General features: G+C 41.1%; 1 protein-coding gene across 3 annotated transcripts; it reads right to left on the bottom strand.

Annotated features, from left to right (window-relative positions):
- Positions 1 to 5,038: 5,038 nt before the first annotated feature.
- NRBF2 (nuclear receptor binding factor 2) lies at positions 5,039 to 39,164 on the bottom strand. 3 transcript variants are annotated; one of them, XM_021699557.2, is made up of 5 exons: positions 38,953 to 39,013; positions 32,509 to 32,668; positions 21,978 to 22,062; positions 18,087 to 18,127; positions 5,039 to 6,541 (listed from the first exon to the last, which is right to left on the bottom strand). In XM_021699557.2, exons 4-5 carry the CDS (start codon positions 18,108 to 18,110, stop codon positions 5,831 to 5,833), a joined length of 735 nt encoding a protein of 244 aa, XP_021555232.1. In that variant the 5' UTR covers positions 18,111 to 18,127; positions 21,978 to 22,062; positions 32,509 to 32,668; positions 38,953 to 39,013; the 3' UTR covers positions 5,039 to 5,830. The 3 variants fall into 3 exon arrangements, with proteins under 3 accessions (XP_021555232.1, XP_021555231.1, XP_021555233.1); XM_021699556.1 differs by lacking the exon at positions 32,509 to 32,668 and having other exon boundaries at positions 38,953 to 39,164; XM_021699558.1 differs by lacking the exons at positions 21,978 to 22,062; positions 32,509 to 32,668 and having other exon boundaries at positions 38,953 to 39,153.
- Positions 39,165 to 65,376: the final 26,212 nt, after the last annotated feature.

The following is a 65,376-nucleotide window of genomic DNA, read 5'->3' as shown; positions in this document are numbered from 1 at the left end:
AAAAAAAAAAAAAAAAAAAAAAAAAAAAAAAAAAAAAAAAAAAAAAGAAAAGAATGTGTATTCTGCTGTTTTAGGATGTTCTGAATATATCTGTTGGATCCATCTGGTCCAATGTGTCATTCAAAGCCACTCTTCCCTTCTTGATTTTGTTTGAATGATCTGTTCCTTGATGTAAGTGGGGTGTTAAAGTTCCCTACTATTATTGTATTACTGTCGATTACTTCCTTTATGTTTATTATTAGCTGCTTTGTGTATTTGGCTGCCCCCCCCCATATTGGGTGCATAAATATTTATAATTGTTATATCATCTTGTTGGGTTGTTACATTTATGATTGCTATAGTCTTTGTTTTAAAGTCTATTTTGTAAATATATTTTTTTAAGATTGTATTTATTTCAGAGAGAGAGTGCAAGCAGGGGGCAAGGGGCAGAGGGAGAGGGACAAGCACGCTCCCCGCTGAGCAGGGAGCCCGATGCGGGGCTCTATCCCAGGACCCCGGGATCACGACCCGAGCCGAAGGCAGATACTTAACCAACTGAGCCACCCAGGTGCCCCTAAAGTCTATTTTATCTGATAGTATTGAGTTGAGTCAGACCAGGCATTTGCCAGAGATGCAGTAGCACCAAACTGTGGGCTGCTTTTCCTGTGTTGTCCCCTGGAAAACTTTCATTGGTGGGCGGGGCCTGCAGTCAGACCAGTGGTTTGTCCCCAGCCCGACTAGTGTGTGTGGTTATCTTACCCTCTGCCCAGGGCAGGAGTCACTTTGGAGGGTCCCAGTCCCTGTTGGGACTGCTTGCCCCATGCCAGGCTTGTGGCTCCTCTATGAATAGGCTCCGGCCGAGGGCATATTGGAGGGGTAGGGTCCGCAGGAGAATTCAGGGGCCGGGTGAACGGTGTTAGCCAGCTTTGCACAGGTGTGCTTTGGGAGGGGACCTGGAGTGGAGGCCTGGCTGGAGGGGGCGTGTCCCAAGGGGCATATGGGGGCGGGGCGTACTGTTAGCAATTAGGTAGTGAGTGTTGACACAGCGCTGGTTCCTGCAGGTGTCTGGGCTGGAGGCGAGGGGGGTGGGGGGAGGGGATGGCGCCCACCAGCTCCTTGGTTTCCAGAGGAATCTCAATGATCCCTGCGCCTCCATCATGCACTCTCAGATTAGTGAACAAATCTGCCTCCCATGTGCCCCAGAGGTTTTCAAATTGCTGCTTCTGTGCTGTGTCTCTGCAGGATTGTTTGTAGTGCTCTCTAAGGGTGGGGACTCTGTTTCCTCTCCCCTCCTGGCTCTCCCAGAGCTGAGCCCACTGATTGTCAAAGTTACGGGTTTAAGCCCTGCAGATTGTAAGAACTCAGGAAATTATGCCCCTCTGGTTTTCAAAGCCAAACATTTTGGGGATTTGTCTTCCCCGTGTGGGTTCCAGTGCCTGGGGTGCTTGTTGTGAGGGTCTGTTTCTCTCCTCTTTGGCACCCACAGTTCCCTCCCTCCCATGGACAGTCCCACAGGTCCCTTTAGCTCTCGACCACATCGCCACCCTTCCTACCCTCTTCTCTGCCTTTAGCTGTTAAGTCTGTTCTGCTAGACTTTGGATCATTTTCTGGGTTATTTACAGTGCTGTGTTACCTAGCTGTACCTGCCAGACAAGGTGTGCTTAGGGTCCTCCTACCCCACCATCTTCCCCAGAAATCTCAATCAACTTTAAAGTATGGAACAAAGGTCTTTCTAAAACTTAACATTACCCAAAGTGTTAGGTATTTAGGGGTGCCTCGGTGGCTCAGTCGTTAAGCATCCGCCTTCGGCTCAGGTCATGATCCAAGATCCTGGGATTGAGCTCCCCATCGGGCTCCCTGCTCAGCGGGAAGCCTGCTTCTCCCTCTCCCACTCCCCCTGCTTGTGTTCCCTCTCTCTCTGACAAAATAAAATCTTAAAAAACAAAACGAAACAAAAACCAAAGTGTTGGGTATTTAAATAAATGAAAACTACCTAAAAATGAAAAGGGGTCTATGACCCATATCCCACTCAATTTCTTGCTGCCTCCGTAGTTTAGTTTTAACCCTAAAACTAAAGGGTTTGGGGGCACTCCTCAAGACCAGGACCTGATCCTGACCCCCTCACTTTTAGGAAATGACAATCCACATGAGCCTCCACCAAATTTCCTCATGTGTCTTGCCATGATAGGATTCTGACCAAACTTAAGTTCCTCTTTCCCATTTCTGACTCCATACTTTTGTTCATGCTGTTCTCTACCAAGAAAGCCATTTCCCCATCCTCTGATCGCCCTTACTTCTCCCGTGAAGGCTACACTAGCTACTTTATAGTTTTAGGGGCAGAAGAAAAGATGGCCTGTGTTAAATATCTGGTGCCTGTGTTCAGATTACACAAATTTGAGGATTTTTTTTCTTTCTGTCTATACATATCTACAAATGACTCGAATATGAGAATATTTACTAAATACTAGAGGAGTATTTAAATATGAGGCATTTACTCGTGACCAACTGAGGATTTTTTACCTCTGCTGCCCACACTCCCTTTGACCAACATGAACCAGAAGTTTCTCACCGCCCACTAGATGGCACTGCTTACTTGTTCAGTGGTGACGCTTAAAGGCTACTGTTCCAACTGGGACAAAGTAGACAAATCTTGAAGACACTCTCCTTTTGTAAACCATGCCACTTGCCCCTGCAGAGGTCTCCAATTAGGCCACACTGGGACTATGACGAAATATAACAGTGATCACTTTTAGTCTTCACATCTATAGCCTATTGGTCTAAAATGACCCAATAATAGCTGCTATTATTAGAGTTTGTAAGCCCTTGGCTCTTCAAGTATTATAACATCCTAAGGCTGACTGCCCCAAGCTAGTATTCACCTTCATCTTCTAAAACAACAAAACTTTAATCACGACTCCCCACAAATGAAAAGGGACACCACCGAAAATGGAGATGAGGCTTTCTACAATTGAGGGTAGAGACAACTTTCGGCTTCAAACAACCCTCGGGAAGCAGAGTAGCTGAGGCCCAGGGATACCGTGTGTGCCTGCAGAGAAATGTGAATGACCAGGTCACTGAGCCCAAGTAGGGAAACTGGCCAACTCGGCCTCGCATGGCCCTGGAAAGACAGCAGGGGACTGCTGGGCCGCTTCCCTCTTGGCTCTGCTCCGACGCTGGGAGAAAACTTCACCTAAGTCAGAACCTTCTGAGCCTCAATTTGTTTCAATATCAAGTCGGCTTTAAAAATTATGGCACACAAAATATATTAAAAGAAGCAGTACCTACAAAGTGTTAAAAGCAGAACATAATGGATTTAATATTTTGAATTGATTTAGAGACAAAGTATTTTTATTATCTCAATAACCTTGATAAAACATGAGGGACAGACAATGGCTCTGAAGGAACGATCTTGAAAATATCTTGTTTCCTCCTAATAATGGTTTCCAGGCAGGAGGGGCGACCTGCGGTCACCATGCCAGGATAGCTGAGACTTCCTACATACCACTTAGTTTCTGAACGAAATGTCTGTTGTCCTTCTGTGAAAAGCTGACAGTGAGAAACTTCCTGGCCTTTCTAACATGCAGCTGGTTATCTGTGGTCGACAGCGAGAGGCCACCACCAAGTTAAGTTAGGACAAGAGCCCGCTAAGCATCCCGTACAAGCAGAACGCGTTGTCATTCCGTGGAAACAGGCTATTCCTAAATCCCACTCCGCACCTCAAGCTAAACGAAGACCCAGGAACACGGGGAAACCCGGCTGGCAGCGGGGCCATGTGCCGAGAGGCCGGGTCTTTCAATTAAATAAAACAAGGGTTTTTTATTTCATTATCTACTCCTGGGAAGACACCGCGAGACTGCTGCAAAGCTGCTAGTTATGCTGGTCAAGAGGCACATATGTTCTATAACAGATTCAAGCACAAAACTCAACCAGATAAACCAGATACGAACTAGTGCGAGAGCTTCAGAACAACAGTAGAGCCGAAGTCCGTGAAACGCGCACTTGCTCTGGAGACGCTCAGAACGGGGTCCTGCCGAACAGGTCCAAGTGCCGACAGTGAGCGGAGGGCGAGGGGCCAGGGCACGCTGGCCGGGGGAGAGGGGATTGACTTAGAAAAGGTTCAGGTCAAAATACAGCAAAGCTCAGATCCGGGAGATAAATGGTGAGCTGCGTGAGTTTCTTTGGGGCACAAACTTTTATACTTTTTTTTAAGCAGGCTCCAGGCCCAGCCTGGAACCCGACGTGGGGCTTGAACTCACGACCCTGAGATCATGACCTGAGCTGAGATCAAGGGTCAGAGGCTTAACCGACTGCGCCACCCAGGCGCCCCAGGGGCACAAACTTTTAAAATCGGAAGTTTTGTGAGGAAGGTTAGGCAAGCAAAATATTCTGAATCTGGGATATTACAACACTGAGACGGACAAACTGACATAACTTTAACAGAATTGGAAGAAGTCTTTTAAGAAGCTAGTTTATTTTTGGTTTCACCCGCAGCAAGACGAGACATGAAAAAACGTGGCCTCCGCAAGCTCACTTCCATCTCATCCTCCTTCTGCCAGTTTCGTCGCCAAACATGTGAGCGCAGTCCTACCCCTCGGCCCCACTGTCCCTGAGGTCAGTCTCGGAGGCAGTGTGGGGTCCGTCCGTCCGTCTGGCCCTCCCACAGTTCCACACAGTGAACAAAGTCTAGGCTTTAAACACACCCAGTGGCTTGTAGCCACGCGTTGCGCTCACGTTGTCCTCTTCCTCCCTCCCTTCCGGCTCTGGGATGGCACATCCGGGGACTCGGCGGAGGAGGGGGGGCGGGGACGGGGGCGCGGGGGCGGCCCGGGGTACAGCCGCCGCTTGCCTGCGCACTGTCCGTGCGGCTGGACAACAGGGGGCACACTGAAACCTCAGGGGCTCCCTCATTGTCCTTCACCCCCCCCGTCGCAGGGGAAACGGACACAGGTCTTGAACAAACGCAAGGAATCACCTGGCTGAATCTCTTCAAGGGCATATTCAGGATTGACAACAGAGGAGCCACCCAAAACCTGCTTGTCAATTGCCAACCACATTCAACAAAGGTATAAAACACAATTACTTTATTGACTTCTTACAATCAAACACTGCCAACTACCATCACTTCCACTCATGCATCAGTAAAGAAAAGGATATTTCCTTAGTACTTTCAAATGATACATTTAAACAATAAAACAGAACTTAAAATGCACCCTGATTAATTATGTAAACTGGTAATTTAAAAAAAAATAACAATTTGGTTCCTTTCTTCATAAAATGGAAATTTAAATATTTCTCCTGATAGTCTTGAGGTTCTCATTATGTCATGAGTAGTGCAAAGTGTGGCGCACAGAGTTTCAGCTAGAAAGGTGTGTCTTACACACCTTACTCAACAAACGAAATGTGCATAACAAAATGCATAGAGTCAATGCATGATAGAAAGCATGTTTCAAATACAAGGTGGCCCCTCAGGCCGCCATATTATTTAGGTTTTGCATTATCATTTATGGCATTATAGATTAATTATACATAACAGACTTTTATACATTTTAACCCTGAAGATAAGAAAAATAACTGTTGCTTGAAAAAGTTATTCCAGGTAGCCATTTGGTTTGTATCAGGAGAGAGGGAGCCCCCGGGAGCCTGGTGTCTGGCCCGTCTGGAGTCCTCAGCACCCGGGCTCCGCCGCACACGGGACGCGTCACAGTGAGCGTTTCCCGGCCCCGCGGGCCCCCCCCCTCCCCGGCCCGTCTCTGCTATCGCCCCCCGTGTGGTTTTCCCTTTTTTTTTCTGGATGAACTGTATTACTCTATTATTTTGTCTTGTCTCCTCAGCTCTTGTATGGCCTTCCGTTTCAATTATTCATAAACCCTTTCAGAAGATCCTCCGAGAGCTCCATAAGGGGAAGCTCCGGGGACGGGAAATCCAGGGGCGGGAGACTGGGTATGGGGATGTCCTTGGCTCTCCCCGCGCTCGCGGCCAGGCTCTGCCAGCCGGACGAGGCCTCGGCGGTCTCGGGAGGCGGCGGCAAGCTCCACAGCTCCGACTTTTCTACGAAGTCAGCATCCACACCCAGCTCCTTCTCTACTGCGCCCTTTAGAAGTCTGGCCTTCTCGGCCTTCAGCTGTTTATTTTCCTTCCTTAATCTTTCATTCTCAGCCACGAGGAACTCCACGTGCCTCTTCAAATCGGCGATCTTGGTCGCCTGCTCCTCTATGACTGTCTTATCATCTTTGGGGGCTCTGCTTCCGACGCGCGGCTCTGCCGGCTCACGCTTCTGCTCAAGTAAAAACAGGAGTGTGTCTGGGTCCCTGTCAAAGACCCCCTGAATTTCAGGCAGACGCTTCTCCGCGGAAGGGCCGTATTTCTCAGAGAGAAGGGGACTCTGGCCCTCGGCGTCCTCAGAAGAGGGCCTGGGAGATGCCTGCAGCTGGGCGGCCGCCTCCCTGTCTGTGCTCTGCTGGGCTTTCAGTCTCTCCTCCCGCTTGGCCCTTTTCCACCTCTCCTGGATGAGGAGCAGCTGTTTCATGTGGCTATCCCTTTGCAATTCCAGTGACAGATGAGCCTATTACAAGAAGGAAAGGGATCATTTAATATTTAAGTCTCTTTAGTAATATCCAATGAATATAATCCCAAGATCCTATCCTCCTTTCTGAACAACTTTGTAACACTTAAAATTTACATACTATGTTTGCTATTCAACAGAGCCTCAAATTTTTTTAAACAAGTATTAGGTCTCAGCTGGGCCAGAGGCCACTCCCACCCACAGCAGTCACGGCCCGGCCACAAAGAGGGTCCCTGCAGGCCACAAAGGGGATTACGGAGGACTGCACCTCTGAGCCCCACAGGACATCTCCTACATAAGGTCACTCCGTCAAGACCAGGAGACGAAGGTGAACTCCCTAACAGACAAATAAAGACAGTCAAAATAAGGAGACAGAAGAACACATTCTAAATGAAAGAACAAGACAGATCCTCAGAAAAACAATTAAATAAAACAAAGATGAGCAATCTACCCCATAAACAGTTCAAAGTAATGGTCATAAAGATGCTCACCAAACTTGGGAGAAGAATGGATGAACGTAAGTCTTCAACAAAGAGACAAAAATCTCTCTACAATAAGAAAGTACCAAGCAGAGCAGAATACAACAAACAAAAAATACACTATAGGGAATAAACAGATTAGATGATACAGAAGAAGAGATCAGCCATCTGAAAGGGTAGAAATCACCCAAAATCAACATCAAAAGAAAAAAATTTTTTGGATGAGGACAGTTATTATTTGTTGCCCCTCTGGGGCAACAAAGCATAATAAGAAAACTTGTATGAAGAAATAATTACAACGACTGCAATAGCCAAACTATGGAAAGGGCCCAGATATCCACTGACAGATGAATGGATAAAGAAGATGTGGTATATATATATATATACAGCGAAATACTACTCAGCCATCAAAAGAATTAAATCTTGCCATCTGCAATGGTATGGATGGAACTAGAGGGTATTATGCTAAGCGAAGTCAGTCAGAGAAAGACAAATACCGTATGACTTCACTCATATGTGGAATTTAAGAAACAAAACAGATGAACATAGGGGAAAGGAAAAATAAAATACGACGAGAACAGGGAGACAAACCATAAGAGACACCAAACTCTAGGAAACAAACAGGGTTGCTGGAGGGGAGGTGGGTGAGGGGGATGGGGTAATTGGGTGACGGGCATTAAGGAGGGCACTTGTGATGAGCACTGGGTGTTATATGCACCTGATGAATCACTAAATTTTACCCCTGAAATTAAAAAAAAAAAAAACAAGGAATAGAGCTTTTTAAAAATAATTTTTATTTTAAAACAAAACAAAAAAGAAATAGCTGAGAACTTCCTTAACACGGGGAAGAAAACAGACATCAGGTCCAGGAATCAAAAAAAGCCCCAAACAAATTTAACCCAAAGATCCATACCAAGACATATTATAGTTAAACTGTCAAAAATTAAAGATAAAGTGAATCTTAAAAGCAGCAAGAGAAAAACAACTAGTTACATATAAGGGAATCCCCACAGGATTATCAGCTGGGTTTTTGTGGGGGTTTTTTGGTAAATCTCTTTCCTCACCTTTGTAACAACATCTAATTTTTAAGGTGGTTTTATTTTATATCATTTCTGTACAGATCTTTGCACTCTGGTTTAGATGAAAACTATATAACCTCAACTATAAAATAACATTGGGATGTTATTAATTATATAAATCAATTTTATTTTATTTTATTTTATTTTAAGATTTTGTCAGAGAGCGAGAGCGCACAAGCAGGGGGAGCGGGAGAGGGAGAAGCAGGCTCCCTGCCGAGCAGAGAGTCAGACGTGAGGCTCGATCCCAGGACCCCAGGATCATGACCTGAGCCGAAGGTGTCTACGCCTAACCGACTGAGCCACCCAGGCGCCCCTAAATCAATTTTATTTTCACCATCAAAATGACCACATTCTATCAACAGCAGTGTAAAGTCCGCCATCACCGAACTGCAGCAGCAACTGGGAGGAGCAACATGGGAAACAGTTTGGCAATTACAGAAATGAAAACACTTTTCCAACGTACATGAGTTCCATAGAAAGACCAATGTGAAATATTCAAATACTAGAATAAAACAGAACAAGCATCCCATACTGTTCAATAACTGAACACAGCTACTCTTTCTTCAGCGACTGGACCAAGTGCAGGATGCAGTAGGACAGTGATCATGGACAAGTTTTCATAATTTCAGCACATTTCATTCTCAGTTTCTGGAGTAGAAACACAGACTGGAGAAGTGTCACTAAGGAGGAGGGGGACCAAAAAAACCTTAGGAGAGTTGACCATAGACCACGTGGTACAAATTTTAGAAAAGTGCAAAACTCCTGCCTGGAAGTGTGTTTTTCTGACCACCACCGTGAGGAAGACAGTGCAAAAATGTGATCATCTATTTTTCCCCTAAAGTCTTGTTAGGTCTTCTAACATCACAACCCTATTCACACTAACAATACTAGAGTCCTAACAAATAATATCAATTACGGTATCTGGAAGGAAATGGAGAACATGTTTTATCTGCCTGGTACTCTGTTTAGGACCAACTAAGGCCGTGGTCATTGACATGATCTCTCCTAAATGCTGGAAAGGCTCTGGCCTTTTAAGATAAATGCTCTGGCTGGTGCTCATGTCTGCACAAAGCATGCCTGCAAGTCCCTGGGTCCCCATGCCAAGGGCAGAAACCCCTGGCGGGGGTGGGGGAGGGGGCGGGGAGAAGAGGGAGAAGGCTGGCTCTCTCCCATTCCTCCCAAAGCAAGCAGGGGAGCGGCCGTGGGGCCTCAGCAGGACGCCCCGTGACCTTCCGCGGTCAGCCCTCTGTGGAGCTGCCACAGAGGAGGAGGCTCAACTGGGGCAGATGTCACCTGCCGCACGAAGACCTGGAACACGAAAGGTGTCAATTCTTCCCAAATCGCTATACAGGTTTAATGCAATTCCATCCACATCACAGCAAGATGCCAGTTACGAAAAGGGGGAAGGCTAGGCCTCTGGTGGTAATGTTACAGTGAATCCTCTGCCAAAGAGATGTGTTCAGTTATTAAATCCTGAACCCTAAAAATTAGATGTTGTTACAAAGATGATCCAATCCAGTTAATGAATCCTCTGCCAAACAAGAGTAGCTGTGTTCAGTTACTGAACAGTATGGGATGCTTGTTCTGTTTTATTCTAGTATTTGCACATTTCCAGAATCAGGTGGATTCTAAGCAAAAGGTCTGCAGGCCAGGAGCGGCACGATATATTTAAAGTGCTGAAACGAATCAATAAATACCCAGCAAGGCTATCATTCTGAATTGAAGGAGAGATAAGAGAGTGTCCCAGACAAAACAAAAGCTAAAGGAGCTCATCAGCACTAAACCAGTTACAAGAAGCATTAAAGTGGAAAAGAAAAGACCAAAACTAGAAGAAAACACATGAAAGAAAAAATCTTGCCAGCAAGGAAAAACACAGAAAAGGAGTGGACCAACCACGGATAAAGCTAGTATGAGGGTTAAAAGAACGAAGTCGACAAAATCTACTATAATTAGTTAAGGGACTCATTAAATAAGGTATAAAACAGATGTCAAAAACATAAAAACGTGTGTGCGTGAGGGTGATAAAGTGAATAAAAATGCACTTGCTTTTAGAATGCATTCAAACTTAAATGACCACCAACCTAAAACAGAGAGCTATATACATGCAATCATATAGGAACCTCACGGTAACCACAAATCAAAAATCTGTAACAGACACAAACAGAAAGGAATCCAATGATAACATTAAAGAAAGTAAATCACAAGGGAAGAGAGCAATAGAAGGAACAAGAACTGCAAAACAACAAGAAAACAATTTTTTAAATGGCAATAAATACACACCAACCGATAATTACTTTAAATGTAAACAGACTAAATGCTCCAATCAAAACAGGTAGGGTGGTTGACTGGATTTAAAAAAAAAGGACCTACATACATGTTCCCTACGACAAACTTACTCCCAACCTAAAGACACACGGGCTAAAAGCGGAGAAATGGAAAAAGATATTCCACGCAAACAGAACAGAATAAAAGCTGCGGTAGCAATACTTACATCAGGAGAAATACACTGTAAAACAAAAGCAGTAATAAGAGACAAAGGAGGGCGTTACACAATGATAAAGGATCAATCCAACAAGAAGAAAACACCTGGAAACATTTATGCAGCCAACATAGGAGCATAAATAAATACATAAACCTAAATACATAATACCTAAATACATAAAGCAAATATTAACAGACCCAAAGGGAGAAACTGACAGTAACAGAGTAACAGGGAACTTGAACACCCCACTTACACCAAAAGATAGATCCAGACATAAAATTATTAAGGAAACATTGGCCTTGAAAGACACATTAGACCAGATGGACTTAAATCCATCCAAAAACAATAGAATACACACTCTTCTCAAATGCACATGGAACAGTCTCCAGGATAAATCACGTTAGTCCACAATAAATTTAAGATTGAAATCATTTCAAGCATCTTTTCTAACCACCAGAGTATGTAACTAGCAATCAACTACAAGAAGAAAACTGGAAAAAACACAAACACGTGGAGGCTAAAACATGCTACTAAGCAAGGTCAATAAAAAGAAAAAATCAAAGAGGGGGCGCCTGGGTGGCTCAGTCGTTAAGCGTCTGCCTTCGGCTCAGGTCATGATCCCAGGGTCCTGGGATCGAGTCCCACATCGGGCTCCCTGCTCGGCGGGGAGCCTGCTTCTCCCTCTCCCACTCCTCCTGCTTGTGTTCCCTCTCTCGCTATGTCTCTCTCTGTCAAAAAATAAAAAAAAAAAAAAAAAAAAAAGAAAAAAGAAAAAATCAAAGAGGACTCCAAAAAAAGACACGGAGCAATGAAAACACAACAGTTCAAAGACTACGGGACACAGCAAAAGCAAAAGGCAAGTTAAGAGTGATACTGATGACCTCAAGAAACAAGAAAAATCTCAATCTAACCTTTCAGATAAAGGAACTAGAAAAGGAAGAAGAAAGCCCAAAGTAAATGGAAGGAGATAATAAAGATCAGTGTGGCAATAAGTGAAATGGAGACTTTAAAAAATAGAAAAGATAAAAGAAACGAAGAGCTGGTTTTCTGAAAAGACAACAAAATTGATAAACCTTCAACAACACTCATCAAAAAAAGAGGACACTTACATATAAAATCAGAAATGAAAAGAGAAGTTACAACCAATACCACAGAAATACAAAGGATTATGAGAAACTACTACAAAAACTTACATGTCAACATATTGGACAACCTAGAAGAAATGGATAAATTCTTAGAAACATATAACCTCCCAAAACTGAATCAGGAAGAAATAGAAAAATTTAACAGACTGATTACTAGTAACTGAACTGAATCTGTAATCAAAAATTCCCAACAAGCAAAGATCCAGGACCAGATGACTTCACAGGTGAATTCTACCAAACATCTTTTTTTTTAAGAGTTAATACCTATCCTTCTGAACCTATTACAAAAAATAGAAGAGCTAGGAAAGCTTCCAAATTCTGTGAGGCCAGCATTATCGTGATACCTAAACCAGACAAAGACGCTACAAAAAAGAAAATTACAGACTAATATTCCTGATGAACACAGATGTAAAAATCCTCAACAAAGTATTAGCAAACCGAATCAACAACACATTAAAAGGATCATCCACCACACCACAATCTAGTGGGATTTATTTCAGGGCTCCAAGGACTGTCAATATCTGCAAATGTATCAACCAGATAATACCAGGTTAACAAAACAAAAGGTAAAAATCATACAATCATCTCAACAGAAGCAGAGAAAGCATTTGACAAAATTCAACATTTATTCTTGATAAAGAAGCTCTCAACAAAATGGGTTTAGAGGGAAGATGCCTCAACTTTTATAATAAAGGCCATATATGAAAAACCCACAGCTTAACATCATACTCAATGGTTAGAAGCTGAAAATTTTCCCTCTTTAGATCAGGAACAAGATAAGGGTATCAGCCCTTGCCACTTATTCAATGTAATACTGAAGTCCCAGCCCCAGCAATAAGAAAAAGAAATAAAAGGTATCCAAATTGGTAAGGAAGAAATAAAATTGTCACTATTTGCAGATGACAGAATACTATATAGAGAAAACCCGTAAGAAGCCACCAGGAAAGCGGTGCCTGGGTGGCTCAGTCGGTTAAGCGTCTGCCTTCGGCTCAGGTCATGATGCCAGGGTCCTGGGATCGAGCTCCTCATTGGGCTCCCTGCTCAGCGGGGAGCCTGCTTCTTCCTCTCTGCTGCTCCCCCTGCTTGTGCTCTATCCCTCTCTCTCTCAAATAAATAATAAAATCTAAAAAAAAAAATTAAAAAAAAAAAAAAGAAGCCACCAGGAAAGTATGAGAATAAATGATTTCAGTAAGGTTTCAGGATACAAAATATACAGTAATCCATCATGTTTCTAAACACTAGTATCAAAGTAGCAGAAATTAAGAAAACAATCACATCTATAATTACATCAAAAAGAATACCTAAAAATAAATTTATAATCAAAGAGGTGAAAATGACCTATACTCTGAAAACTAAGACATGGATGAAAAAAAATTAAAGATGACACAAATAAATAGAAAGATATACTACTAAAATGTCCATATTACCCAAAGCAATCTATGGATTCAATGCAATCCCTATCAAAATACCAATGACATTTTTCAAAGAACTAGAATAATCCTAAAATTTATATGGAAACATAAAAGACCCCAAATAACCAAAGCAATCTTGATAAAGAACAAAGCTGGAGGCGCCTGGGTGGCTCAGTCAGTTAAGCATCTGCCTGGTCATGCTCAGGTCATGATCTCAGGGTCCTGGGATCAAGCCCCAAGTTGGGGGGGGGGGGGCATCCCTGCTCAGCAAGGAGTCTGCTTCTCCCTTTCTCTCTGCCCCTCTCCCACTCATGCTCGCTCCCTCTCTGCCTCTATCACAAAATAAAACCTTAAAAAAAAAAAAAAAAAAGAACAAAGCTGGAGGTACTATACTCCAGATTTCTAGCTATACTGCAAAGCTATGTAATCAAAACGGTATGGGATGGCACAAAAACAGACACATAGATCAAACAGAACAGAACAGAGATCACAAAAATAAATGCACATATAGCTAATCTATGACAAAGGAGGCAGGAATATACAATGGGGAAAAGATAGTCTCTTTAATAAAACTGGCCCACTACATGCTAAAGAATGAAATTGGACCACCTTCTTACACCACCCACAAAAATAAACTCAACATGAATTAAAGACCTAAACATGAGACCTGAAACCTAAAATTCCTGGGAAAAAACATAAGCAGTAAGTTCTTTAACACTGGTCTCAGTGATTATTTTTTGGATCTGCCTCTTCAAGCAAGGACAACAAAAGCAAAAATAAATGGGACTACATCAAAATATAAAGCTTTTGCATAAGGAGGAAACCATCAACAAAATGAAGAGGCAACAACCTACAATATGGGAGAAGGTATTCACAAATGATGAATCCAATAAGGGGTTAATATCCAAATATATAAAGCATTCATAAAACTTTATGAAAAAAAAAATCCAAAAAATGGGCAGAAGACACGAATGGACATTCCTCCAAAAAAGACATCCACATGGCCAACAGACCCATGAAAAGATGCTCAACATCACTACCAATCAGGGAAATGCAAATGAAAACCACAATAAAGTATCACCTCACACCTGTCAAAATGGCTAAAATCAACAACACAAGACACAGCAGGTGTTGGTGAGGATGTGGAGAAAAAAGAACCCACAGCTGGCGGGAATGCAACTGGTGCAGCCACTATGGTGGTTCCTTAAAAATTTAAAAATAGAACCACCATAGAACCCAGTAATTCCACTACTAGGTATTAACCCAAACAAAACAAAAACACTAATTCGAAAAGATCTCCGCACACCCTACGTTCACTGAAGCATTATTTACAATAGCCCAGATATGGAAACAACCTAAGTATCTATGGATAGATGAATGGATAAAAAAAGATGTGGTGTATATAAACGGAATATTATCCAGCCATTAAAAAGAATGCGATCTTACCACCTGTGAATAAAACAGGGATAAGATAAATACCATATGATTTTACTTGTATGCGGAATCTAAAAAGCAACTGAACAAACAGAAACAGACTCAAATACAGAGAACTGGTGGTGGCCACAGGGGAGGGGGATGGGTTGATGGACAAAATAGGTGAAGGGGATTAAGAGGTACAAACTTCCATTATAAAATAAGTAAGTCATGAAGATGAGAAGTACACCACAGGGAATCCAGTCATTAATACTGGAGTAACATTGTATGGTGAGAGATTGGAACTATACTTATGGTCACCACTGCCTAATACACATAACTGTCAAATCACTATGCTGTGCACCTGAAACTCATGTAACACTGAATTATCAACTAAACTTAAAAATAAACAAACGAAAAAAAAAAAAATAAACAAAACGAATGAATGAATGGCAGTTGAGGAAGAGAGAGACTCAGGAACATGCCCAAGGTCACAGAGCCAAAAGGCAAAGCTGGGGTGTGGACCAACCAGGGCAGGAGAGCCCCACTGTGGTAGTTTTAACACGTCTATAAACTTTTGAACAGTCCTATCAAGAGACGGAGTCTAATACCCTCCCCTCAAACCTGGGTGAGCCTTTGGGGTCAATTCAAGGAACAATGCAGAAGAAGGGATGGTGCTGGGAAACTTCAACTGCCACGTGGCCAGGTTACAGAGACCAGAAAGAGGAGGAGGAGGAGAACGATGCTGTGCTACCTGAGGAGCCCTAGCTGTCTCAGGCCGTGCTAAGTCTCCCCATCCCAGCACCGGACGGGAGAAGCCACCTGGGAGATGACATCATCAGCTGCCACCATCTGACTGCATGATAGCTCCCCACCCCCTCAACTGACAACTGCCCAGCTGAGCCCAGTCAACCTGATTTGTGAACAAATGCCTATTTAAAAAGAAAAAAAAAAAAACAAAAACTTTTATGATAACACAAAAACCTTATGATCTCCTTCCACTTAATGAAGAGTAAATCATCATGCCATATAGTTAATGAACTTACCTGTGTGTGAGCAGCTTCATGTGAAAATCTAGTAACTATGCTGCAAGAACCGCATGAAATGTTTGTCTGTCCTCAACATTGCTGAAGTATTCATTTACTATGTCTGACACCATGTGCAAGGCTTGTGTGTAAGCAGTCTACCTTTACATGGGCATCATGATGAAGTTTTCTTACTGTTTTATGACCTTGCTTTCAAAGAATTACATTACCATTTGGTACGCCTCTCCCGTAAACGGGAGAAACCACATATTAGCCTATCATCACAGGTAAGTGGGTTTTTAAAGATGTAACAATATTTCCAACACTGTATTATGAATATGACTGTAACACTATACACCATAAACATTCTATAATGAATGAGTCATACATTAGTGTTTAGGCTGGTCTACCATAAAGCAACCATATTGCTTCTTCTTCGTTATCAGCGCATGCATTGTTTGTTATACCTGCAAATAAATGAGTTCTTTTCACATTTTTATTTCTGATGTCTCATGTCAGTAATACATGTAACATCTACAGTACTGATGTCGGTACTAACAGACAATTCATCCCATAAACAGGCAACAGAAACTTTAACCTATATAGAGTCGACAAATACAGGACAGTACGCTAACCGTATTTTCTCTTTCTTGTGATTTTATTATTTTCTTTTTTCTAGCTTATGGCTGTATAAGAATACAGTATATAGTCATGCAACATACACAGTATGTGTAATCAACTGTTAATGTTATTGTTAAGGCTTCTGGTCAACAGAATATCAGTAATTAAGTTTTGGATGGGGGGGGGAAGTTTAGGCAGACTTTCGACTATTTAGGAGGCTGGCACTTGTAAGCCTCAAGTTGTTCAAGACTCAACTGTATTTTCCACATTTTCTATGCTGAACGTGTTGTCAATGAGTATTTGTGGAAACTTTCTGTTAACAATTTTCTACTTGTAAAAGTAACATATCCACAGTAAAGTGTGTGGGGGAAAAAAAGCTTTAATATTTTGTTTAAAATGCTATGGCATTCTGTTAACCATACTGGGTGCTTTAAAAAAAATTCTAAGTGAGAAAAACAGTGGTCTAAAAAATAATAATAATGACAATGTGATTCAATCAGAATTCTATTCTGATATGATGTTTTAAAATTTTTTAAACAAAAAAGCAAAAACAAAATAACTGGACCTTTCTATCTTAGATAAGCTAACTTTTTTATTCATAAACAAAACCCCATTCATTCAGAAAGTCAGAAGTCCTTTCCAAATCAACATATTGAAAACTTTTTTGAACAACCCTACCCCTGTGAAATGCCATTTGTACTAAGCTTAAAATTAGAAAACTTTCCTCTTTAGATATTCATTCTACAACTAGTTAAGATCTTTTTTTAAAGATTTATTTATTAGAGAGAGAGATGGGGGGAGAAGGAGAGAGAGAATCTCTAAGCAGACTCCAGGCTGAGTGCAGAGCCCAGAGTAGGGCTCGATCCCAGGACCCTAAGATCATGATCTGAGCTGAAATCAAGAGTCAGATGCTTAGGGATGCCTGGGTGGCTCAGTCGGTTAAGCATCTGCCTTTGGCTCAGGTCATGATTCCGGGGTCCTGGGATCAAGTCCTACGTCAGGCTCCTTGCTCAACGGGGAGCCTGCTTCTCCCTCTGCCTGCCGCTGCCCCTGCTTGTGCTCTCTCTGACAAATAAATAAAATCTTAAAAAAAAAAAAAAAAAGTCAGACACTTAACCAACTGAGCCACCCAGGTGCCCCAGCTAAAATCCCTTTTTATTAACAAGGGTTCAGGAGGCTCAGTGCATGTTTGTATTACATGGCTAACATGAGCAGTTCTATACCAAGGGAAGAGCATGGAATAGAACATAACTTTCAGGTTCTCTTGGTTCAGTTTGAGGAAGTGGTATTTCTTCCCTGCCCGCTGATATCCCCTAAGGATCTCCTTAATTCAATTAGACAAACACTACTGAGTATCTCCTATGTACCCTGCCACTTTTATAATTAGAAAATCATCTTTGGATAAAGGTATTTTCAAAACCTTTATCCAAAGATAAAGGCCCTCCCCAAACACAGAAGAAATTTAAAACCGTTGGTGAAACAAAATTTAAAGGTACCAGAACTGCTTAGGAATTCAGGAAAAGACAAATTCAGATTTAAATTATTTTTGGCATGCAAAGGGAAGGCCAACTGGTTTCCCCCTTGGCCAGACCTGCTTACTCTCTGTGAGCTAATGCTCAGGAGAGGCCCTAGAAGTCTCTAAGGAACACATCTGGTGATCTGAGATCTAGGAGTAACTAAGAAAAAACAGAAGTTTCTGCATGCCATGTCTGGGACACTGATAGCAGTTCACTGAGTTTTAATTTCTGAAGTACTCTTCTCTTATCCAACTTATGTATTTTGGACTACGGTGTTTTGAGAGGGGCGCAATACTTTATTTTACACACAGTTCAAGTCTCCACAAGAAAATCCTTCTAACCCTTATCACAAATACTAAGAAATTGTCTCACCTGCTCAGACTGTGTGAGCTTCATGGCTTCAGAAAGATATGCTGGTTAAAAAAAAAAAGGCACATTAATATGAGTGTCATAATCTTTTAATCAACAGGTCAAAGGAAGAGTTTTAGTACTCCTAGGACAAAAAGAACTGGTTTTAGAAGCAATTCTGCTACATAGTTATCCTGTTCCTGAACAGAAACAAGGTGGGGATTTTAAGACAGGATTCTTAACTTCTCCAAGAAAGAAGTCAGTGGTAACCAACTGGAGATATTCTCTACCCCATTTTGAAGGGGTTTTTCTTCAAAATCCTTGTAGATTTCATAATTAAGAAAGTAAAGATGGCCTAATTAGAAATATAGGATCGGGAAGGATTAAAATTAAACAGGAACCTATCAAAACCCTACTACTCATTTTGATCACAAATCAAAATCAGAGACTGATTATTAGTGTCTTTTTACCCACATGAATACCTGGACTATATCATTTTGGCCTCCTATAGAACTACTTTTATTGAATTATTTCTGAGCTATCCCATCAACCTACCATGAATCAGGTAGTTAAGAGCCATAAGAACCTGCTGACTTATTTATTGTAAGCAAGTTGCTGAGGATAGAATAATGTCCTTTATGAAGACCATAAATGGTAATTCAATAAACTTCTCTCTGACCTTAGGATCAGTTCTTGGGTGACTTAATTTACTTGGATTTAAAAAGTCACTGTAAAAATCCCTAATTTTCCTCTCTGAGCTACCTTCTAGAAAGCTCAAAGCCAAGTTCTCCTTCTATCAAATAAGCAAGAACTCATGGTGCATTTTGTGAACTATGCTTCCAGGCACTCCTCATTTTATCTTTCTGTGGCTTCCTCATCTGCTTATTTCTAATTACATTTTATATTTTGCTATATTCCTTTCTAAGGCCTTTTATATACTGTGGAACAAAACGGTATAAATGAAAAGTAATATAATAATAGATCACGCACAATCTCCATTTTTTATTTCTTGCTTACTATAAACTTTTCAGTGTCTCTCATCCCTACATTAAGTTCCTTTTTGCCTTTTTGCAGATACTACAAGGCAATGTTTCTGTCATCTTAATTCAAATATTTTAAATGGTTTTGTTGTCTGCCAGTTTCCATCATAGTCTTTAAGATACAGATTAACTGGATGGTCTCTCCCCAACAGAAAACAGTTGGTTCTATAGCCTTTGCTCTAGCCATACTTATATTTTTTTCTCAACTTTTGCCCTTTATTCCTATAGTAAGTCTGAATAGCTGCATACAGACTGCCTTCGGCTCAGGTCATGATGCCAGGGTCCTGGTATCGAGCCCTGCGTCGGGCTCCCTGCTCAGCAGGGAGTCTGCTTCTCCCTCTCCCTCTGCCTGCTGCTTCTCCTGCTTGTACACTCTCTCTGTCAAAAATAAATAAACTCTTTAAAAAATAAAAATAAATAAATAAATAAATAAAATTTGGGTCTTAAGGGGCACTTAGCTGGCTTAGTCAGTAGTGTGTGACTCGATCTCAGGATTTTAAGCTCAGCCCCACGTTCGGTGTAGATCACTTAAAAACAAAATCTTAAAAATATGTACTTATAAATAAAGTAAATTTGCTCTTTTCGCTATTTGTGAAAAAAATGAAACCCACTTAGGGAAGTGGACTGTGTAAGACCACAAGTAAGAATTCTAACGACTGAGCCACCCAGGCACCCCTAACCACGTCAATTTTCAACTCCACTCTGGAACACAAGGCTATTTTTTTTTAAAGATTTTATTTATGTATTTGACAGAGCGAGAGAGGGAACACAAGCAGAGGGAGTGGGAGAGGGAGAAGCAGGCTTCCCGCTGAGCAGGGAGCCCGATGCGGAGCCCAATGCAGGGCTCGATCCCAGGAATCATGACCTAAGCTGAAGGGAGAAGCTTAATGACTGAGCCACTCAGGCGCCCCACAAGGCTATTTTTAACCAAGTCTGAACTCCAAATCAAATCAGCTCAGTGGGATTAACTAATCACACTTAAATTCTGTCTCCCTAATTAGAGCTAATGGGATCCAAAAGGCTGCCTTTATCTTTTCTACTCCTGAGAATGTGGCAGAATGCAGATACTGAGAAAGTAGGAAGGGGCGTGTAAAGCCCAACATCAATCTTAACTCCTCAAATAAAGACAGGGATGTAGAGGGTGTCTGGGTGGCTCAGTCGGTTAAGAGTCTGCCTTAGGCTCAGGTCATGATCCTGCAGTCCCTGGATCGAGCCCCACATCGGGCTCCCTGCTCAGCAGGGAGTCTGCTTCTCCCTCTGACCCTCCTCCCTCTTGTGCTCTCTCTCTCTCTCTCTCAAATAAATAAATAAATAAAATCTTAAAAAAAAAAAAAAAAAGACAGGGATATAGGTTAGGAATGAAGGAGACCTTTCTCCCTTTTATATACTCAGAATCTCCTACTGCTCAATGCACAACATAATGCTGGTCACTCCACTGTATTTTATTTTATATACATGTAACCACAACCACTGCGGGTTATCTAATCAAAGGTATTATTTCAGTGGCATTCATCCACAGCATTTTTTAAAAATATTTTCTTTATTTGACAGAGAGAGAGAGAGTACAAGCAGAAGGAGTGGCAGGTAGAGGGAGAAACAAGCTCCCCACTGAGCAGGGGTTCGATCCCAGGACCCTGGGATCATGACCTGAGCCAAAGGCAGACCCGTAACCGCCTGAGCCACCCAGTCACCCTACACAACACTGTTTGTTTTTTTTTTTAATAGTGTAGTACACTGTCTTTTCTGTAAGGTGACTATAAATTTAACAATTTGATTCACAACAAAATACCGTTTATGAAAGATTTAAAGAGCACTAGCTGCCAAGTTTAATTCTGTATAAAGCTCTCCATGAAACTCACCATAAAAATTCACAAAGACTTACAGGGTACATATTAGGCCCTCAGCCTTACTGCTGAAGGGGTACACTTCAGTGGCAAAATTAATTCTTTTAAAAATAAGACTTGAAATTTTCTCTGAAAATCACGGGCGTGTAGGCAAAAATCACTGACATAAAAGAACTTAGTCAAACCAGTATCCACCGTGTGGTCTGTAGTCCAGCCCTAAGGCAACACTGGAGGGTACACTCTGCCAAGAAACAACATGGTTTTAATCATCACAGTGGCCTAGAAAAAAATAGTGTCTTCCTCGCTCTAAGAAAGGTGGCCTATTTTGAATGCAGCATGAGTAAATCACTCCCTCCCCGAAGTTTTTAGGTTTGTTAATCAGCCAACAGAAACCAGTCTTTACATAACAGACCCCAAATATCTATTTCTGAGTTCAACATATGCTAAACTGCAACTGACTGGGATAAAATAACTGTTTGATAAGAAGTCATTAATTCTAAATTTCATACCTAAAAGAAAGCGATCATCAGCATGATACCATAGGCACGAATGTACAGATGAAATATTCAGAAAGAAGCTAAACAAAGAGTATTACCAGCATCTTAGAAAACAAATTCAGCGAAAACTAATCGGTTAAAATTTAGTTATTACTTTCATAACCCAAAACGGCTATTTGAAATTCATTTTCCATAACAACTAAGATAAAGTGGTAGACTTCTTGCAATCACTTCTACCTTTAGGAATCTTTGGATTCAGAAAGCTGTGTCCAGAGTCATTTACCAATATGGCATATGCAACCTTCATAGTTTAGGAAGACTAGGTTAGGAGGAACTAGGAAATCCAACATACTCACTTGAAAAGTAATCCAAACCGATGTCCTGGTGGGTCAGTACTGTCAACCTTGTACATGCAGGGCAACACCCTATCATTACTACTGAGACTTTCATTCTGAATAACTTGTTGAGAGATGGCTGGAGAAAAGAAATTGCCCTCCAGTTTTAGACTCAGTATTTCTTTAGAAGAATACTCACCTGAAGCCTTTTTGTGACAAGAAATAGCCTCTTCGTATTTCCCTGCAGCTAATAAACGATCTGCTCGTCTGCTCTGTTGATGAGCCTAGAAGACAAACATTCCCAAATTCCTCTGAATTATATAAAAAGATATGACTTAAAAAAATTTTTTAGGGGCACCTGGGTGGCTCAGTCGGTTAAGCGTCTGCCTTCGGCTCAGGTCATGATGGGATCGAGCCCCATGTTGGGCTCCCTGCTCAGTGGAGAGCCTGCTTCTCCCTCTGCCTGCCTCTCTGCCTACTTGTGCTCTCTCTCTCTGTCAAATAAAATCTCTTAAAAAAAATTTTTTTTTTTGGACAAGATAAATGATGCCCTTTTTTGCCACACATCAAACCATTACAGCTATATCGGTAAGAAATCTAATGGATAGCTCCTTGAGCTGTAGCATCTGAAAGGATTGGCAACTTTTCTCAACTCTACCAATAAACCATTACATTTCACACCAGGCACTTAACTACTTCAGTGACTCACATTCTTCCACTCTTCAGAGATTAACCAAGAGTTACAATCACAGATTGCTACCTAAAATGTGTAGTTACTTGATTTTTAACAACCTTTCAAAACAAAAGTCATCTTGTGGATCCTTTCACTAGTTTGTATCGTTCAACAACTAAAATCAGGAAATTTCCAGAAAAGTCAAGCTTCTCTTATATCAACTCATTCTTCCCTTCCAACATTACAGTTACTATTTGTTTTTAAGATAAAAATTTGCACTGTACAGTTGAAAAATTAACTATACAAAAATTTTTTTTAAGATTTTATTTTTTTATTTGACAGAGACACAGCAGGAGAGGGAACACAAGCAGGGGGAGTGGGAAAGGGAGAAGCAGGCTTCCCGCCGAGCAGGGAGCCTGACGCAGGGCTCGATCCCGGGACCCCGGGATCATGACCTGAGCCGAAAGCAGATGCTTAATGACTGAGCCACCCAGGCACCCCTGACTATACAAATATTTAATTAATATTACAGTGATTTCTTTTTCAGGTACCACTGACCACAAAACAACAAACTCAGAACTTCTGAAAGCAAATGACTAAAGTGCCCCCGAATGTAAAGGAAAATCGATTAATAAGTAGTCACTGGCCTCTTCGCATCTGTGCTACACTTTATGAATTCCTACAACTTTATGTATTTCCCTTTCTGACATAAGGACGTCCAGCAGACTCCTAGGGGCCACATATCTCACCTAAGGTTATACAATTAGCAGCAAAGAAGAAAGAAATGATCAACTCAATTCTTCTAACTAGTGTAGTTTTCCTCACAAACTCACAGATGATTTAGCAAAGCTTAAGAAAGAAGTGAAAAGCACCGTACACTCAGGTCCGCAGCAGCATTAGTCACAGCAGTCAGAACATGGGATCAACAGATCAACGGAGGAACAAAATGCGGTATATAAATATATATACACACACACAAGGGAATTCGTAGTCAGCCTTACAAAGGAAGGAAATTCCAACACATGCTACAACATGGATGAACTCCGAGAGCATTATGCTAACAATAAAATAGAAAATAAGCCAGTTACCAAAAGACAAATATGTATGATCCCACTTATGTGGGTACCTAATGTAGTCAAACTCATCAAAACAGAAAGTGAAATAGTGGTTGCCAGGGGGTGGTGAGAGAAAAGTGAGGAGCTGTTGTTGAAGGTGTAGAGTTTCAGTTTTGCGAGGTGAAAGGTTCTGGAGACCTGCTGCACGGTAAGTGAATATACTTGCTGCTACACCGTGTACTTAAAAATGATAGAGTATATTTTATGCTGTGTGTACTTTACCACAATTTAGAAAAATTTTAAGTTTATTTACTTTTTCAGTAATCTCTTTACCAAATATGGGGCTTGAACTCAGGACCCCGAGATCAAGAGTCACATGCTCTTACAACTGAGCCAGCCAGGCATCCCTTTACCTCAATGTTTTAAGAAGGCAAAAAGCAAATCTGTACTGTCAGGTGTAAAGTGGCTTAACTTGAATGTTTTTCAAAAACTGTGCCACAGATGCCTCACAAAAATACTTCAGAGAATCAGTTTTGCAACTGAGATTAGAAATATTCTGGGCATGTTTGCAAATCATGCTCAATCTAAAACAGAGGTGAAGACAAAAGTAGAAAACAGCCCTCCTGGCAATGCCTGTTGTTTACATTTTCCCTTCTATTTTTGGAAGGAAGACACAGCAACACTCTTTAAAAGCAAGATCATCCATTTCAACTGTTTCAGAGGCTTTTATTCTTCAAATAATAACTAAACTTTCTCTCTAAACCTCAATTTATTCCTGAAAATAATAATGGGTAAAAGAAATGACTATATGTTCTAACACAGGAGTATTTTATAGTACCCAGAAATGATACAGATCTTTTGGGAAGAGACTATACATGAAGAAAGCTAAGTTATGATCAACACAGTTTCTCTAAGTAATGTGTTCTGCTAATATAAAGCAACTGGCACTCTATCAACAAGGCTCTAAGTCTAGGTGGTAAAAGAAAAAAAGAAAGGGGTGAATCTGCAGGTGGCTTAACCTTTCTGAGCTTTGCAAGAAAAGCCATACATAAGAGACAAACCTGCTCTGAAATTCCAAAGTACCTCCTAACTGTGCATGGCAAAGTGCAGATCCATCCCTACCATGAACCCAGGGCTCTGGACTCAAGTTTTGGCTTTCCCACTAACTCAATTACTTCATTCTTCAGGCTCTGTAAAATGATAGACATGGACCAGATTGGTGCTTAAGTTTTAATGGAATACAAGTCACCTGGGGATCTGGTTAAAATGCAGACTGATTCTGTAGGTCTAGAGCGGGTGCAGGTGAAGCAGCTGGCTCCTAGACACACACTGAGAAGCAGGGATGAGATGCTCTCTGAGGTCACCTCACTCTGATGCTGCATCTGTGTCTCTGATGACATTAACCACTTTCTACCTTGTACTATACTTATGAAGCTCCCTAATTCAACTTCAAGCTCCACAGTAACAGAATAAATTGTTTCTTGAACACCAAAAAAGTTCTTAAGTGGTGAGAACAGTATCTCCTACTCGTCTTGAATTCACTAAAACCTCCCCATGTAAAGTCCAATCTCTGATCACTCTGCCAATTCAGGAGTTACAGCTCATTTAAAAACACACACCTGGGGCACCTGGGTGGCTCAGTCATTAAGCGTCTGCCTTCAGCTCAGGTCATGGTCCCAGGGTCCAGGGATTGAGCCCTGCATCGGACTCCCTGCTCAGCGGGGAGCCTGCTTCTCCCTCCACTTCCCCCTGCTTGTGCTCCCTCTCTCGCTGTGTTTCTCTCTGTCAAATAAATAAATAAAATCTTTAAATAAATAAATAAATAAATAAATAAAAACACACACCTACTCTAGGTCATCTGGCATCATAGCAATCAAATTCCCTATTAAAAAAAAAAAAATACAGTTCCTACTAAGTTCTTGTTAGACACCCAGCAAGCCCAGACTCCATACAGAGCTTGACTGCTTAGGTTCAAATCTCAGCTTGAACACTTACTAGACACATGAAATTGGCTTTCTTAACTTTCTGCCTGAGTTTTCCCATCTCTAAAATAAGAGTATTATGAAAATTAAACTAGTTAAAAGACAAGAGAAGCCTTGGCGGTACTTGCCATCAAGTTCACAATGTAGTTGGGGAGACTAAATTGCTTTTTTTTTTTCTAACTGAAGATATTATAGGAAATTTATTTTGGTAATACTTATTTTTATTTATTTATTATTATTGATACTTCCTTTTTCTTTTTTTTTTAAGTAGGCTCCATGCTGGGGCTTGAACTCACAACCCTGTGATCAAGAGTCGGACACTTAACCTACTAAGCCACCCAGGCACCCCAATACTTATTTTTAAAACAATTTTTAAAGATCCTGTTAAGTTAAAATTAATCTCTTTAAATACTGTTCTTGGTAGAATCACAGCCATTAAACATACTAAGTCTATAAATAAGTTTCTTTGGTAATTCAAAATAAAACAGGAACAAGAAGCAACTGAAATGGGAATGTTGGTTGAGAGATTCTAAAAGCAGTCTGGGCAGTGATATATTTTAATTCTGATAACATGGGGGGGGGGTTGCCAAGTATTTCAAGATGCACTGATTTATGGAAAAGGCTGTATCTCAATATTTCATATTCATTAAGAAAGGGTAAAAGACACTCCAGGTCTTTATGAATGGTTTCACTAACCAGTCAAAAAATGTTTAAGCTGGGCGCCTGGGTAGCTCAGTTGAGCGACTGCCTTCGGCTCAGGTCATGATCCTGGAGTCCCTGGATCAAGTCCCGTGTCGGGCTCCCTGCTCGGCAGGGAGTCTGCTTCTCCCTCTGACCCTCCCGACCCTCCCCCCTCTCATGTGCTCTCTCTCTCTCTCAAATAAATAAATAAAAAAAAAATCTTTAAAAAAAAAAATGTTTAAGCCAAGAATGCATCTATTTTGGCTACTAAACAAAACAAATTAAGCTTAAATTTTATTTATCTTTTTCTTAAAGTATCAATCCTGACCAGGAAACTGTTAGTCGGAAAAAGGAACCTAACACTCTTCAAGAGCTTCAATTCCATTAACCCATCTTCATCTCCCTTGCTGATAAACAAATGAGCTCAATATTTTGTCTGTTTTAACCCTCTGGATTTTATAAAAGTGTATATAAATCTTTCATAAAAATCAGTGTTTTCCAAAACAACAAAACAGAAACAGACTCATAAACAGAGAACTGGTGGTGGCCAGAGGGAAGAGGGGTGGGCTGATGAACGAAATAGGTGAAGATAATTAAGAGATACAAACTTCCAGTTATAAAATAAGTCACGGAGATGAAAAGTGCAATATAGTCAATAACAACATAACAACGTTGTATGGTGACAGATGGTGACTATTTATGGTGAGCACTGAGTAATGTACAGAATTGTTAAATCACTATGTTGTACACCTGAAACTAATATATAACACTGTCAACTATACTTCAAAATAAAATACTTCAAAATAAAAATAAAAAATTAGTCTTTTCTGTCCTGATTATCTTTTCCATTCTAATACATCACAGTTAACTAATCATTAGTAGTTGCTTCCCACAGGATATTTTCTTTTTTAATTCAGGTATAGTTGACATGTAACATTTTATTAGTTTCAGGTGTACATGACTTGATATTTGTATATATTAGAAAATGATCACTACAATAATTTAACATCATACACCATACATTACAAAAAACTTTCTTTTTTTTTAAGAGGTGGGGAGCAGAGGGAGAGGGAGAGAGAGCATCTTTTTCTTTTTAAAGATTTTATTTATTTGAGAGAGAGAGAGAGAGAAACAGCATGAGAGGGGATAGGGTCAGAGGGAGAAGCAGGCTCCCCGCTGAGCCGGGAGCCCGATGTGGGACTCGATCCCAGGACTCCGGGATCATGACCTGAGCCGAAGGCAGTCGCTTAACCAACCGAGCCACCCAGGCACCCAAGAGAGAGCATCTTAAGCATGACCCTGAGATCATGACCTGAGCCGAAATCAAGAGTTGGACACTTAACCAACTGAACCATCCAGTTGCCCCAAAACTTTTTCTTCAGATGAAGACTTTTAAGATCTACTATCTTTGCAACTTTCAAATACGCAATACAGTATTATTAGCAACAGTCACCATGCTATACATTATATCCCAGGACTTATTTATAACTACAAGTTTGTACCTTCTGACCTCCTCCCATCTATTCTGACCACCCCCTCACCGCCACTTAAGGCAACTACCAATCTGTTCTATGAGCCTGTTTTTTTTTTTTTTGCCTTTTAAGTTCCATATGTAAGTAAAATCACACATCTGTCTTTCTCTGACTTACTTCACATAGCATAATGCCCTCTGTGTCCATTCATTCTGCCATAAATGGGAAGATCTCATTGTGTGTGTGTGTGTGTGTGTGTGCCCAATGTATAAGTACCACATCTTTATCCATTCATCCATCAATGGAAACTTAGGCTGTTTCCATATCTTGGCTATTATAAATAACGCTTCGGGCGCCTGGGTGGCTCAGTTGTTAGGCGTCTGCCTTCGGCTCAGGTCATGATCCCAGGGTCCTGGGATCGAGTCCCACGTCGGGGAGGCCTGCTTCTCCCTCTCCCCCTGCTTGTGTTCCTGCTCTCGCTATCTCTCTGTCAAATAAATACATACATACATACATACATACATAAATAAATAAAGCTTCAATGAATATGGAGTCCATATATCTTTTCAAGTTAGTGTTTTCATTTTCTTCAAATACCCAGAAGTGGAACTGTTGGATCATAAGGTAGTTCTAGTCTTAATTTTTTGAAGAACCTCCATACTGTTTTCCACAGTGGCTGCACCAATTTGCATTCCCACCAATAGTGCACAAGGGTTCTCTTTTTTTTCACATCCTAGCCAACAATTGTCACTTCTAGCCTTTTTGATATTAGCCATTCTAACATAGGTAAGATGGTATCTCATTGTGATTTTGATGTGCATTTCCTGATTATCAGTGATTTAGGTATCTTTTCATGTACCAGTTGGCCATCTGCATGTCTCCTATAGAAAAAGGTCTATTTGGGGTGCTTGGGTGGCTCAGTTGGTTAAGTGTCTGCCTTCAGCTCAGGTTATGATCCCAGGGTGCTGGGATTGAGCTCTGCGTCAGGATCCCTGCTCAGGACGGTATCCTACTTCTCCATCACTTATGCTCTCTTCCTCTAATAAATAAAATCTTAAAAAAAAAAAAAGGAATAATGTCTACTCAAATCCTCTGCCCATTTTTTTTAAAAGATTTATTCATTTGACAGAGAGCACAAGCACAGGGAGTGGCAGGCACGAGGAGAGGGAGAAGCAGGCTCCCTGAGGAGAAGGGAGCCCGATGAGGGGCTCGATCCCAGGACCCTGACATCATGACCTGAGCCAAAGGCAGACGCTTAACCAACTGAGCAACCCAGGCGCCCCCCTCTGCCCATTTTTTAATTGGATTGTTTGCTTTTCTGCTATTGAGTTATATGAATTCTTGATATATTTTAGACATTAACACCTTATCAGATGTAGGATTTGCAAATATTTTCTCCCATTCATTTTGTCGATGATTTCCTTTGCTGTGCAGCTTATTAGTTTGATGTAGTCCCACACAATTATATTTTCTTGATATTCTTTGTTGATTCAGTTATTTTCTTTGCTTCTCTATCAACAACTGTAGTAAGCAGATTCTGATGTAGCTCCCAATGACCCCTGCCTTCTGGTATTCACACGCTTATGTAATCTCTTCCCCTCTAATGTGTGCTAAACCTAGTGACTTGCATCTAAAGGAACAGAATATAGCAAAGGTGGTGGATGTTGTTTCTATGATTAGTTTATAAAAGACTGTCACTTTCATCTTGGTAGCACTTTCTCTCCCTTGCTCACTTTAACTAAGCCACCAGTCCTGTTGTGAACTGCCCTATGGAAAGGCTCACGTGGAAGAAACTGAGCGTAGTCTGCCAACAACCAGCAAGGAACTGAATCCAAACGCTGATTACAAAGCCTTCAAGGAATTAAATCCTACCATCAACCATGTGAGTGAGCACGGAAGTAGCTCCTGACCCAGTGGAACCTTCAAATGGGACTGCAGCCCCAGATGACACCTTGAGGGCAGTCTTGAGAGACCCTATAGCAAAGGACCCAACTAAGCCATGCCCTTATTCCTGCCTCACAGAAATTGTGAGAAAACAAATGTGTGTTATTTTAAGCTCCTAAATCTTGGAATACTTTACTGTATAATTCATATATTAATAGTATGGCATCTTCATCTTTCATTGTAAGCTGCCTCAAACTCTATCTAGAAAATTTTTTCTTTAAGTAAACTCTACACCCAATGTGGGGCTTCAACTCACAACCCAAGATCAAGAATCACATGCTCTACTGACTGAGCTATCCAGGCAGCCCTAGAAATAGATGTTTACATAGGGAAAGCAGTGACTGGCCAATCCTCATGAGATTGTGATACTTGTCACTGAGTACTAAGTATTAGATTTCATGATACTACAATCTCATATTAAAGTACTCTCTGGCATTTAGGGTTTACAATAAACTGATGTAATTTTGTTGAGAACCTCTTGAATTCTCATGGAGATTTAGATTTATGATCCAGCTATGAGGGAGTAGCTAGCATTGGCTTACCTCCAGCTGTAGACAATTACAAAGCTGGATACAGTATATAAAAAAACAGTTTACAGACACTAAACAAAAAAGTAACAGAAGGCTACATTTTCAAGAAAAGGGAAAAGCACAAGGTGAGAACTACATTCACCTGGCTCTCTTTCTGAGAGCACTTTCCAAAATGTAGTGCAGAAAAATAAAACCCAAGTAGACGGCAGTATCTAATTGGGAAGGAGGAATGGGGACTGGAGTCAAAAGGCTGGAATTTGAGGAGGGTCCAGGATTGGAGGGAACTGCAGTGAAGAAGACAACCTAAAAATAGGCATAAAAAATCCTCTCAGGGGACGCCTGGGTGGCTCAGTCGGTTAAGCGGCTACCTTCGGCTCAGGTCATGATCCCAGGGTCCTGGAATCGAGCCCCGCATTGGGGTCCCTGCTCAGCGGGGAGCCTGCTTCTCCCCCTGCTTGTGCTCTCTGTCTCTCTCTGACAAATAAATAATTTTTTTTTTTTTAAGTCCTCTCAGGTCCTTACCAAATGCCTAAGCTACACATGCACAGGGTATAACTCCAGGAGGCCTAGCAGACACTGCACAGACATTTCAGAAGCCACACAACATTGGGGAGACAGGCTGCAGTTTAGGCTGTACAGACTACAGTAACCTTGGCGAACACCAGAGCTTTCAGTTCAGGCCCCAGGAAGGTCAGACCTGGGACTAAGGATCACACTCTATGCATTATGGGTAAAAGTAAAATAGGCCCACCCTAATAAAGCCTAAAAACCAAATTTAGACTAGATCATGGTGATCTGCCTGTATTTTAACTGCCAACCAGAACAAAATACTCTTTAGAGGAAAATTCCTATTTCAGTCTCTACAACAAACACATCATCCACAATGCATGACATACAATAAACTTACTAAGCATGTGAAGCCGGAAAAAGTGACTGATAATAAAGAGAAAGACAACGGAAACAGACCTAGAGATAATCCATATATTGGAATTCACATCAAGGAACTCAAAGTAACTATGCTTCAGATATTAAAGAAAATACGGAATGAGGACACAACAGATGAAAACTAGAGACGTGGGACAAAAGTTCTGTAAGAATTGGGACCTTGTCCCATTCACTGTTGAATGCCTGAGATCCAGAACAGTATCTGAGGAGACAGTACTTACTCACAGTTGTTGGGTTAGCTGGATGAGGGAATGAATGCTAAGTCGCATGGAAGGATGGGAGATTGATAAATGCTGACATAACATTACTGTATTTCAGAAAAATATCAGAATAAAACTGCATCAAAATCTAAAATAACTACACATATGTATATACATATATACAAAGAAATAATTGGTCCTTGGTGCACTTACTTCATTCACTATTTCATCCAACAACCAATCTCTAGAGCATTTTAACCAGAATTTTCCTACTCCCTCTTGAGTACAAATGAAAGCCCAATACTACAAAATGTTCTAAAACATTTACAAAAAGTAAAACAGCTTCAGATTTAGTAATGTCTTACTGTATGCCCTGTACAAATTCCTCCCTTGTTGAATCCTCCGCAGAAACAGCCAACACTTTACACATAATCCCACTCCTGTTAACTGCTCTTCTTCCTAGGTAATCAAATAGGATTCTTGTGGAAGTTGCCATATTCTTATATTACCTCGTCCCCTGGACACCTAAAGAATTTGTTCCACTAGATTTTCAAGCTTAGGAACACAGAGTCTGTCAAGAAAGTTTTAAGTGGTTGTAACTAATGTGACATTCAGGAATTAACCAAATAATGTAAGTCTGCAGAGAGAAGTAAAGCAGTCAAGCCTGCAGAGGCAGAAGGAGAATCTGATTATCTTTGAGTCTCAGGTCCCGTATGTTCTTAGACCCACCTACACTGTAGCCCTGCCCTTCCTGCACCTTTCTTTTGATTCCAATAAATTATCCCTTTTGGCATTAGCTAATCTTAAGTGGCTTTCATCACCTGCAACCAGTGAAAATCCTAACTACAACTAGATTACATAGTGACTGCCCCCACCAAGAAATACCTCCTACTTCCACATACTAACTGCTTTAAAAATACAGATTCAGTATTGTCCTTTTTCCCAAAGGAAAACAGTATTACCTTCTATTACTTTTCATGTATTTATTTCCCTGCCCTTGGGGAAAGCTGTACGTAAAGATGACAAGAGGAACACCATAACAAACACGATACCAAAAAGGCAGAGGAAAATGTAATGTCCTCTTGAACCTTGTGGTAGGGTCTTCAATAGAGAGCAAAGGAGAAGCTGCATTTACTCTCCCTTCCCCAATAAATTCACTGTAAGTCTCCTACAGGCAAGTAGTATCTCCTAACAGTAAAGTAAGTACTGAATTGACCTGTCAAACTAATGTAATGTAATTATACTTACGATAACTGTTCAAGTGTTAGAGAAGTCCAAGACCTGTTTTTGATTTTAAGTCTAAGGATCAATTTCTCCCACATGCAGCTCTGCTGCATCTTTTTTCCTACTTCCTTTCCAGTGTAGCTTACTTTTCTTCAGAACTGCCACCATCTGCTGTGAAGACAAACTGTAGGATACAATCCACCAGTGAGTTGGGAAATCAACTTAGTGGGTCAAAACCAGCATTTTAAAAAACCTAATAGTAAATATTAGAGTAAATATTTAAGCTCTAATAGTAAATATTAGAGTTTAAAAAACCTAATAGGAAACATTATATAGTAAATAATAGTAAATATTACTCTTAAAGTTTTAAAAAATATTTGTAATAGTAAATATTAGAGTTTTGTTCTGGGTGAAATTTATGAGAGCCCCTGCATTTTGCACAATTTCAAGAGGCATATGCAAAATGTGGCAGCTCTGCAGTAATATATACATATGTATGTGTGTACTGGTCATTACATAAAAATCTTACTGTGGATCACAGTCAAAACAAATAGGCAAACACTGATCTAACAGTAACATCACTATTTTAATGAGAATCTTGCTTTCAAATCCCACTATCACATTTACTTGGCATTTCAATTCTTCATCAGTAAAATGGGGAAATATACAGCTACTAAGAAGATAAATAATACAGTTGACCCTTGAACAACATTGGTTCAAACTGCACAGGTCCACTTACACGTGGATTTTTTTTTTCCAGTTACAGTGTAGTATTGTAAAGTATTTTCCGTACGATTTTAGTATTTTCTTTTCTCTAGTTTATTGTAAGAATATGGTACATAATACATATACAAAATATGTGTTAATCAACTGTTTATGTTATTGGTAAGACTTTCAGTCAACAGTAGGCTATTAGTTAAGTCTTCAGGGAGTTGGGAAAACTGGACAGCAACATGCAAAAGAATGAAACTGGACCACTTTCTTAAACACCATACACAAAAATAAATTCAAAAGGGATGGAAGATCTAAATGTGAGAAAGGAAACTATCAAAATCCTAGAGAACACAGGCAGCAACCCCACTGACATCAGTCGTAGCAACTTCTTACTAGACACATCTCCAGAGGCAAGGGAAACAAAAGCGAAAATGAACTACTGGGACTTCAAGGAAACAATCAACAAAATTAAAAGGCAACCTTCAGAATGGGAGAAGATATTTGCAAATGACATATCTGAGAAAGGGTTAGTCCAAAATCTACAAAGAACTTATCAAAATCAACACCCCAAAAACAATCCCAGTTAAGAAATGGGCAGAAGACATGAATAGACATTTTTCCAAAGAAGACATCCAGATGGCCAGCAGTCACATGAAAAGATGATCAACATCGCTCATTATCAGGGAAATACAAATAAAAACTACAGTGAGATATCACCTCACACTTGTCAGAATGGCTAAAATTAACAACACAAGAAGTAACAGGGGTTGGTGGGGATGCAGAGAAAGGGGAATCCTCTTGCACTACTGGTGGGAATGCAAACTGGTGCAGCCACTCTGGAAAACAGTATGGAGGTTCCTCAAAAAGTTAAAAATAAAACTACCCTATGACCCAACAATTGCACTACTAGGAATTTATCCAAAGGATACAAAAATAGTGATTCAAAGGAACAATGCATGCCAATATTTATAGCAACATTATCACAATAGCCAAATTATGGATAGAGCCCAAATGTCCATCAACTGGTGAATGGTTAGAGATGTGGTATATATATATATATATATATATATATATACAATGGAGTATTAGTCATCAAAAAGAATGAAATCTTGCCATTTGCAATGATGTGGATGGAACTAGAGAGTATTATGCTAAACGAAATAAGTTAGAGAGACAAATACCATATGATTTCACTCACATGTGGAATTTAAGAAAAAAAAAAACAGATGAACATAAGGGAAAGAAAAAAGGAGGGAAGCAAACCATTAGAGAGATTCTTAACTACAGAAAACAAATAGGGCTGCTGGAGGGTAGGTGGGGGGTGGGGGGGCGGTGGACTAAGTGACAGGTGTTAAGGAGGATACTTGTGACTGAGCAATGGGTGTTATATGTAAGTGATGAATCACTAAATTCTACTCCTGAAACTAACAGTACACTATATGTTAACTAGAATTTAAATAAAAACTTGAAACATTAAATAAATAAGACTATTAGGGTCATGGAAAGAGAAATATTTAAGTTTATGTAAATACTGGTGAAATAACAGAGGCATATTTAAATTATGTTCTCATGTATTAATAATATTCTTTATGGGGGGGCGCGTGGGTAGCTCAGTCCGTTGAACGTTAGACTCTCTTGATTTCAGCTCAGGTCATGATCTCAGAGTCGTCACATTAAGCCCACATCAGGCTCTGCATTCAGCAGGGAGTCTGCTTTAGATTCACTCTCCCTCTCCCTCTGCCCATCACCCGCCCCTCCAAATAAATAAATAAATCTTTTAAAAAAATTATTTATGATTATTGTTGAATATACAGAAAATGTGGAAATAATAAAGGAATATTCAGAAATTTAAGGAAGGTAGTAATGTTATAAATAATTAAAAATTGACAGTATAATCATAAAAAAAGTCTTTGGGGAGTGAAAAGTTATACATGGAGTTTTTGACCAGACAGGAGGCTGGCACCCCTAATCCTCACATTGTTCAAGGGTCAACTATATATGTAAAGTGCTGGATGCCAATCCTAGCACTTAGTAATTGTTGGATAAGTCTTAGTGCTCTACCACCTTTCCCCAGAGTGCTTCCATTGGGCCCAACATAGCTGTGACAGGATGAACTTGAAATTTTTTAGGGCAACAAGGAAGTGGTTCAAAACAGCCTCTTTTTTACCTTAAAGATTTTACTGCCACCGTAAGTAAGATGGGATAATTATATAAGGTCCAGGTATGTACAAGGCCATTCTCTGGAACATATATCTGATTCCTTGTGTTAGAAGAGAAATCACCACTCTAGAGGGAAGCTCAGTTACTCAACAAAACATCCTCGGCACTTAATAGAGCCAAACACATACAACTGTGGCCACATAGTCACATGGACCCTGTCCTTAAGAGTTTGCAGAGTATGTAAACAAAGCATGAGCAACAGTCATGTGTAAATTAAGGTCTGACATCACTTCCCAAATAGGCAGTAAACATATCAAAGAACTACAAATTATCTCACGCCAAGTTTTGACATTCGCTACCAGCACTCCCTTTGACAAATTTAAATGGAAAGAAATGCCTAAATATACACTAAGTAGCTTTATAAGTTATAATTTTCCTATATTAAAAATTGACCAAAGAAAAAAAACTGATGAAACAAAACTTATTCAGTCCAAAGACTAGTTATTCCTCTGCCCCCAACAATGGAAATATGATTTAGTTTTTCTTTTGACCAATTTCAAAAACCAGAGAACTAGAACACAGTATCTGTATTATATATTTAAATGACTATTTTTGAACCAATCTCTCTGTATCTTAAAAATCTACCGCCAGGAAATAAGCACATAAGGCCCTTACTGCAAACCTTCCATAAGAGAATCAATACTAAAGCAAAGGCACTAATGACACAGAATCCACAATTCAATATAAATAAGAACCATACTAAAATGAAAATGGTGAGTACTGTACATTAATTCAGAACTATTGTTAGAAAAGGTCATGATATTAAAATAAGTTGTGATCCACCAATCTAAGTAATTACTTAATTTCCCTCAGTCTAGGCTTATTTTTCTGTAAAACTGGGAAGCAATTCTTCCTAAATTCCAAGGATGCTCTGAGGACACATAATTATAAACCTAGGTACTGTAATAAACCCTTATACAACAAATCTGGACTACACTATAATGTCATTAGAAAAAGCCTATATAAACTACTGGGATTTTCACAGGCACTCATTAAATCATAGCACTGAGAACTATTTCTCACGTTTAGTCAACTGGATACTAAGTTGGTTAACTGCTGACATAAAAAAAAGTGATAGTCTTAAAAAAAACCAACCAGGGGGCGCCTGGGTGGCTCAGTTGGTTAGGCGACTGCCTTCGGCTCAGGTCATGATCCTGGAGTCCCGGAATCGAGTCCCGCATCGGGCTCCCTGCTCAGCAGGGAGTCTGCTTCTCCCTCTCCCACTCCCCGTTTGTGTTCCCTCTCTGGCTGTGTCTTTCTCTGTCAAATAAATAAATAAAATCTTAAAAAAAAAAAAAAAAAAAAAAACCAACCATCTTTTAAAACTGAGTGACAAATTCAGAGGCTTCTCATTGGTACTTAGCACTTAATGATTCAAGTAAATGTTAATCTCTGTCCAACTGTTATCTTCCAATAAACAGCTAAGCTAGAACTCAGATCTTTCAAATCTCAAACGGTAATAATTCAAGATGCCAAATTTCTGATACTTGTCCACGTATATTTTATGGCTGGATTGTGGAACTATGCTAGCCTACTTGACAAGGCTCTAGCCAAAATTCTCCTCTATAGAAAGATAATACTACTGTCACCATTTAACTAATTTTTCCTAAACTGGTGATTCTTTTTTTTTTTTTTAAGATTTTATTTATTTATTTGAGAGAGAGAGAATGAGAGACAGAGAGCATGAGAGGGAGGAGGGTCAGAGGGAGAAGCAGACTCCCTGACGAGCAGGGAGCCCAATGCGGGACTCGATCCTGGAACTCCAGGATCATGACCTGAGCCGAAGGCAGTGGCTTAACCAACTGAGCCACTCAGGCGCCCTAAACTGGTGATTCTGCTGCTCCATCTACAACTGTCACCCAGCTCCAGTCTTCTCATAAGCTACCACACACTAGTGGGGCAGTTGGCTGGCATTATGTTGCAGCTGCTAGCCAAATAAAGTGACGCTAACTGGAACTGAACCAATGGTCATTTTGCAAGGACACTTGAACTTTGAAGCACTCTGTAAATTGCTGGTTATTTCTAATAATATTCCTGTGAAGTTTCAGTATTGAGCCATCTATTATATTTCACTGTAAACTATACGTCACCTTAAAAACAAAAAAAGTGCAAGATATGTCCCTGGTTTTTAAAAACTCACAAATCTTGTCCAATTCTTTTTAAGTGTAAACAACTCTTACCAATGGGGGCAGGCTCCACTCAAAACTGGGAGGCGCTTCTCAGAGCAGCTAACCTGGCATCGGTTATTTGGAACAACAGCTATAGGTCCTAGAATCTTAGGCTTTTCAAGCGCAGCAAGCCCAAGCCTTCATTTTACAAATGAGATTTTAAATTAAGAGCTTATGGTCTGATTACTATGATAGCTAACTCTTACATTGTACTAGGTACAAGGTACTGTTCTAAGCCCTTTACACCTATTTACTCCTTTAATCCTCACAACAAACCAGAAACAGGGTGAGGTCAACTAATTTGCCCAAGGTCACAGAACTATTAAGTGACAAAGCCAGAACTGAAATCCAAGCAGTCTAGCTCCTGAATCCTTATTCAAACCACCAAGCTCTACTGCGTCTCTATAGAATGGCTTAAATGCAGCCTAGGGCTCTTCCACGACACTAGGGTTCAGAGTTCCAACCTGAGAAACTAATTCTCCCTACCTCCCTTTCTCCAATGCCACCATCGCCCACTACCGCAAATAAACTGCAAACTTGTGACTCCAAAAGTTCCTCCTGCCTGTCTACAACCTTAAATAACCTGACTTCTCTATCCAAAATAGGTACCCTCTAAGAAACCGAAAGATGCAGTAGTCAGTCAGTAGTCAGAAAAGAACTTGTGTTGCTCGCTGCTGTTTTAATGGGAACATCTGAAATGCCAATAGCCTATGAGCGAGTGCTTTTTCTGAGAAGGGCAAACACCTACCGTATTTTCATGATGCCTAAAGTGATGAAACGGAGCTAAAAACAGGGACGGCCCTCTTTTTTATCCAGCTGTCTCTAACTTATTCGAGAAGGGAGATTCTCGGTTTATGCATCTGAATGTAGATGAGAAATGGGTGGAGGGAAAAATGGGGGTGGCTATTACTCCAACTCTCCAGACTAAGGAGGCTCAGACTTCAGACCCTATGTGTTAGAAGTTAAACCCAGCATTACACACCACTGCTGCCTGGCCGGCTTCAGTGCCCCTCCAGGCTGCAACGAGGTGGTTACGTGGCGCTTAGAGGCATTGCCTCCAGCCTGAAGAGGTGGCGGCTTTCCCGGCTGGTGGAAGCCCCTCGCTCAGGGCACTGCGACAAGAGTAGCCCCGGGGCGGCGGGAAGTGGGACGTGATAACTTCCCGGGGATACCAAAGGGGGCAACTTCTGGGGCTGCTTGCGCGGAGCCGCTGGGGGACCACGCCTGCTCGCCTCCCCTACCCCTCAGGCCCACCCCCGCCAAACCCGCCTCCCGGCCTCAAGGGTCTGCAGCAAGCCGGAGACGCGACCGGACTCCTGAAGCAAGAGCTCCCGAGGGCGGACACGACCCTCTGTGGGCTACTCACCAGGTTGAGGGGTCCTTCCATTACTTCCATAGACCCCGGGGTAAGCGGCGGCCTGAGGAAGGGGAGCGACGGCGCCGGGGCACATGGAGGAAAACAGTAGTAAAGGGGACGACGCAGCGGCGACAGCAGCTGCCCCTCTCCGCGCCCCGGGAGCCAGCAGTGGGCGCAGAGGGAGCAACAAACGCACCACTTCCTCCTCCGGTGGCGCGCTGCGGGCCCGCCCCCTGCGTCGCGGGCACGCACGCGTCATGGCGTCACACGTGGCTGGTTCAAGGTGGGAGTGAGGACCGGGGAGTGGGTGGGGCTCAGGGAAGGCGGGGCACGGACGGGCGTACACTTGCTCCTGGGCTATCTTTCCTCTCGCGAGAGGCGTGTCTTCAGCTTCTTGCAGTCTTCTCTGACGTCACGTGGGGGTGGACCGCCTTCTTGAAATTTAAGTAAGATGGCTGCCTTATGCTCTGGGCCTCTCCCATTTTCTGCCCCCGTGAGTTTTCGGAAAATCCCTCTGCTCTGCTACACCTTCTCTTGCTCTCCCGTTCCTACCTTTATTCTTGCATCTGATTTTTTTCAAACAAAAAAACATCAGATTTGAGCAATGCTAAACCATGCGCTGGACTAGACCTCCCCCTGGAGGGAGACAAACGAATGATAAAGGGCTCTGCCCTCTAGATGATAGCAAACTAATTAGCAAAGTGGTATGGGTTACAAATAGCCAAATAGAATACTTGATTAAGCTAACAATTATATGCTAAACCACTCTGCTAGGTTCTTACCTGTCAAGGAATTCACTGACAAAAAATAATTGTGATTTACGTTGTAAAGGGAACAGATAGGAACTGGGATAGAGGTACCATGAATTGGATGGCTTCAAGGAAATGAATTTGTTCAAAAGCCATGTGATCTTGAAAGAGGATCCCAAGCTTCAGGTGAGGCCCCAGCCCGGGCATACACCTTGATTGCATACTTGTGAGATCCTGGGCAAGGACTCACTGAAGCCATGCCCAGACTCCCGACCCATGGAAATTGTGAGATAATGAGTGTGTGTTGTTTTAAGCCATACATTTGTTATAAGGCAAAAAGAACAAACTATTACAGACCCCTTGGAGGTGGGTAGATAAACTGTAAACGTGGGTGGTAAATCCATGTCACTGCCCTAGTGAATTTCCAGTGGCTGGCTGTGCAGTGGACCAGTTTAATAAACTTCAGTGACAGCTGGACAAGGGAGGAGGAGAGTATGATGTATTCAAGCACTCAAATGTGTTTGAGGGAAACTTCGGTCAGATCAGTAAAAGAGAGGACATGCTGGATGTACACAACCATATCCAAATGGTGACACAGACATTGCATCCACCAGCCCTAGTTTCTGCCACTTGCTGTCACCCTGTTGGCCCACCTAGCCACAGGCTATGAAGAAGCATGCTGGAGATGGCCACGTCATCAAAGGAAAAGGGCAGAGGCCTACAAAGACTTTAGAGCTCTCCAAGCTGATTTCCTTTGAAAGTTGGGAAACAGCAGCTGCGCCAGAAGCTTGCCACTGGCTGTTTTTACTACTTGTAGGTTTGTATCGCTTCAGACACATGGACGACTTCTTTGCCTTTGGGAAAAGCCCATTTATCTCCTGAGACCATCAGTGGGGGGTTATAGAAATCCCCAGGCCATCATAGTTGGGAACACAGTGGACATTCCTACTATTGAGTCAGAGATGAGAAGAGCTCAGCACTAGGTCTCTGCTGCAACTCAGCAAGATGGAGCCAAAGGCCTTTGGGAGAACATTTATTTTATTTATTTTTTAGGATTTTATTTATTTATTTATTTTAGGATTTTATTTATTTATTTATTTGAGAGAGAGAGAGCATGAGCAGGAGGGAGGGACAAAGGGAGAGGGAGAAGCAAACTCCCCACGGAGCAGGGAGCCCAACCCAGGACCCTGAGATCCCGACCTGAGCCAAAGGCAGACGCTTAACCAACTGAGTCACCCAGGTGCCCCTGGAAGAACATTTAAAAGCTGCAAAGCTTTTTGTGCTTTCTGTGGCTCACCTGGAAAATGCATTTCATGTTAAAGAATCCATTCCTAAATGGGCCACCACCGATGGACTTGCCACATCGGAGAGGTTCCTTTGTTTCTCTAGAATTTACCACAAGGCATTCAGACATTCCTTGTATATTAGCTGCTCTAATCTCATACCCATCTATAGCATCATAATCGTCCAATCTCTTCTTGAATGCTCACTACACCAATCAAAGAGTGATCTGTTGTGATCTATTTTTAATGATTAGGGAATTCTTCCTTTATTTGAACTGTAATCTGTCTTCCTGTGACTGCCATGCCCTAAGTTTGTATAAATCACTGTAACACCTATGTGTGAACACATGCACAGTCTGTTCCCTGCTATCAAAATGTAGTGTGCATACCCTTGACTCAGCAATTCCTACAGAAATAGTAGCATAAATATAGAAAATAAAGGTATGTGAGGAAGTTCACTGGGGCTTTGTAATAATGCTTTTCCTAGTTCTGGAACGCTCAAGTGAATCTAGAAGGACCATTTGGCAGAGACGTTGTAGAAGACATTGCTGCATCAAGTGGGAGCTTGAATTGATGACCTCAAAAGTTTGTCTAGTTATAGTCCTTTGTTGTACTCAGTTACAGGAAGAGAGGAGAGCAGGCCCTTCTGGTCTCCTGCTCCATCTTCTCTACCTTTGCTGTTCTCTCCACTCCATAGGAGTTCCGTGGAAAAGGGGATCAGGATAAGGCCAGTATCAGGAAGCTTCACATGGTCCTTGAGGTGTCTGGGAGCCCCTTTGATTATGCTGTAGAAAAGGGAGTCCAATATGCCTCTCACACCTGCTGTTTATAGACTTCCCAGTGAATCCATCCAAAGCACAGCCTCTTCTGTAGTCATGAAACCTACGGGCCCTGCCAAAGGGTCAAGAACAGGGGTAGCAGCAGGGGCAGCAACAACAGTGCTGCGTGCAAGGTAGCAACCAGGTCTGCAGGCCCAAGACGGATCAACACAGCAATGTCAGGAGCAGCCAGCCCTAAGGGCCCAGGAGGATGAGGAGCCAGCACAGTTATGGCAGAATCATGTAAGTGGTTCTGGCAGGTGCTTTACACACGTCCTTGAAAGGTACTTCCAGACCTGATGCACAAAGAATTACAACAAGGTGGGGGAATTGTTTTGTATCCAAGCAGGGTGGCAGGTATGGGGGTGCTTCTAGCTGTGATTTTTCTCTATTTTACCATGTGTGAGATCAGGTGATCTTATCATCACGATGCCAGGTGGCAGTTAGTCGCGTTGCCTTAGAAAAAAACCTTTAACCAAGTTTCTTTCATTTATGTTTACCTTTTTATGTATGCACAAGAGTGATATGGGGCAAAAATACATCTAAGTCTGAAGGACCAGCCTCTTTCACTACATATAAAATAAAAATTTAAGTATGAAAACAATGGCTGCATTTCAGAGAAAACCAGTTTAAGGTGGCATAGTTGGCATGTAAGTGGATAATAACCCTCTTTCCTGTACTTATTCCGTATGAGGACTCATCTTCCTGCTTCATCCATCCTTGCCTTGAAAGGAACCGCCAAATCCTTCCCTTTTCCAAATTCATCATGAACAAAAAGTAACACTGCCCTTAACTATAGGGGCGCTTGGGTGGCTCAGTCAATTAAACGGCCAACTCTTGGTTTCGGTTGAGGTCATGGTCTTGGGGTCTTGGAATCAAGCCCCAGGTCAGGCTCCAAGCTCAGCAGCAAGTCTGATCCAGGATTCTCGCTCTCTCTCTCTCCCTCTCTCTCTCTCTCCTTCTGCACCTCCCCCCAACTCTCTCACACACAAATAAATAAATAAATCTTTAAAGGGGCACTTAGGTGGCTCAGTCAGTTAAAGTGTCTGCCTTCGGCTCAGGTCATGATCTCCAGATCCTGGGCTAGAGCCCATGTCGGGCTCCCTGCTCAACGGGGAGTCCGCTTCTCCCTCCCCTTGCTCGTGCTTTCTCTCCCTCTCTCTCTCTCTCTCTCACTCTCAAATAAATAAATAAGATCTTTTAAAAAGGTAAAAATAAAATTAAAAAAGGACTTCCTTTACCTTTAAGTGGAGACTATAGTTTTTTTTTTTAAGATTTTATTTATTTATTTGACAGAGAGAGCACAACTAGGCAGAGCAGCAGGCAGAGGGAGAGGGAGAAGCAGGATCTCCGCTGAGCAGGGAGCCCAATGTGGGACTTGATCCCAGGACCCTGGGATCATAACCTGAGCCGAAGGCATACGCTTAACCGACTGAGCCACCCAGGTGTCCCTAGTTTTGTTTTTTTTTAAGACCGAGCATGATGTTGAACAGAGGTAAACACTATCTCGCTTCAAGTTGATTCCAGTGCTTCACGAAGATTTGAATTTCTTCTTTTTCCTAAAACTTTTCTACCCCCATTTCTCAATAGCAATGGTTTAACTTTGTGTAACACTTTGCAGGGTTCCAAGCACTTACATGTACGCTTGCTCATTTAATTCCAACAGGCTCAAATTAGTGACTTGCCCAATGTCATAAAACTGGTAAATAGCTGAACTAGGTCTGAAATCTAGGTCTGTCTGGCCATAAGCCCAGTACTCTTTCCACTACAAGCAGCTAAATATCTACTGGAGTGACGTCGAATGTTGGTAATAACAGAAATAGACTGTTAGGGTAACCCACTGTAATTACATAGGTTATTTTGGGTTTTCCTAAATTCACAGTCCTGAGTACCAAGAGATTCAAGCTAAAAAGGGAGTTGCTATTGTTAGTGGCTCTATTCTCCTCCGGGGTATTTGCCAAGAACTATTCACAAACCAGACTGGGCAGGAACAGGCCATGTGAGGGAGGGGGTGGGTAGCCCTGAGGTCACAGGCTCTAACTCCTTGGACTCTGAGCCAAGCTGTCCAGTTGCTTCAGCATGAGCCAGGATGAAGAGAGTCAAGTTAGGCAGGAATCAGGCATTCTATTCAACAAAGTTCAACAGAGGGGAGGCCAAGGAAAGTAGAATTTCAGGGCAGGTTTCTTATCCAGTAAGCTGATACCTGGGAAAAGCCAGTCAAATAAAGGCAGAAAGGCAATGATTCAAACAACTTTGTATCAGGTTAGTGTTTGTCAAACAAGGGAGCAGAAGAGAACTCTCCAAAATCCCAAAATGTCCTTGGACCATGTATCTGCTGTTGCATCAGCAGGGCTGCTTCATCTCCATCTAGAAAAAATAACTTCCCTGTTTATTCGTGGTATCTGGCATGAGGGAAACCCTTTATATATATATATGGGGTCTTGGAATCATGTGAAGAAAGTATAGTTAATATCTATAGCCAATGATTTTATTTATTTATTTTATTTTATTATTTTATTTATTTATTTATTTTTAAAGATTATTTTTTATTTTTCCTTTCAAAGTAATCTCTACACCCAATGTGGGGCTCGAACTTACAACCCTGAGATCAAGAGTCACATGCTCTACTGAGTGAGCCAGCCAAGCGCCCTCATCTCTCTCTCTATTTTTTTACAAGCACTTCAGAACACTGAGGCATCTCTAATTAAATCCTCTTCAACCATTATAATCACCACCCCCGATTACACAGACCTCAAACTTCCAGTTCTACCTCTTGCTCTGACCCTTTGCTGCAAAATGCTGGCCCATCTGGACTTTGTTTCAAACAGAGGGGGTCACATATTGGGAAAGGATCATGGGAATCCTGAGATGTTAGAAGATAATAGGGTTTGGTTACTCTTAAATAAATATAGATGAGGGGAGACTTAGAAATGGAATGGTAAAGAAGAAATGATTGAAGTCATGAGGCAGAAGTTTAGAGATTGTTCTTCCTTATATTTCTAGGAGAGATTTACCTCCAGCTTCCTTTTAAAAAAGTATTTCCCAAAGTTGTCAAGATTCGCAAGTCCATTGTTAATCTATTTAGTCCCTCTGTGCCCATGCTTCCTGCTCCCATTCCACCTAAGGACACTAGCATCGGACACCTCTCACCGACGATCCTGGGATGCCATGTGAGGGCTTCAGGGAAGGAAGGGGTCATTGCAAAGTAACACAGACAAAATATTCAATTCCTTAATTGAATGTTTTACCTCTCGCTTTCACTGTACTCTTTACTTCTGAGATGGTCTTTTTCACGTCTTTATACTTTCCCCACCCTTCAGGGAACTGGAAAACCCTCTGGGAGCTTCTCTTTTAAAGCCCTGTAGGCAAATGATTCCAAAACAAACAAAAAGTAAGGGAGGAGGGAATATGGGGAGGGAGAGAGGAAGAGAGAGTGAGAGAGAGAAGAAGGAGGTGGAGGAGGAGGAGGAAGAGGAGAAGAGAAGGAAGGAGAGAAAGAAAAAGAAAGAGAGAGAGAGAGAAAGAAGAAAGAAAAGAAAGAAAGAAAGAAAGAAAGAAAGAAAGAAAGAAAGAAGAAAGAAAGAAAGAAAGAAGAAAGAAAGAAAGAAAGAAAGAAAGAAGAAAGAAAGAAAGAAAGAAGAAAGAAAGAAAGAAAGAAGAAAGAAAGAAAGAAAGAAAGAAGAAAGAAAGAAAGAAAGAAAGAAAGAAGAAAGAAAGAAAGAAGAAAGAAAGAAAGAAAGAAGAAAGAAAGAAAGAAAGAAAGAAGAAAGAAAGAAAGAAAGAAAGAGAAAGAAAAGAAAAGAAAAGGAAGGAGGGAAGGAAGGAAGAAAAAAAAGAAGAGGGAGAGAGGGAGGGAAAGAGAGAAAGAGAAAGAAAAAGAAAATATGACAAATCCATTATACTTTCTATCCTGATGTATTTACATCATATGCTGTTGATATCCAGTCCAGAAGCAACCGTGGGAAGAATGATGCAACCTCAGATGTGAGGACCTCGGGACTGTGGCCAGAGAATTTTCACAGCATACATGGAGGCTGGCCAGACTTCAACCTTGGCCAGACACTTGGGTTATTCCATGCTGAATTCTCTCTCTCCAGTTCTAAAACCTGCACAACTCTGACTGACTCTTACATGGCTTGACTGCCATATTCATCACACTATTCTTTTTCAGTTCAGGTTTGGGGGGGGAAGGAAGAAAAGTAACTGGGGAAATAAACCAATTGGAGAATTTTTGGTCACAATGTTGAAATAATTTACAGAACTCTCTTGAATTTTTCAATTATCACAGAGCAACTACTACTTGATTAAATTGTAATTATTGGCTGTGTTTTACAGGAAACATATTTTATAATTGTATAAACCATTAAAACCTTTTTTGCATAGATGCACTTTGTATACCTCATATGAAAAATTTCAAATATATTAAAAAGTATAATAGTATAGGGGCGCCTGGGTGGCTCAGTCGTTAAGCGTCTGCCTTCGGCTCAGGTCATGATCCCAGGGTCCTGGGATCGAGCCCCACATCGGGCTCCCTGCTCCGCGGGAAGCCTGCTTCTCCCTCTCCAGCTCCCCCTGCTTGTGTTCCCTCTCTCGCTGTGTCTCTCTCTGTCAAATAAATAAAAAAATCTTTAAAAAAAAAAAAAAAGTATAATAGTATAATGAACATCCATATACCCAAACCCCTGTATTTAGTAGTTAACATTTTACCATATTTTCTCCATCTATTTGCTAAAATTTTTAAATTATAAACAATATATTACTTCCCTCTAATTACTTTAGTATTCATCTCTAAAAATAAGAGCATTTTCCCTACTTTAATGTGACTTACTATAATACCTTAGGTGTGCATAATGGAAGTAACATCAGTTCCTTAACATCAACCTATATCATAGTCAGAGTTCCCCAACTGCCCCCCAAATGCCAAAATTGTAGCAAGTCAAGATCCAATCAAAGTCCACACGTTGCATATGATGGTTATATCTCTTAATTCTCTTAATTTGCTTCAATCTAGATAAATCCTGACTCCTTTTTCTTTTTTTTTTTCATGACATTTACTTGTGGAGGAAACTTGGCCAGTTGTCTACTCTCCCACTCTATTTTTAATCATTGATCACACTGTCTTTTAAAATCATCAGATGTAGGAGTGCCTGGGTAGCTCAGTTGGTTAAGCATCTGCCTTCAGCTCAGGTCATGATCCCAGAGCCCTGTGTTTGGCTCCCCGCTTCTCCCTCTCCCTCTGCCTGCCGCTCCCCCTGCTTGTGCTCTCTCTCTGTGTCAAATAAATAAATAAAATCTTTAAAAATAAATAAATAAAATCATTGGCTATAGATATTAACTATACTTTCTTCACATATCACTTATAATAAGCCTTAAAGTAAATAAAATAAAGAATAGCAAATTCTGACTTTATAACCAAGAATCTTGTGCCACTTATTTTAGTGGGTCCTCTTTTTGTTGGGAAATAGCAGAAACCAACCTTGACTAGATTAAATCAAATGGGAAATTTAGCTGAACTTGTTAGTTATGAATTGCATTTTCCTGCATGTAATATAAAGTCCCAGAGTAAAAATGGCTTAAGTAGGATAGAAGTCTGTAAAAGACATCTAGAGGAGAGCAGTCCAGGCCTGTCCTGGCAGAGACATAGCAGGGGCCCAAACTATCTCTCCACTGTACACTCAGTCACGTGGCTTTCATCTCAAGGTTAACTCTCAACCTGCTACCTCTTCCTTTGCTTTGATCATCCGTGCGCTCCGAAGGAGTAGTGCATCCTCAGGGACCATTCTCATCAACAACTTACACCTCTCCCTTTTCTTGGGGACCTCTGCTGATTTGAATTAATTATAATCCTTGGTTCATGACCAAATGTCATTAGTAATCCATGCATGGAACTTTCTATTTATTTGTAACTGATGTATTTAGAATATAATAAGCAAGCGCCCATGCACCCACCACTACTACAAAACAAAAGTAATATGAACATTCCTGTCCATGTATTTTGGAGCACATATGCATGCATGGCTGCTGAGCATCTATCTAGGACTAGAACTGCTGGCTCATTTGTGATGCGTTTATGTTCAGTTTTAGTAGATATTGCCAGTTTTCCAAAATGCTTATATCAATTTACACTAACACTGGCAATGAGTGAAAATGCCATTTGCTTTAAATTGCTGTTGATACTTTGCATTTTTTGTCTTTATCATTTTAACCATTCTATTGCTAGGTAGTTTGCCTTACCATTTAACTCTTTAAAAGTTGACTTGTGCTCCCAAAACTTTATCCTAGTAAAGGATATGCTCCTGAAGATATCTCTATTAATTTTTTGATCACCACATCTAATGACCTTTCTTCAATTTATGCCCTTCATCTCTCAGTAACATTTGACATCACTAACCACCACTTTCTTCTGGAAACTCTATTTCATTGACTTCCATGACTTTGCATTACCCTGGAACGTGCACCTTTATCCACAAGTCCAAAATCCAGTACACCTTGAAAACAAAAAGTTTTTGTATTACTCATTTGGTGGCAAGACCTCTCTTGAGCTATCATGAGACTATTTAGTCTTTCTTTATCCCACTTGGTGTTATGTTTACATGATTCACTGAAGATTTGTTAATGCATCCATTTATTATGAGATACTGCCCCAGTCTCTGTTCTGTGATATGGAGTAAAAGCACCATATTAGCTTTGAAAACTCAGAAAATTCTAAATTCCGAAATAGATTCAACTCTTAAAGTTTTAGGTAAAATTTTATAGGTTATCATAGAAAAAGTATAACCTTGGAGTCAGATAAACTTGGGTGTCAATCCCACTTCATTCAACCTCTTGAAACTTCAGTTTTGTTTTTTTAACCTCATCTCTAAAGCAGGGATTGAAATAACTAGCTGATAAGGCTGTGAACATCCTTACTCGTATGACTCACACATCTAAAACTCAATATATTGAAAACTGAGCTCACCATTGTCCCCGCCCCCGACCATCTGTTTCTTTGTTCCCTATCTTAGGGCATGACACCAGCTTCCCACCCATTTGCCCAACTCAGAAACCTAAGCACCAACCTCAGTTTATTCCTCCTTTCCCAGTCCATTAGCAAGTCCCGTCAATTCTACATCCTGAGGGGTTCTCAATTCTGCATATTTCTCTCCATTCCCACTACCATCTTGCCTATTTTATTGTAACAGACTCCTAAGTTGTCTTCCTAGCTCCACTGTTGCCACTTTTCAGTTCACTCTCCACACTAGAGCAATCAATGCAAATTTGATTATGCCGCTGTCCTGCTTAGACCCATTGTCTTCCTGTTGCTCTAAGATCAAGTTCCAGTTCTATCATGATTTCCCAGGTCTTCCCAGGTTGTCTGCTTACTGGGCAAACTACCTTTCATTCCCTAACTTGCCATATTCTCTCTTGTGCCCTGGTCTTTGACTATGCTTTACCTGATGTTTAAAGCACACTTTTCCCATATCCTATACCTGGCTATTTTCATGCAAACTTAAGACCTTACTTTGAATGAGACTTCTTTCTGAAAAGCTGATCTGTTTTGGACTGAATTTTGTTTTTCCAAAATTCATATGTTGAAGCCTCAACCCTTAATGTGACTCCATTTGGAGATGGGGCCTTTAGGGAGGTTATGAAGGTTAAATGAGGTCATAAAAGTGGGGTCCTAACCCAATAAGACTAGGTTCCTCATTAGAAGAGGAAGAGACACCAGGGAAAAGCCCATGTGAGGACACAGCCAGAAGGCAGCCAAGGAGAGAGAAGCCTTAAGAGAAACCAATTCTGCCAACCTTGATCTTGGCCTTTTAGCCTCCAGAACTGAGAAAATAAATTTCTGTTGTATAAGCCACTTGGTCTGTGGTGTTTTGCTGTGACAGCCCTAGCGGACTAATACATAATCCTTCTTCTGTCTTCTCAGGACATGCTAGAATTCTTCCATTAGAATCTTCATCATGTGATATCATAATCATCTGTTTTGTTTTCCATATCTCCGTATCTCCTTTTAGACTTAAAGAAGCTACCTCCGGGGCAGGGATGCATCTTTTTTGTTCACCACTGAAGCCCTAGCTCCTCACAGAAAAGCTTGCGTGTCATAGACACTCAATAAATATTTTTGAATGAATAAATTAATTAATAGAATAACATATGTAAATGTTCTTGTGTGGTTAACAATAGATATTCATACTCTGTGTTTGTTATATCTTTTTGTTTCTCCTGTTTCCAATTGCTTCTTCCTATCACAAGCTCCTTTTCCCATCCAGTAAATGTAATTGCAGCTTGAGTCTACTATTTAAATTGAGACATGACCAAGCACATCTGAAGATTTTATAGGATAGACCCACCAACCATGTGTATGGTTGCATTGTGTATGACAGGTTGCGTTGTCTCCTGAGAATCCAGCATGACACATTTGACTGAGGAATAACAAGCCTTGGTCTATGGGAGAAGTGACCCAAAGTGTAGTGTGATCTCAGTTACTAGAAGGGCCTACCAACCTGGTTCCATTCTAATATAGGTCAGCTCCAAAAGGGAGTGTACTAGTTTGCTAGGGTTGTCATAACAAAGTACCACAGACTTGGTGACTTAAACAACAGAAATTTATCCATAATAGGGAGCTAGGCATTCACTTCCAAATTGCCATCGAATGTTGCAGTTTGGGTACCACACCAGGGACAGGAGCCAGAGAAACAGCATATTGCCCAGCAGAGGTGGCAGGCCCCCTGAGTGAGAAGGAAGTAGCAGTGGTGCCCAGCAAAGAGGGGCTAAACAGAAAGGGGGAAATGAAAGTTCTCAAGAACTCCCAGAAATACTTGAGGGAAACTTTGAAGAGCATCTTGGGTCCTATTCAAACAAGAAAGAGCTGCTGTGATATGTTACTTTGGCATTTTCCAAGACTGTGAGCCCTCTACTATGGACTCCCTTCAGACAATGCAGTTTCAAACTTTGGTGATCACCTTTTCAAAGATTCTAATGAAAATTACTTCTTTATCCTCAACCCATTTCCTGAACCTGGATATTCCACCTGTCCTTCATTTCCAGCTTCTGGCTTTCCTGTGTTAGTTCATAACTCCAACATTCTTTCATCTTTGATCTTCCCTTTTTCTCACTTCCAAAATCCAAAAACTTACCAATTGTATAGATTCTATCTCCATAATTTTCCTGAAGGATGCTTTCTTTCATTCATGATTCCTCACTGGTCCCATTAAATAGCTTCTAAATTTTTCTTCACGATGATGATGATTTGGCTTTGGCCACAATTAGCCCCACCTCACTCAGCTTCAGTAAAATATAGCTTTAGTCATAGCTAGACTTACAACAGGACCCGAGAAAAATTCATAAGTATTGGAATAAGCAGGCAGCAAGACACCATAGAGCAATGAAAATGAGTAGCAGCTATACACATTATCATGGATGAATTTCAGTTAAGGGTGAGTAAAACAAATCACAGAAGAACATGGGTGATATAGTGTCATTTGCTGATCAAGTCATAAACAAGAACAAACAATGTTGTTTAGGGTACACATTTGGTAAAAATGGAGAGGGAACCAATGTTAAACTCGAAGTTTAGGACAGTGGCTGTCTCTAGAGTGGGAAGAGGACATGTGATAGGGAGATATGTATATGGAGTTACAAGAGTGGGGAACTGATCTCTATCTAAGCAGAGTGATGGGGATGTGGGTGCTTACTGTTGTATTTTTTCCCATTTTACCATCTCTGAAATGAGGTGATCATACAATCGCTGTCAGCCAGGTGGCAGTTCTGATGCAGTTGTATTGCTTTAGAAATACTTTAACATGTATGAGGACTCATCTTCCTGCTATGCCATTCCTTGTCTTGAAGAGTTCAAATCTTTTCCCATTTTCAACCTCAAAGAATGAAAGGTAAGAATGCCTTTAACTTTAAACAGAAACTAACTATAGATTTGTTTTTTTTAAGACTGAATATGGTATTGTGTGGATGGTAAGCATCATCTTGATTCATGTGTAAAATCTTTGACCCTAGAGGCAACCTTAATTACCTCCATTACCCGCCCCCCATGCCTCCCCCACCCCAGTGGCTCACCTAATATTTTGTGCATAGAGTAGGTGAAATTCTTAAATGAATAAATTTCAATATAACTGAAACATGCTAAACGATTAAATGAAAGCTAAAATGTGCATTTAGTGGTCTATACCTATAGTTTTATTACAGGATTTCCTTCTCCTTTAGTGCCCACCGTTCTTGGTCATGCCACTTGAAGAATGAAGAGGTAGACCAAAGAGTGCCCTCTTCAAGGAGGACATACCTTCAGGCATGTGTAAGGTGGGGGTGCAGGTCCTAGTGATGTAGGAATTGGTTGCGGTTTGGAGCCAATGACCAAGAAAGAATTCTTGAGACTTCTTGGGTGCAAAAAGGTGGTTTTATTAAACCACGGGGATAGGACCTGTGGGCAGAAAGCTGCACTGGGGTCATGAAGAGTGGCTGATTATATACTTTCAAAGCAAAGTTTTACTGAGAGATAGTAAAGTGATAGTACAAAGCTTCTGAAGAGGGACAGGGGCCCGAGAGGGTTGCCCCCTGAGTTTCTCAGTCTAGGGTTTTTATGGGCTTGGTGGCGGGCTGTTTTAATCTAATTAACCTTCCATGTGCCTGTCATCTAATCAGGTTTTTGTCATCTGTCTGTCATGTGCAAAAGGGTGGAGGGCTCCTTCCAGGGTGGGTGTAAAATTCTTTTAAGGGTTGTTTCCTCTTAAGGGGCGGGGCGGGGGGGTGGTTTGTCCTTGCCTGCCTTTCTTCCAACTATCCTTCATCAGTTTCATGTTAAGACATCTCAAACCAGAATATATGCAGTTCCACAGGTGACTTATGGTATGTGCCAAAGATTCCCAGAATAGGGGAACACTTCATTCATCGTCCTGCATTGTCAATCATTACTTGTGAATAAATAATTGAAAACATTATTTTATTTGTACCTCAGACTTTAAAAAACTAATTAATTGGCTCCAACTGATGCAGGCTGGCTGGGTCCAAGGACCCAGAGGGGCTCTCACAGGACCAGCCAAGAGGGTCCTTGGCTTCATGCAGGATGGAAATCAAACATGAGCCAAGAGAAAGTGAGAACAGAGTTTATTGAGGATACAGAAATGATATGGTTTTGGAATATAGGTGAGGTTCGGTGGGGTGGAGTCCAGAGCAGACGACCAAGAAAGAATTCTTGAGACATCTTTAGTGCAAAATGGTGGTTTTATTAAAGGAGAGGGACAGGACCCGTGAGCAGAAAGAGCTGCTGCACTGGGGTCTTGACAAGTGGCTGATTATATACTTGGGAGTTGGGGGAGGTAAGGAAAAGGGAGGTTTCAAAAGAACTTTCGTATGCTAAAGAGGACCTACAAGATAATGGAGGCCTTGCCATCTTCAAGTTAAGGTTGTTTTCCCCTCTAGCAATGTATTCACATTAAGATAGTTGGGAGATCCCTGGAAGTATGTCACACTTGTCCCACCCAGGAGTCAGGGGTGGGGGAGGTTGCAGGGTGTGAGCTTGTGCTTTGTTTTCAGCTAGCCTTCTGCTCCCTTGTCAAAAGGAGAGCAGATACAGGGTGTCTGGGAGACTCAGAAAGAAAAGGAGACAGTCTTGTCTTTGCCTGGAGTCTGGGGATCTTATTGAGAACTGTAGTCTGGAGTATGCGTTCTCTTAGGCAACCAGGAACTGATCAAAGATGAGTGCTCAGGTGTCCTCCATAAGTCACTTATGCCCTAGAGTCAGATTTCTTGGCATCAAGGTGTATGGGGTTGGTGGTCTTGGAAAATGTTCATGATGACATTGCCCTGTCACTCCTTAGATGTTATCTATTGTGCTAGAAAACGCCAAAGAAATCATTAACTCCTTGACCATTACAAGGAGGACATACCTTCAGGCATGTGTAAGGTGGGGGTGCAGGTCCTAGTGATGTAGGAATTGGTTGCAGTTTGGAGCCAATGACCAAGAAAGAATTCTTGAGACTTCTTGGGTGCAAAAAGGTGGTTTTATTAAACCACGGGGATAGGACCTGTGGGCAGAAAGCTGCACTGGGGTCATGAAGAGTGGCTGATTATATACTTTCAAGTTGGGAGGGGAGCACAAGCCTCCCAGGTATTTTGGAAACAAAGTTTCCAGGATGGTGAGGGGGCTAGCTATTGTTAGGAAAAGTTCATTTGTTACTGTTTGGCAAAAACTCAGTCATGAGACCCTTCAGATATATATCAGTGTGTCATATGCTTGGGGGATGATTGCCAACATATATCTAAGGGGGAGAGACGAAGTTTCCAAAGGAATTTTTATATGTTAAAGTAGACTCACAGGATCCTGGGGGTCCGGCTAAGATTGCCTTTTGCCCTTAGCAAAGTATTAACATTGAGGCAGCTGAGCGTCTAGAGGAATGTCACTCTACCTGTTTTAAGGACTTGTCAGTGGACTGTAAGTAGTAAGGAAATTTAATTTTTCTTTTGCCTTTGTTTCCCACATCACTAGCAAGAGTAGAGGCTGTAAAAAAGCAGTCTTTTATATGTCTCTTCAGTTTCCCTGTCTCACAACCTCTTGTACACAAAACCATGATAAAGTTAATAGTTAATAGCAAACTCCAAAACGTTCTCCTAATGCTCAAACAACTGAATGGATTTGGTTTTGTAACTCTGGCAGAATGAGTAATTTTGGTTTTGTTTTGTGTTATTTTATTTAGTTATTTTCCATTTAATAGTAGTTACGGGAGATTTCTTCTTCGCGATAAGCAATAACCAAGGCATCCCCGGGACAAGGCTACACAGGGCGACACCATTCAGGGCTTGGAATTGTTAAAAAACAAAACTCAACTGAGTAAATTTGAAGGTCTAATTGGCTTTATTCATTGATCCATGAAGTGGGTTGCATCCCGTCTAGCAAGTAGAAAGGAGTTCTGAGGAACTATACAAAATGGAAGGTGTTTATAGGCAGAGGGGAGCAGGGACAAGGACCTCATAAACAAAAGAAAGGATTATTTTGGGCAAGGTCACCTTCCTTGGGGGAAGGGTGGAGATACACCATGCAGATTCTCTCTGGAGTGTTGACCAGGAAATTCCAGACTGATTGGTATAAAATTCCGCTCCTAGGAGAGGCTAAAACTGCAATTAGGTTAAGTATTTAGTCTTAGTTTGCCGGCCCCTTGGGCTCAGCACAAGTGACTCCATCTTGGGCCTGCTGTTTCTTTCTTAACAGAATGTAGATTTTTACACTTGTCTCCAAATGAAATTACTCTTACACCCCCAGAGATACGGGAAAGACTGAGAACAGAAGGCATTTATCACACAATTTGAAATGTGTATCCCCTCCTGGATGCCATGCTTGTAGTGCACTATGAATTAATTTGTTTTATGAATCTCCCAATTATCTTTTGAATTACATGATTTAATTTGTTAGATGTGAATATTTAAACTATGTCCTATTTGGGGTGCCTGGCTAGGTCAGATAGAGGAGCATGCAACTCTTGATCTCGGGGTCATGAGTTTGAGCCCCACAATGGAGGTAGAGATTACTTAAATAAATAAATAAACTTAAAAAAAACCCCAACTATGCCCCAATTTTAGGCCAGCTTTTAGCATGTCTTCATCATTTAATATGATGAGGTTTGGCCCTTTCTCTCTCATACACAAGGAGCCCTGTAGAACTACTGATTGGCTCATTTTGTTTGATACTGAATGAACACAACCTGTGTTGTAAAACTTACTTGGGCTCTCTGTTCCCTATTTCTCACCATCTTCACCTTGAGTGAGAACTAGGGTCAAAAAAATATTTCCAAAGCAGCATTTCTCTAAACACCATCTCTGAAGAAACTCAAATTCTTTCCAAATGGTCTAGGAGTCCCCAGTGCCTCAAGTGTGTCTCATGGGCTGAGATACTGGAAAGCAAATAAGGGACAATATGGATTATATGGCAGCTATTATCTATTGAATGCTTGCTCTGTGTCAAGGCTACACAAGTCACAAGGAAAGGGGCAGTCCGGGCAAAGGCAGGAGACATTCTCCTGTCCTTTGTAGAAACTCTGGGGAAGGAGAAGTCTTATTGCCCACTGACATCTGATGAAAACTTGGCCTTAATAGAGAAGACGTGGTACATATATACAATGGAATATTACTCAGCGTCAAAAAATGAAATCTTGCCATTTGCAATGACATGGATAGAACTAGAGGGTATTATGCTAAGTGAAATAAGTCAGTCAGAGAAAGACAATTATCATATGATCTCACTCATGCTAAATTTAAGAAACAAAACAGAGGATCATAGTGGAAGAGAGGAAAAAATAAAACTAGTTGAAATCAGAGAGGGAGACAAACCATAAGAGACTCTTAATCATAGGAAACAAACTGAGAGTTGCTGGAGGGGAGGGAGGTGGGGGGATGGGGAAAGTGGGGGGATGGGGAAAGTGATAGGCATTAAGGAGGGCACGTGATGTAATGAGCACTGGGTGTTATATAAGACCGATGAATCACTGAACTCTACCTGAAACTACTAATACATTATATGTTAATTAATTGAATTTAAATTAAAAAATTATGTACAGAAAGGAACAAACAAACAAACAAACTTGGCCTTAAAGATCTTCAAGGTCTTGAGGAGAGGGCAGGAAACCAGAAAACATTGTAATTTCAAAGTCTTGGGTGGTTCTCCATGTTGGAAGTTATAGAAACCTGAAGTCACTTTTGTGGCCAACTACCTCCTGATTGGGAACAATTCTTCTAATAGGTTGTTAGTCCTAAAATGGAAAGTAAAGAAACTTTGCTGACATAGAGACATTTTGAGGAACTCCATTTCCTGTGGCTGACATCTGCTTTGGGAGTGACAATGGTTTTAAATGTTTTTTGTGGGGAAGGCTTAATTGCATCTGGGAGACTGCCTTTTAGCTGAGAGGCTAGGAGCACACCCGATCAACCGCCTGTATTCATACTATCCTTGTGTGGTATCTTCTCTTGTTACTTTCCAAAGTAACTCTCCTCTTCAGATTTCCTGCACCCCCCCCCCACTCTTCATTGATGACCTTCCTTCAGACTTTACCAGGAAAATAAAAAGAAAATAGAGTTAATCATCTGGGAGTGATTCCTTTAAACCTCTTCCTTTCAACAAATCTGTCAATTTGCCTTCAGCTGTACCTTCTCTTGCTTCCTTCTCTGCAGAAGAGTCCACAGATCCTAAGCTATCAAATCATGATTCTTACCTAATCCTAATCAAACCTCCACTGTGGCCCATATGAAGCGACCTGCCCTAAACCAGACTCCAAAACCTCATAAATGTTCTGATTTTGCCCTCCCCACTCTGAGACACTTAGACTCTGCAGGCAGTGCTCTCCCTAATCTTGGTGAGAACAAACTTACCTTATCAGCAACCAGCTTTTCCTCAGGAGAGATGAATGGCTCCCCTCTCTCCTAAGGCACTTGGCTCCTACAATTAGCCTTTCTCTTCTGCATTATTATTCTCTTTCTCTCTACTGGGTCAGCATACAAACCCACCCATCCTTAAATGCCCACTTCCTCCCACCTGTGTCTCTTCTAACTTCCAGCACTTTACTGCTTCCCATCGCAGTTACATTTCTTTAAACACACACACACACACACACACACACACACACACACACACACGATGTTTTAAATAATATATTCACATGCTTCAAAAACTCCAAAGGCAAAGTCTCCTTGCTAGAAGCATCTTGTATGTACTTGGAGAGCTATACATATTGAAGCATCCAGTAATAATACCATAAGGCACACACTGTTCTTTACCTTTCACTAGAAAACAGATGTTGGCAGTCTTTCTGTATCAGAGCAGAAAGATCATAGTCAAACTTCTGGTAGTTTTTGTCTAACCTTTCTAACCTCCCATTCTCTCTCCAATTCATTCTAATGTGGCTTCTGTCCCTTCCAGTGAAATGGCTATCTTCCAAGTCACCAAAAATCTCCACTTGCTAAATCTAAATGTTGCTGCTTCAGTCTATAACTGGGGCACAGGGGTGTAAGAGCACCTGGTGCCAGGGACCCACACAGATCAGATTTGGCCACTCACTGCTTACAAAATCCAAAGGCAGAGAGATGGGTGGTTGTGATAAAAGAAAGGGATTTATTGCATTGAAGCCAACACTCGGAAGACAGAGGACTAGCATCTCAAAGACTCTCCAAAGTGATGAAAATACTTCTAGATTGATTGACTGATTGATTGATTTAGACTTATTTATTTATTTATTTATTTGAGAAAGAGAGAGAGAGAGCACGAGCAGGAGGGGCAGAGGGAGAGGGAGAGAGAATCTCAAGCAGATTCCCCGCTGAGTGTGGAGCCATTTTGGGGCTCAATCTAATGACCCTGAGATCATGACCTGAGCTGAAACCAGGAGTCTGATGCTTAACCAACTGCACCATGCAGGTGTCCCACTTCTAGATTTAAATAAGGAAAACATGGAACAAAGGTCGTGGGTACCTTCAGGTGGGCAGTGAAGGTCAGGTCAATCATTGTCTTGGGGTCAGTCACAAGTGGGCAGGGGCTTGCTGGCTCAGGGCAGTCCCTATTCTTTTTTTTTTTTAAGATTTTATTTATTTATTTGAGAGAGAATGAGAGCCAGAGAGATCACAGAGAGAGAAGAAGAGGGAGAAGCAAGCTCCCCACTGAGCAGGGAGCCCAATGCAGGGCTCGATCCCAGGACCCTGAGATCGTGACCTGAACTGAAGGCAGATGCTTAACCAACTGAGCCACCCAGGTGCCCAGGGCAGTCCCTATTCTTGAGGCAGTAGATTGGGTTCCCATCAGGGGGTGCTTTGCCCGCAGGGTCTTTTGCCTGAGTTAAGAGATAAGCTGGAAAGAAGAACTTATTCAATTAGGAAATACAGACTGAGGTCAAAATGGAGATAGCTGAAGTCCTCTTTCAAGCCCTCATATTATTTCACTCCTTGGTAACATTGGACATAGCAAACACTCTCTCCCTTTTATGTTTTATTGCCTTGCAGAGAAGAATTTGCTGCAAAGTAAATGAAGCATGGGCCATAGGGCCCCTCACTGGCACCCTCTTTGCCCATGGACCTACAAGGAGTTCTAGCCATGTGTTCACAGGATCATGAAATCTTGTAAAATTTGCAAAGTACTTTCACTGCAATTAGTCAAGACCACTTTCTCTTTTCATTCTGATCTCCACTTCATCACTTTCTCCCTGCATTTAGGGACCCCGCTCAGGGAAGTTGAGCTGCAAACACATTTAGTTAGGATCTAGTCACACCAGTATAGTGGTACCGGGGGTTGGGGGAGGGGCGGGAGCTCCAGGAATACACATTCCGCCCACTTGGCCAACCTCTCACCCCAAGTTGTGACATGAAAATGTGGACCTGGGGTCATGTCATGACATGAACACGTCCTATGGCACCCTGCTCTATAGGCACTTAGGACGTGGGGGCAACAGTGTTGGAAACAGAGTGAGCTGGAAGCTAATCTGTGAAAAAAATCTTCTAATCTTCAGACACATATATTTGCAAGCAGGGGAATTAGAGTTTCTTTGGCAGTTTATCAAATTAGAAGTTCTCTCCTATCAGGTATATGCTCGATCCTGCAGCATGTGCATTAAAAATGCACTGTGCTTGGGGAGGGGGGTGGAGGGATGGGGTAACTGGGTGATGGACATTAAGGAGGGCATGTGATGTAATGAGCACTGGGTGTTATATAAGACTGATGAATCACTGAACTCTACCTCTGAAACTAAGAATACACTATATGCTAATAAAAATGGGAATCATGCCAAACAGAATTTATCAGAAAAAAACTCTAGGGCAGGAACCTGCTCAGTACTGCAGTGAGTATACACATGTGTACAAGCCTGACAAATTGGATTGCATTTTAATGTACTTGCCACTTCAAAATCTGGTGGTTTCAGATGAAATGGCACCAAAATTGGCACGAGGAGAGTGAAGTGGTCTAAAGAAACTAGTGTTTCAGACACAAAATTCCTATACTTTTTCGTCAGTAAGTCAATGTATGTAGAATGAAAGAAATTTGGTTTCACAATTGCATTGCTCTATGCAATGCAGCAGCAATTTAAAACATATTTGAATTGCTCTTGTATATACATTCATTTTAGATCTTTACTTTTTGGCACTAGCGATTATTTCACTATTCAACTATGATGAGGAGGCAGTATCCTTGTGGAAGCCAAAAACATAAACTGAAAGAAAGAAAGGACAGGTGGAAGGTTTAAAATGCCCCACCCCAATTTTTTTATTATATTGCCACAGAAACTAAAGTCTCTTGTATTCAAAATCATGAAGATTAGGGAAAGATTCATGATAGCCAACAGAAGAGATAAAAATGCTTATGATAATCAAAATATTTGAAACAGGAAAAAGAAAACAGAAGAAGGAAGATGAAAGTAATAGTAAAGGAAAATAAACATTGTACAGTCAAAAGAACACACAAACATCAGAAGCTGCTTCACTTTGATGAATTAACTGATTTTGGTAATTGCCATGATCTTTCATTGTGGTCTGCTATGAGGAACAACAATTTCATTCAACATTGAATAATGATAGAATTCACTTTTTCCAGATTTTGATCTAATAATATTCACAGAGAATTCAACAAAACAGATCATGGGAAAACATATACTTCTCAAACAGATACATTTTATATACATTTAAAATGGTCAAGGGGAGGGGGCCTGGGTGGCTCAGTTGGTTAAGCATCTGCCTTTGGCTCAGGTCATGATCCCAGAGTCCTGGGATAGAGTCCTGCATGGGGCTCCTTGCTCAGCGGGAAACCTGCTTCTCCCTCTCCCTCTGCTGCTTGCCCTGCTTATGCTCTCTCTCTCTCTGTCAAATAAATAAATAAAATCTTAAAAAAAAAATAGTCAAACTGCTATGAGAACCTGGCTAGCCTATTCTAAAACTAAAGGTTGCCTTTATTATTTTATTTGTAGATGGTTTTCAACATGATAGATTACATCAGATGGGTTTTTGAACTGGATAAATACACTAAGAAGTTTAAAAAGTGAAGTATATCTCACAGAGTGCTAGGACACCATGTTTACTTGAAATACTAGTTGACTCTTGAACAACACAGGTCTGAACTGCACAGGTCCACTTATTCATGGATTTTTTCTTTTTTTAATAAATACAGTACTGTAAATATATTTTCTGTTCCTTATGATTTTCTTAATAACATTTTCTTTTCTTTAGCTTATTGTAAGAATATAATATACAGTACATATTACATACAAAATATGTGTTATTGGACTATTTAAAGGTAAGGCTTCTGGTCAACATTAGGCTATCAGTAGTTAAGTTTTGGGGGAATCGAAAGTTATACACAAATTTTTGACTTCGTGAGGTTTGGTGCCTCCCAACCCCCACGTTGTTCAAGGATGAACTGTATATGTGAGTCTAATAAAAATTCATTAAGCCACCTTCTTGAAAAATAACCACCCCCCAAAAAGTAAACAGGGAAAACATTCTGAATTAATCAGAATGCCATAAACTGTAGCAGCAGCTATTAAATTTTTAAATAAAAATAGCATTGGAAAAAAAATGGCTTTGGAGGTCCTAGTGAAAACATTGTGTTCTTCAAACAAAGGTAGTTTTGTGGTTATCCCTGAACTAATTGCTGAATTCTCTTTTTGCATAAGAACTTGGGAAAAAATGTCAAAATAAAAGAATGAATGTGACTTCTCTAAAACCTATTAAAGACTAGTGAATCAAATACATAAACCAGATATCCAAAACTACTCTATTAGTTAAAGTCTATATACAGGAGTGCCAAACACTTTCAGATAGTGATTGTTGTATTCTACATGAACAATAGAAACACCCATGAACAATTTTTAACTTCTCACTAACTAAAATCTGTGACTTTACTCAACAATTGCATTCTTCTACTGAAAAGTATCATGGTCAGGTGTACTATCATGTAACTAGGAATGGTGAAAGCAAAGGGCTACAAGCGTTCTTTTAAAACATTAGTTATAGGGCACCTGGTTGCCTCAGTTGGAGGAATGTGTGACTCTTGATCTCAGGGTTGTGAGTTTGAGCCCCACGTTGGTCATAGAGATTACTTAAAAATAAAATCTTTAAAAAAAACCATTAATTATGCAGAATTTTCTTAATTTGGGGGCGGGGAGAAAAAGCTGCCTTGGTAGTACCTGAAGTTATTGACTACTTCAGTATTTTGCAACGGTTATATTTTACTGTTTTGGTTTTCTCTCATATACAGAGCATTGTATTTATTTATTTATCTTCTTTTCAAAATTTTATTTAAATTCTAGTTAGTTAGCATATAGGGTAATATTGGTTTCAGGAGTAGAATTTAGTGATTTATCACCTACATACAACACCCAGTGCTCATCACAATGCCCATCATCTATTTAGCCCATTCCCCACCCACCTCCCTTCTAGCAACTCTCAGTTTGTTCTCTATCATAGAGTCTCTTATAGTTTGCTCCCCCCTCTTTTTTTTTCCTTCCCATATGTTTGTCTGTTTTTTTTTCTTATATTCCACATGTGAGTGAAACCATATGGTTGTCTTTCTCTGACTTATTTTGCTTAGCATAATACTCTCTAGCTCCATCCATGTTGTTGCAAATGGCAAGATTTCATTCTTTTTGATGGCTGGGTAATTTTCCATTGTGTATATATGGCACATCTTCTGTGTCCATTCATCAGTTGATGGACATTTGGGCTCTTTCCATAATTTGGTTATTGTAGATAATGTTGCTATAAACATTGGGGTGGATGTACTCCTTTGAATCTCATACAGAGCATTTTAAACAAACATGCCAACTCAGATTTTTTTTTTAAAAGATTTTATTTATTTATTTGAGAGAGAGAGAGAATGCACGGGGGGGGAGGGGCAGAGGGAGAGGGAGAAGCAGGCTCCACGCTGAGCAGGGAACCCATTGCAAGGCTGGATCCCAGGACCCTGAGGTCATGACCTGAGCAGAAGGCAGATGCTTACTTAATCAACTAAGCCACCCAGGCACCACTCGGTGCTCAACAACCCCCTTAACAAGCCTCTGTCACACTAATAATAACATCTAAGTCTTTGGCCTGAAGGTCCTATGTGGTTTGACCTCTGCCCACTTTCCAAAGCCATATTCACCACACTCCTCACTGAATCCATGCTACTCCCCGCAGTCTTTCTGCTCCTTGAGCCCTCCAAGCTTGTTGCATCACTGTAGTAAAGGTGCATCCAGTGTTCCTTCTGCTCAGAATGTTTTTCCCCAGTGGCTCTTAAAGAGTAGTTTCTTAGCAAGCCCTTCCCTAATCACTTATTCTAGTGGTTCTCCATCGGGTGGCACCAATCCCAAGGAGGTGTTTAGAAAATGTGTGGGGACATCTTTGTCCCACTGGCATTTAATGGCAGGGTGGGAGGGGATGCCGGGGATGCCAGATGTCTGGCAATATGTCGTAGAGTCTTCCCAATGACGGATTGGCCTGCATACTGCACGACTTGGAGTATCTCACTTGTCATGTAGGGGAAAAACCTGTTTATAATTATGTGTACCAAGAACCCACTCCATAGACCCATAGATACCTAAACACTAAATATTTTTTTGCCTAGTTTTAACATCCACTAAAATTTCTAGGGATGCAATTATCATGTAAATTGATGAAAGATAATCGATTGTTTTGTTTGAGGCATTACCCAGAGTTGTTCCCTGTTTAGGTAAATCATGTCACTAAGGGCAATGCCAGTGGTATTTGAGTCACTTGTAACACTCCTATAATCATTGGGCATTTGTGGCTATTTGCATTTATGGCGACTCAATGTATGAATGCAAACATCTGACCACCTCATTATATTTTCAAGCATAGTCATGTTCAATCATTTACATATTGGAATGCATATTTTATTATAAAATTATGTCTTCTTATTTTTCCTCTTTATTATAGTTGGGCATATACATATTTATGTACTATCTATATACATGATATGTATGAAGTATACTGTATTATCTAAGAATTTTATTTTAGAATCATAAATGTTGTTATATTTGTTCTGGATAGAGGATGTTGGGTTTGACAGGTTTGAAAGATACTGAATTAATTCAAAGTAGTTCTCCAGTCTCTTCCCATCACTTACATTGTTTTATTTTCACCGTAGCAATTATCACTAGCTAATAGCTTCTTACTAATTAATTGATTATTTGATTGGTATCTGCCTACCCATTCTAGAATGTAAGCTCTGTGAGAGTATCGATCTTACCTGTCTCATATAATGTTTTATTCTCAGTGCCTAGAACAGTGTCAGGAACAAACTTGCCTCAACCAATGTTCTCCAAAGGATGGATGGTTGGCTGGATGGAGGGATGGTTGGACGGATGGATGGATGGTTGGATGGATGGATGGATGGATGGATGGTTGGATGGATGGATGGTTGGTTGGATGGACGGATGGTTGGACGGTTGGATGGATGGTTGGATGGATGGATGGATGGATGGATGGATGGATGGATGGATGGTTGGATGGATGGATGGATGGTTGGATGGATGGATGGATGGATGGATGGATGGTTGGATGGATGGATGGAGAGGATGGATGGATAGATGGATGGATGGAGAGGATGGCAATAGTGTTTGTTTGCTTCTGGATTTGAGTCTCTGTAGTTTAAAAGATGATGATCAGAAACTGGCAGAAAGGCTAAATGAGATTCTGAGCACAGGGTAAAAACCGTTTATGGAAGATTTTGGGATATTCTGGATGCAGACAGAGCTGTTTTGGGGCTTACGTGAGAAGATATGGCACAGAATTGAGGAAGAGACCATCCTCCCCCCTCTGCACTGCCCACAGTGCTCCTTGGCGCTTGGAGGACTGGGAACTTTGATGGCTTCCAAAAAGTGTTGGCAAGGCTTCTGTGGTTTTAGGAGAAGCCAGTGATGTTGGCAAATTGGAGCTAGAGCAAGAGGTGGTGGAACACCATTAAGGGCCTAGAACTACCATCTGGGTTGTAGGCATGTGTGAGGCTTCCCTTTGGGGATTTCCAGAAATTACTCATGTTGGGGGCAGGTACCTAGGGACTGGGAGGGAATATTTAGAGTCCTGGCCATTTTGGCAGCAAAGTTAACTTTGACCTCTTTTTGAGTTTACAGGCTGATAGCACAAGCAAGGTACAGATTGCATATACATCACATTTTAAATCATCTAGATCTTTGATCTAATCTGTAAATATAGTTATAGAAGAGGCACTATTGAGTTACATGATAATTGTGTTCTCTCTTTCTCTTGTCCTTAATTTGGAGCCATCGGGTACAGTTGTGAATGTCAAGGGCACCCAGATGAGGGATCCTGTGGGAGTTGAAATCCAGTCCTTGCTTCACTCACCAAACCCCATGCCCTGGCTCCTTTTGCCTAGAGGAGAAGTACTTTTTCTTAAGTGATGTGCAAATACTATCTACTTACCAAGTCTTGGGACTGTGGCCCACCTAAAAAGACATTTTTTTTTATTTGCAGGAAATGTTTGCACGAACTAGGGGAATCCCTGCCTTAATTCTTCTGTGTGTTTGTTCTTTTTTACCTTGGGGTCTCTGCAATGATGTCTTATAGCACAGCAAAGGCCAAAGTGGTAACTGTGCCAGCAGCACATGCTAA

The sequence above is a fragment of the Neomonachus schauinslandi genome, chromosome 6 (genome assembly GCF_002201575.2).
Source record: "Neomonachus schauinslandi chromosome 6, ASM220157v2, whole genome shotgun sequence".
Taxonomy (NCBI): Eukaryota; Metazoa; Chordata; class Mammalia; order Carnivora; family Phocidae; genus Neomonachus; species Neomonachus schauinslandi.
Note: the sequence above shows the minus strand (reverse complement) of the source record. Positions and strands in the feature narration are given on the sequence as shown.

What these genes read in the sequence shown, in the direction of transcription:
- NRBF2 (XM_021699556.1), bottom strand. Translation starts at nt 38,982, where the DNA reads ATGGAAGTAATGGAAGGACCCCTCAACCTG. An exon ending in TGGAAGGACCCCTCAACCTG is followed by an intron (nt 22,063 to 38,952) that starts GTGAGTAGCCCA and finishes TTTGTCTTCTAG; the next exon opens with GCTCATCAACAGAGCAGACG. An exon ending in AGCTCACACAGTCTGAGCAG is followed by an intron (nt 6,542 to 18,086) that starts GTGAGACAATTT and finishes TTCTTGTAATAG; the next exon opens with GCTCATCTGTCACTGGAATT.